This window comes from Sander lucioperca, chromosome 19 (assembly GCF_008315115.2).
Source record: "Sander lucioperca isolate FBNREF2018 chromosome 19, SLUC_FBN_1.2, whole genome shotgun sequence".
NCBI classification, from domain to species: Eukaryota; Metazoa; Chordata; class Actinopteri; order Perciformes; family Percidae; genus Sander; species Sander lucioperca.
The window spans coordinates 28,369,548-28,441,636 of NC_050191.1; the positions used below are offsets into that span (position 1 = coordinate 28,369,548).

Genomic DNA, 72,089 nt, shown 5'->3' on the forward strand with positions numbered 1-72,089 from the left:
TGACTGGATGTTTTTTTTTTAACAAAAAGCACCTTGGGAAAGGTAGTTAACTTCTCTCCTTGCATTTTAATATAGCCTTGTCCCTTGGACCTTTTATCAACAAATCCGACACAGTTGATGATTGAATGATTCTTACTCTCCTATTTTATGATTTCAATAATGAACACTGATGGCACCAACATGAACCCCAAAGTGTTGTTAAATGATTACCCATCACCCATGGTTTTAAAACATCTTCCCAAAAGACCACAGTTGAAGATTAGCCAGCTGGCTGTTGATTCTGTTGATATGTTTTTTCTTAAATACATAAATTAAATGTCTCCTAACAATGTCTGTGCAGAAAGTGAACTTTCTCCTGGACACTCCCTGGTGTTGCACAGTGTGAAAGTCTGTGGTGAGGCAGAGCGACGGTGCTGAGCGGTGACCATAATCCCCCTAAATCCCTGAAAGGTTGTATGCCTGACCCAGTGGCACTGAAAAGAAATGAGTTCCTTGCACTGTAACAATTTCTTATGGGGCTTCTGAGTTGAGAAGGAGTGTCTCTTAAACGCTGTCCACTTTCCCTTGCTGTTTCTTATCACCTTCAAAAGCAGTCCTGCAGATACCAGGAGGAAGAATCACAACAAGAACGCCCTTGATCTCTGTCTGCCCCCCCTCTGGAGACCGCCACACTCTGCTCCTCTGTGTTCTCGCCTCCGTACTGACCGCCGGCTCAAGGGTACGGACATTACCTTATCCCACTCCTCCAGGCGTTCTGATGCAGACACTGATGTGCTGCTGCACTGGCAAAGGGCTCTGTCTTTATCACAGCTGCAGACTCTTGACTGGGTTAGCTGTCAGAGTACCAAAGGAGAAGAAGCCAGGAATAACTGATTGTATTAACTTGTCTCTGATGTGGAAAGCAGCTGTATGTGTAAAGTCTGCAAACCACAAAAAAAGCTTAAAAACATCTTATCTTTCAACGAGCCCTTTTGGGTGCAGTGTCGAGGACACAGGAGTATTTATCAGAGACTCTGTGGGAGCAGTCGTTGCTTCACTTTAAGACTTGGCTACCAGACACTCTTTGAGATGATGCCATGGGCTATATGAGCCCTGTGATAACCTCTTATGTTTCCAATAAAAACACCAAGCTTCGAAATGAGGCGCTTCAGCTTTGAACCACTGTACCAGTGATTTGTTTCCTCAATCATATACTCCAAAGCCAAAACAAATCCGCAGACAGCCCTGTCAAGCTGGTGGCTCCGGATGAAATGTACTGTTTACTGAGACGGATCCCATGGGAGCTCTTTGGAGAACTAATCTACAACTCTTGATACTATCCAACAGTTTGGCAATTTGTTTAAATATGATTGATTCCTCTTGGAAATATGTATACTGGTGCACTGAGCTAAATGCAAAAAAAACAAAGGCTTTCAAGGATGAATTGGCTGATATGGTCAATGTTGTTACATTTTTTCAGCCTCCGACACATATAAAGCTGAATGCTAGACATTCAAAAAACCCTTTGTTAGTTATAGGATGTTTGTTAGATAGTAGTCTGGATGGAGAGAGCATTGTTGGGATAGAAAGGCTAATATAATTATTGAGGGAAGTTAACTGTTTTTGAATGTTTAGCTACTAAATTGCAGATAGTTTGAAAATCTGGGTAGAATATTTAAAGATAAATGACAGATCTCCCAGAGTTAGGTTAAACCAATCCTATTGCCAGATAAAAACACAGTTATGGGATGATTCCACAAATCCCCAGAATACGTTAATTGACTACCAGCATTTGTTTTAAATTCTTGCTTTCTAGAATATAACTCTAGTCTCCTGCAAAGTTGCACACTAAACCATACAAAGATACACAGGCAGATTTAGTTTTTTTATTAAACAGTAGGACACACACACACACACACACACACACACACACACCTGCAAAGGCACATCCACTCATACAGGGTCGCAGAGACAGCAGCATAGTCCAGTTTAGTGGGTTCTGTTTCAGTCTGCGTGTCACCACTGATGCCAGGTTTGATCTGATTCACAGTTTGTAGTCACATTAGAAAACAGAAATTGGCATTATTGGCATACATTCCTTAGGATTTGGCCCCATGCGTGTTTGCAGCACTGTGATTGGATGGGCCTGAGCTCTAAGTGCTTACGTGTATGGTGGTTACCTCTGCTCACAGCAATATTTCATATTTACAACAGCAGAGCCCCAGAGATCCAACATGGATACTTATTCTTATTCTTTAAGGTTCTGTGGTGCCAGGAATTTAAATAAGCTATATTAGCATATAAAAAACAATCAGTAAGCGACACAACACTTTTTAAAAGTTGAGCCCTTTAATGTGTTTGCTATTTGACCTAAAGTGATTTTATTGAAAATAAATCTGAATTAATTGAAATGGTTTGTTGATGTAGTATGATGTGCCTAGTCATCTGCAGTCATGCATATTCCTCTCTGGAAGTCAATGTAAATAGGTCTTGGACATTATCATTGATCATTTGTAGGTGTGTGACATAAAGTCTTCCCTCTTAAAATGTCAAAAAAAACTACAAAAGAACGTCTCCATAATCTCTTAGGAGGATATTTTCAGTCCAAACCTGCATAAGTACAATCTCTGTTTTAGACTAAATGCGAGCAATAATTTTACCTCATTGAATATTAGGGGAAAACATTCTAATATTATTACACAAGTTTCATGCTAATCCACCTGGCAGGTGTCTTGTCCAACACATTAACTCCTGCTCTAAAAATTACCCAAAAGGTAGCATTAGTGTTGAAAATGAAAAGGTCAGCCACTCCCCTCAGATACACCTGAGTGGATAAATCATCCCACATGAGAAACAAGGGAGGGTTCATGGTCCTAATGTTTGTGTGTGTGTGTGTGTGTGTGTGTGTGTGTGTGTGTGTGTGTGTGTGGGGGGGGGATTTTAGGATGGGAGGCCCCCCCACCCTCCCCTCTCAAGGCCACTTATCAAGTGTGCATTCCCCCCCAGTCAGCCTGTACACCGTGCACACTGTGCACCAGCTGTGATGGACTGGAGCTGCTTTGTCACCTGGTGAACGGGAGTGAAAGTAGGTTGGGGTGGCAATCTGATTCAAATCAGCTCTTCAAGGAGAACAGAGGCAAATAATGCATCAATTGCTACCTGGGCTTTGAGCATGCCTTGGCTGTAATAGTCCCATTGCTACAGTCTTTGCAGAGCCTTCTATAGGATTTCTCTTTCAGGTGTAGCTCTTTGATTCACACTGTGACTCTATTTAGGCATTCAACCGTGTGCACTCTGCAGAAACTCAGACTAATACTAATTAGCCTATGGGGTTATTTTTCAGGTGATGTATTTCATCTGTCAAATAAATTCAGTGTAAGTGAACGGAGCATTTAGATGAAGTTAAAATGATTTTGCATAATGACATTGCAGTGGTCCCCAGTGTCTGCAGTGTTTACTTGGCGGTGGGGTGCAGCCGTTGCTCGACATATAGAAAATGATTTGGGTGAATATTTGCAAACAGTGGTCTTTTTTCCCTCCACTCTAATTAAACAATGTAAGTCCTATCAAGGACAGGGATATCTATAACGCCAACCTGGAGCGCGTATGGCACTTAAAAGCCATAAACACAAGACAAATGTTCATCAGCTGCACGAGTGAACCGTAATCAATCATACGACTTAGCTGAGGAAACAGATTATTTCCTGTGTAGGAGAGTGCTGATGCTGACATAAGAATATAAATGAATGCATACTAATTGTGGGAAATTCCAGTATATAGAGGTATGCAAACAGATAAAACATGGTGTTATATAAGTGGAGAAAAAGAGGGGACTGTGATTGATCACTATCAGCCTCATCCGAAGGAGAGGACAGCTGTTGGAAGTACAACAGCAACACCCTGTGGCCATGGAAACACATAACACACTGATTCATCCTGTGCATGAGACCTCATGAAGGTTTCTAGAAAGTAGGAGTTTTATTTATATAGCACCTTTCTGGAGCAGAAATATTGATATACAATAAAAAAATATATAAAGCAAAGGCAAGGCTAAAATGGTAGACTTAGAGCTGCTTTTTAAAAGTGTCCACATTTTTGAAGTCCAAAAGGAAAGAGCTCCAAAGATAGCAGACCTGCTGGTGATTTAGGGCTGCAGCAGTTCAGTAGTAGGGCTGCACGATATGAGGAAAATATGCCATATGCGATAACGTTGTTGAATATCGCAATGACGATATTACTTGCGATAAATAAACAGATATTTAAGTGTACTCAGTTCTGCCTTCTTTCAGTATTCTTCTAAAATACAACAAATTGTTTGTTGAATTTAAAACAAAATGAAATCATTTCCAACATTCTTTTATTGAACAAAATGCACATTGAATTAAACATAAAAGCCAACGCTTAAAAAAGAATGACGGTTACATTTAAATTTGCAGTTTTCTACTGATATTTTCTTTCAACTAACACAAATAAATCTCATAGTGTCTATCGCGATATGTCACAGCCTTTCGCAATATGTATATTGCGCTAGTTGATATTGCAATGACGATAAAAAAACGATATATTGTGCAGCCCTATTCAGTAGTGCAGTTAGCCTAGTTCAACTTTCAGAGGAGGAGGTACAGTTACCAACGGTGACTAAAAAACTAGCTCCTGACAGAGAGGTATATCGATATCAGTATCATCCTCAAATATCCAGTATCGATCAGGCTATGGTACAAACTACTTCAATCCTACTGGGTGCTTTAGTCTCTCAGGTTACACAGTGTCAAACGCCACAGTGAGACCCCACAGTACCAGAACATTCTGTCATAGAGAACAAGGACGGTGACCTGCAGAAACCAGACTGAAATGTATCAAGAATATTGTGAGGCAACTGTAGGCTGCTTGGCAACCACTTTGAAGACTTTCACTTTAAAAAGGCATCTTGGAAATTGGCTTATAAATCTCATCCTTGTGCATTCAATGTCAGGATCTCCAGAATGCATTGTACAGCCCTGATCACAGCTGTATTTGGTCCTCTCGAAGATCACATTAAACTCCATCCCCAGATGGAAAAAAGTCACTTTGGTATTGTAGGATATTACTCAGTAACCTCGTGTTGCTGCCTGATGATGCCGCACGGCTGCAAGGACGCCTCCTTTGCAAGCAGTGAAAGTCACCTGTCCAAGGTGACCAGTCCATCAGGTCTGGTTCTTCAAAGATTTTAGGCAGCCAAGAGTAAACAAACATGCAACTTCCTGTTGATCTTAGGTCCCAAACCATGTGTATAGTCCCAGAAAAACTGCCAGGTAAGAGCATTTTAATCACCTCTGAAATGAGCGATTAGAATAATTATTTCAGGGGAGAGGGATGGCTCTTGCTATTAACAACCCTCTGTTCAATATCACAACAAATTAGTTCATGCTCATTAGTATGAGTTGTGCTTGCCTAGTGGTTTGGAAAGCCTCCACTGGGAACCTGCTTTATTACTCCCTGTGAGTGGAGCATGCAATTAACATTCATCAAGTGTTGTATATGTAACATCCCTCCTCACAAATGTAATTTTGACATTACATAAGTTGCCTGATCAAGGATGGTTTGCAAGGCTAAATTCTTACATCAAATGAACTCACAGTCCGTAGAGAAAGACGGACGGAAATTCTCCAAACCAACAAGTTGTATTTCACACAAAGTGTAAGACCAAAAGTTTATTGGCCTTTATCACATATTTACAGACCCACTGAGACATGCAACAATTCTAGATGAGCCAGCCTGGGAGATTTACAATAAAAAAAATGAGCACATAAGGAATTCAAAAGATCGCTCCCTTGAGGGTTAGGTGGCAATTACGAAAAATGGAAAGATACACTCACTCAAACACTTTAACATTGCACTGCTGTGCACAAGTTTTTTTCTTTTTACTATAACATTGGACATACTGCTTCCTTTTTTTAAGATTGGAACGAGTTCTCCTGTTCGGTGTGCAGGGGACACATTTGCAGAGCGCACACACTTCCTGATGGAGCTGCTCCTGCGAAGAAGAAAAATACACTCCTAGCGAGCCAGCTAGACGAGTTGTGAAAAAGTTATGTCTGGCTGTCAAGTGCATAGAGAAGAAGTGTTTTTAAAAGGACGTTATTCCTCGGTTTTCCGTACAATAATAGCAGAAAGTCTCCCCATGTCCAGAGAGCCGGCGTCTGCACCGGGGACAAGTCAACTGCGAAGGGTTGTTGAAGCTAATAAGTCCCAGTAGCTAGCGTTAGCAGGCAGGCCGGCCAGCTAATACACTGTAGGCCTGGAGAAGCTTGTTTTTACTTAATATTGTAGTGTACTTGTGTTAAATTATGGTCAGCACTGGTCTATGGTTATGCTGTAAGCCTGTATTACGTATGCCAAGAGCTAATGTCGGTGACAGCTACAGTTCGCTCTGCTAGTTAAGCTCCGCGGTTAGCCAGCTGGTTGACTGCATCACACTAACTTAGCTGACAGCACACTATAGTGTATATAGCTAGCTAACGTTACTTATTTGTTGCTTACCATGTCCCTGGTTAATGACATGTTTATCATACAACTGTGCCATTGTGATAGATGTCTTTAAACAAGTTTGCTCATCCTTGTGTTCAATTTAACTGAATAACGTCAGGTGTTAACATTGGTGGTGTTTTCCTCTGCGATGTGCTCTCTTTCAGTAAGTGACTAGCTGACGTTAGCAAGTAATGTCTCTTACGTTACCATCCGCCGATATACTTGAAACACCTCCGGGATATCCGTTTGAAGAAATCAACTATGAGGATATTGAAGTTGAGGAGGTAAGTCCCAGACACTGACAACACGTCCAGGAGACCAGGTGCACACCATAGACTGTACATGGTGCAGACCATGGACTATATGGTGCAGGCTGTATATGGTGCAGACCATAGACTGTACATGGTGCAGACTGTATACGGTGCAGACCATGGACTGTATATGGTGCAAACGTGTGTTTACAGAGGATTAATTTTCTTGTTAACTGTCCATTTTCAGGTGGTGGGGAGAGGAGCTTTTGGGGTTGTTTGCAAAGCCAAATGGAAAGGCAAAGATGTTGCAATCAAGACCATTGAGAGTGAATCAGAGAGGAAAGCCTTTAGTGTTGAGGTATTGTTGTGATTGTCCTTAATGGAGTTTGTCTCACTACTGCAACATGTTTAGTTGACACACACTGTCAAGATCTAGCTAATATTACAGTTTAGTTTGTTTCGCTTCATATCAGTGCCATCATTAGTACTAGGTAATACATATGTGTGTACTTCTAAAGTATTGAATAGCATGTATGTAGATGAAATGGTGTGTAACGTTTTCTCTTTGTCTCTAGCTCCGACAGCTTTCACGTGTGAATCACCCCAACATTGTGAAGTTGTATGGCTCTTGCAATAATCCAGTAAGTTAACTGGAATGCTATAATATGTTATGCTCTCCTAACTACAGTAATGGTATGTTTTAATACAGCCCTAAATGTTTGGATTGTCAGTCTGGTGGAATTTCTAATGATTTTCTTTCCCACTCAGGTCTGCCTTGTGATGGAATACGCTGAAGGCGGGTCATTGTACAATGGTGAGTCTCCATGTGGGCATTCGTTCACCTTGCCAGTAGTGAAATGAACACAGCCTTGCACGGATGTGAGAAGCAGCCCAGTTCAGTTGACCCTTCCACTGTTTGCATGTTCAGTCATTTGTCCACTTCCTTAATAAACTAGTCTTTGCACAGTGACATGCAGTAAATATCCAAATGGACCTGGGAAATGGTGAGGTGTAACAAACACTCTGCAGTAATACTATATATCTAAATAAAGATACATATGTGCCAGTGTTTCAGCAAAATGCTGCATCATAGAACTGCTGTAAATACACATTTTAAGACTGTTACTTTATGTTTAATACGTAGGGCATACACTGGTGAAAGAAACGTCTGACTTAGTGGATATGGATCACTAAAGGTGACAAAAAAAAATCAAATTTATTACTAACAGTTCATGGAATATAGTCGGCACTTTGCTGTTTCCAGTTAAAGGATAATTATTTTTATTGCAATTTGGGTCTTGTTGGTTTTGACCATCGTTACTCCCAGTAATAATCCGATTGCAGTTTTAAAGTCAATTGTTGTGATCTGCCAATGTGGCAACATCGGTTAAAAGAAGTCCAGTGGGGTCAAGAAATATGAGCACTCAGACAGTCAGCAGGTTACAAAACAACAAACAAAACATTTTTTTTTATGAAATGAATACCCAAATTGTTTGTAGGAAACATCTAGCACAGCCAACAGACAGACGCCCTGCATGAACTCTGACCTACTGTACTTACAGTAGTTGCAGGCACAGCCGTTTCCTGTACAGTGAGGGATCAAGGGAATACAGTGATTTTTATACAGCCTGGATAAACTGTTGGTCTGTTTACAACCTGCCTGATCATCCGACTTCTCATGCTTCTTGCCACATTGGACTTTAATGTAGCGATGTTGCCGTGTTTCTAGATCTCAGCAAGTACTTTGGTGAGCACAATGTGATTGAAGTGATGGACAAAACTACAAAAATAGGGACGAAGTGTTAATTAACTGGAATTAATCATTTAAATTGTATTGTTTATACATGCAGTTAGAGGCTTCTCTGCTCTAAAAGAATCATTGCAGGTAATTAACGTAAGCACGAGAGTTTCATACTGTGCATAGGCCTTTTGCCTGCTTTCCCAAGATATCAGTGTTTTCAACAGCTTTCATTCCCAAGAGGTTATGATTGGCCAGTTTCTGTTTTTGTGAATACTGTTTTTGAAATATGTATTCTCAGATTTCCCTTTTGAAATAAACTTGTTGAAGATGCTAAGGAAAAGGTAGTCAGCCCTGTGTGTTAGGCGTGCGTGCTCGCATGCGTGCATAAGAGTGTCTTGAAACACACTTTTTGTTGAGTTCCTCTGTAGGTTTATTGTCTGTGGTGGTGGTTGTGACTGTGCTCTCTTGTCCACAGTGCTGCATGGTGCTGAACCCCTCCCCTATTACACTGCTTCCCATGCCATGAGCTGGTGTTTTCAGTGTTCCCAGGGCGTGGCCTATCTCCATGGCATGAAACCAAAGGCTCTCATTCACAGGGACCTGAAGCCACCCAAGTATGCTCCTCCTCACCTCACTCTCTTCTTGTCTCCTGTTTCACTGTGCCAACAAAATGTCTGGTGGTTTCCTTTGAATTTGTTTTGATTTACTTCATGTTGTTCAACAAATATACTTTGAAATAGGTCAGATTGTCTTTTTCTACGGCATTGCAAGCCACTCAAAAGTGTTTTTTCTCATATGTTATGCAAGATCTTTATATCTTTACTTGCAAGGTTATTGTGTCCTAACAGGTGTGGTCAGGTGTGAAGAGGTGCCAAAGTAGGCGGGGTTTGAACTTCTCTCTCAAGATCTTTTTTTAAAGAGTGTTTCCATGTTTATTTTAAACTGGAGCAACCACTTTTTTTAGTACGAGACCAGTTTAGTAAGACCACTTCCTTTCTCTTTTGTTGTATGTATGCAAATTCATAGCACTGCATTACATGGACTCCCCTCCGTTACCTGTAATGGTTCTTTCTATATTCAAATTGTTATTTGAAAATTATTTCTTTCACAATTTAAAACATACCTACTATTAACTTGTTCCAACAACATGTAAAACCATGAAGTATGGGTAAAGGGAGTCTAGTAGATCAGGCATGGCAAAACTCAATGTATAACACCCTAAATGCCTTAAGACACCAAACTTGATCCTATTCAGATGCAAAAACTCTGTTTGTAGACAAGAAAACATGCCTGAGAAACCACACAGTTTTGGCTTTTGACAACCCAGCAGTCCTTTTAAGCAATGCTTCCGTTACTCCCTTTTCCATTTCCCTATGTTTCATATTGACATTCATTTTTAAGCTGTATCAGACTGACATTGGCACTGTCTCAAGGTACTCAGCCCCCTCATTCATTTCAGTGAGATCACTGCGGTGCACAGTGGGGGGTTCAGACACAGAGAGGTGCAAAAACAAAGTTGAAGCTAAAAATGCACTGCTACGTCGAGTAAGCATAGTTGTTGTTCCAGCTTTTGTAGTGAAATCCTTCCTCATAGTGTTCTAAATGCTGTGCGGTGTTCTGGCATCTGATGGATGGATCTGGTACTCAAACTGGACTCAGAAGATCGTATCCCATTTTGTCAAAAGTACCTGAAGCAACATGCGACCACCAACGCAGCCCTTTCTATTTCTGTAATGCTCTGCTGTGTTATCCGTTTGAACACCCAGTGGCGTGGTGTTTCTACTCTGGGACAAAGAAGTCTCTTTGCAGGACTCTCTGGGAGTTTCCAGCTGGTCTGCTTCCTAGAGAACTGTTGTGGAGCTTCTAGGAATAACAAGGTCATGCATTCTGACAAGTTGTCAACTTTGGCTTGGGTTGTTTGCCAGGAATTTCTTCCTGTGCTCTTTTTAATGTCCAGACCCAGAGTTACTTACTAGCCTTAACTTGACATTGTGTCGAACGCTGATGTATTGCATGTACATAGATGACACTATAGACACTATTAAGCTACCATCTGATGTAGATGTAGAATATATATATATTATCTCAGTGCTTCCTAACTTGGGGGTAAACCCCCCTCAAAGTTAAATCTGTGTGTTCACAAGACACTTAAAGGAATAAGAACAAAAAACATATTTCTGTTAAAAAAAAGTCAAAAACTTTGCAAACCACTGTACGTTGTACCTATAACCAAGGGTGTAGGTTCATTTAAATATGGGGGACACACATGAAACGGGGGTCTGGGGGTCCTTCCCAAGAAAACACTTCATTTCCTGCATTCTAGTGAATTTGTATGCACCAATTCATCTTGGAATGGTTTTATTAATGTAAAGGAAAACACATAATTCAGGCGCCAGGTGACAAAATAGTTCCCCAGTCTTTTACGATGTGTTTATCGCACAAGTTGTGCGATATCTTGTGCAGTTCTAATTCCTTCCTTCCGCAGCAAGCGAAGCCTCCATATCACTTCTTCTTCTTTCTGTTTTATGGCACATTGCAGCCATTGCTTTTGAAGTTGCATACTGCCCCCTTCTTTACCAGAGGCATTGTTGTGTCTAGCAGTTCTTTAAAATAAAGTCCCCTTTTTTTTACTCAAACAAGTCAGACAGTGTTTACTTTTTTATTGATTATCTTAAGGTCAAAGCATTGTCAGCGTGTAATGTTTTTTTTTTTTTATTCTTGCTTTCTGTCTTTCAGTCTGCTTCTAGTGGCAGGCGGCACTGTGCTGAAGATATGTGACTTTGGAACAGCATGCGACATTCAGACCCACATGACCAACAACAAAGGAAGTGCAGCATGGATGGCCCCAGAGGTATTTGAAGGCAAGTACGAGTGGCATTCCAACTAGCTGAGGAGCTTTGGAACCCTACCCTGTCAGTTGTTTTTTAACTAAAAAGTATTTAAATGAATGCAGTTACTGTTTGACTTTACCGAATCACCACAACCCAATGAACCACCTCATCCATCTGCATGTGCTCTTTCTGTGCCCCACCTTTGTTCTGTCACGTTTCACCTTAGTTGCAGCATGGAGGCATTCATTCTTGATTCATCATCAGCAGCCTTACTCTACTGCTTATTGATGGTAGTCTCCCAAGCATAGTGAGAAGATGAATGGAGTGATGCTTGTGGCTTTATTTCCCACGGGAGGCGACGGTGTAGAATTTGTGTTCTCATTCAGCCAGGAGCCTAATGTATTTCTACATGATGAGACGTGTTCTTGGCGAGGGGGTCAGGAGGAAAGATGAATTAAGCCCTAGGCGTTATCTTGTTTTTGGAGGCAAGTTACACGACTCCAGTGCAATTAAACACCTCACTTTGCCCTCTCTGTGAACTCTTTACAACTCATTAGCATCAGTGTGAGCAGCGCAGCAACTTTAGAATAGGTGTGTGATGTGCACTTTCATTTTGTAATAATAGGCCCAGTAATTAAGCAACACAGGAGCTGCAAAAAATTGCTCCCTTATTTTCATCCTCCTCCTCCCTGAAAAAGGAGCTGTGCTCTCCCAGGTATATCCTCGCTCTCATCTCAAATGTGCCACAGAGAATTACCTTATCAGTCGGCGATGTCAAACGGAGCCTATTTTCCCCGTTTGAAAAGGACCTAAGTGTTGCTGTGTGTCCTTCTGTACTTGCAGGCAGCAATTACAGCGAGAAGTGTGATGTGTTTAGCTGGGGGATCATTCTCTGGGAGGTGATCACTCGCAGGAAGCCCTTTGATGAAATTGGAGGACCAGCTTTTCGCATTATGTGGGCTGTGCACAATGGTGAGTCACTCAGTGTGTGTGTGTGTGTGTGTGTGTGTGTGTGTGTGTGTGTGTGTGTGGCATGTTCACCTGTGCAGCGCTGGATGGATGGAGGGGAATACTAATGGGACACTAATAATACCTGAGGACAAGTTTAATATTTTTCACCACTGAATCTGCCTGCCTGAGTCATTATGGTTGGAGCAGCAGGAGACGGGGGATTTAGCATACATTTGCAATATTTCTCTGCTTGTCTGATGTGATACCACATATTATTTGTCCGTTTGACTGTGTGTGAATTACTTTATTACTCTCTTTTTACACATTCAGGCACAAGGCCTCCTTTAATCAAGAATTTGCCAAAGCCCATAGAGAGTCTGATGACTCGCTGCTGGTCTAAAGACCCCTCTCAGCGGCCCTCTATGGAGGAGATAGTGAAGATCATGACTCATCTAATGAAGGTAATCTGTCCTCGCACACGGCTTACCCTCTCTTCAAAGTTTTCATTGAACTGGAGTGAAGGAATCAATAAACCTGACCATATAGTTCAGTCCCAGAGAGCAGATTGTAACACCATTAGGTAATGGTTTAATGCTACATACAGTATACACTATAATGCCTTACACAGAGAGGTGTTTGTCGTTCAGCCTACCCTCATTGATAGAAATGGGGTGGACAAAGTGATGGAAACACCTGCTATTATAAGGCAATACTATTCAACAGCACCACAAACTACATTCTTCAAAATTACCATACGTGTGAATGAACACATCTTTGTTTTAACAAAAACTGAACGTTACACCCTTCATGAAGGAGGAATAGATTGCAGGACTGTTGTGTTAGATTGCATTTGTTTTAGCTAGGTGTACATATTAAACTGACAACTGAGTGTAAAGTCTTATGAGAACAGTTAACTAAAGGTTTGAAGATGATAAACATTTGAACTTTGATTCAGCATATCATTACCTACATTTCTAACTCATACAGTCGCTTGAGCAGCTTGGTAGGAATGTTTGCTGAAGTGAGTTGTATCATTGTGGAAAGGCAGCCCTGCTCCACATAGCTTTTTGTTATAAGATAGTAATAAATAATGAAGAAAAGTGGTGTCTTGTACAGCACTTATGTTTCAACTTGTTTCTAATAACTTCAACATGTCACTTAGAAGATTGCTTTGTTGACAGTTAACAGATCAGATCAGCAAATGGATTTAATAGTAGTTTAGCTTTTAAATGTAAGCTAAAATCACATGTCTACTGTCAAAATCCTTTGGTTGGTTTGCTTTGCTTTCACACCAAACTGAAACCGACCTTTTCAAGCCATCTCTGCCCAATTATTTGGTCTAGGGCCATCCATAACGATTATTTTTGTCATGGATTAATCTAACGATAATTTTTTTGATTAGTCGATTAATCTAACGATTAATGTGCATCTTATTCTAAAGATTTTTGAACTGAATTTTGGAGAATCAGTATTTTTACTTAAACAATACTAATACAATAACAATAACTAATACAATTTTACTACTTGACATAAAACTTAAAATGGCTATGACATGGATTTATTTTATCACGGGAGTAATATGCAGTTAAGATAATCACTGGCAAATGTATTTTTGCATCAGTGTGGGGCAAGGGAAATAATTGAAACGCAGGGCTCCAGACTAACTTTTTTTACTGGGACATCTGTAGTGAAAGTGAGAGACACGAGTGTAGATCACAGCGTTATGCAGTTAACTAACCCTCCCCCTCTCACACATTGGCCAATTTTGGCAGACTCGCTTTCTCCTCCTTTTTCAACATGAAATAAAAAAGAGAATAGCTGTGTGTGTGTGTGTGTGTGTGTGTGTATAAAGTCTGCGTAATTCATTTGCAGTCAGTCATACTGTAATAAACCTCACTTTTTCATACACACTGAGCTTGGGTAGAAAGATGTGGTCACTTTAAGGCAATCAAGGGGTGCATATTTAAAAAATTAAAGTCTTCCTTCTTTTTTTTGGCAGTACTTCCCAGAATCTGATGAACCCCTACAATATCCATACCAGTATTCAGATGAGGGACAGAGCAACTCTGCAACTAGTACAGGTTTGAGTCATCCTCAAACCTTTGGGACGCACCAGTACAGGAAGTTCATGTTAAAGCAGTACATATCATTTAATGCATGGATGTCCAAGATCCAATATCAAAGTGTAGTCAATAGTTATCAACACAGAAGAATGCATAATGTTGCACTCATTTATGTTTAGTTTCCTTTACTGGTGCTAACCCTCTGTCTGGATAGCAAGTAAGTATTACATGGAAAAATCTCCAAATGCATATTTATTGCTCCTCAGCATCCAAGAATGTTATCATGTCTGAAACAACCATTTAGGTCCTCAGTTAGCTTTAATCTCATAATTTACAACTGTTAACAAGGAGTTCACAATGATATGGAAGCACTTGTAGACAGTGTTGCCTTTTTGCTATATTGTGGGTGACATATTTTCACAGATGAGTGTGTCCGTCAATTATGACTCATTCATTGATTTTACGCCCCAAGGGGTGGGAATCACACTGCAGACTTTTTATTTTTTATTTGTCAGTCTAAAGTTTTTGAATTATTTTGAGTTTTTTCAAATGTTTTCAGCGTTACGAGCCATCAAATACAAGCAGAAAATGTAATGTCAAACCTTAGATGAAAGGCACCACAGTTGAGAAAGTATGAAATCTATAAAAACCTGTCTCCTGCCCTGTGTCCCGGGGAATAACAGGTTCATATGTGGACAACACTGGCACAAGCAACAAAAGCGACACAAACATGGAGCACAGTGATTCTCAAGGCAGCAACGACACTATCAAGATAACGCCTCAGTTTGCTCCTTACTTCAAACCAAAGGTAAACCAACTCTTCATTCAACTTCTTCATTTTGAACAGAGCCATTAGCATTTTATCTGTAATACAGAAAACAAATATTGTCAAAACAAGCTTCTGTAGTGAAAGTCTTCTGTTGTTCTCTCAGGCAGACCCATTGAGGACTCTGCCTCTGTCCAGGGGGGGCAGTGTTGAGAGCCTGCCTGCAAGAACACAGTGCCTGGCATCATCTGACAGCAAACGAATGAGTACTGACCTGTCGGAGCTGGAGCCAAAGATGCAATTTACACCTGCAGGTAATGCCAGACTTTACACAGCACACAACACATACGAGCAGGAAGAGGAGCGTATCAAGATATTGATAAATTAGCATGCTCTTATTTAGAATTTTCTATTAAATAAGAAAATTTGCACAAGAAAGGCATGCAGTGTTATTGTCAAGGCATGATGCCTCTCCAAGTCCACAAGAAACTCCTCCCCTGACACTCCTGTCAGGTTGTGCCTTCATCACTTTGAGGTGAAGATTGAGTCCTTATATTAACACATCCACATAATGACCCGTCAGACCCAGCTGTCAAACATCTGCCTCCATTAAAGGCTCTGACAGAAAGCAGCAGACTCACCTCAAGAACTGCGTGCAGAGAGATTTAATTTGAGCACAAAGAGTCAGGGTTTTTGTTGCTCTTTTTGTTTTCAGACTTCAATTTACATTTAATGAATATAGTTCCTGTGATTCCAGCATCAACAGCCTCTGTCCTTAGATTGCCTTATTGAAGTTTTAATCCAAACAGCAATAGATCTGAATGCCTGCTGTTATTTGTGGCTGCCGGCAGTCTACGCAGTACTGCTTCACAGCGTCTGGAATGGAGGGAGTGCATGCTGCCCTTGCACGTACAGTGTATGCTCTGCATGTGTGTGGCCCACATTCAGTCCAGCTGTGGGCCCCCAGTCTGTCTTAGTCTGCATGCTTGTTGTGTTCGCAGCTGTATGTGTGTATGTGTGTGTTTTCGCAGCACGTCCCCCGTATAAACGAGGCCACCGTAAAACGGCATCATACGGCACCATTCTGGATGTCCCCAAGATCGTCGTCACAGGTATCACTGGACCACTGGGCTTCCTGGTGACCGGGTGGAGCTGGTTTGGCTCGGCTTAGCTGGTGTGGGTTGCTGTGCTCTGACATGGCCCTCTCCTGTGTGTACCTCCACATGATACCAACCACACAATGTTTATTCATATCAAATTTGTTGCATGTCTTAAACCAGTCTCTATTTAAATATGGATATAATTGAGCTGGTCCTGGAGTAACACACATCAGAGCTGCTTTATGTCTCTGTCTTCTGTTATTTTTAGATGGCGGAATCAGAACATGAGTTAATATTCTCATTTGGTGTCACCTTTTAAGCCGCCTACACATGATAAGCGGCAAAACCACGAGGTAGGGCCCAAAGCACAGTGCAGGAACGTTCTGGAATTCATTGCACCTTGAAAGGTCAGCGGCAACGAGGTCAAAGTTGAAATAATTTGAATTTTGAGAGCAGCTCACGGCAGCAATTCCGCTCTCCCCGTAGGAAAACAATGGAATGGCCTGCGTAGAGCGGTTTTACCGCCTATCATGTGTAGGCGGCTTTACAGCCAAAATCGAGATCCAATTAAAAGTTTCCTGATGAATCTTTCTGTCACCTATGTCAAAATCAACACATTTCTAGCTGACTTCAGGGAATCCAATCAGTGCATTGCATCAGATGAGGTGACAACGGATGAGATGAGCCTTGTAACTCATGGTCCTCTCTGCTAGCGTGCTGGTTTGGCTGCAGCAGTTCAGGCAGAGGACGGGTAAAGCTGTGCTCTGCATTTGAGCTTGCCCTTGCCTTTCATGCATAGAGGACTTAGAGAAAGCCTGGCTAATATTTTTCTCCCCCTCTTGCTCTCTTTACATCCATTAACTTTGAAAAAGTCATTTAGATTAATTTCTTTCACATTGAGGGTCAGAGCTATTATTACAAGCAGAGATACGGATCAAAGGAATGGGGACAGCTCTGGATGTCAGAAAAGACTTCTATTTTTGAGCTGTGTGAGACACATTGCATGTGGCTGATTTAATCCAGTGACTAAGGGAGTCGCCTGATGCATGTTGTTAAAGGTAGGGCACTTATCAGTGCATGTGTACACCTGGACATCAGGTCTTTTCCCCTTCACATAAATCCTTGGTGGCCTTTGAGTAGGGGTGTAACACTGTACAAACCTCCCACTTCGGTATGTACCTCAGGTATGGGGGACATGGTACAAAATACTTTCAATAGCAGGAAAAAAACAAAAGAAACACAAGATAAAAAAAGTATCATTTAGTTTAAATAATGAAAACACTAAATGGCAGCTCATTGGCTATACTTTCTGTAAAAATGACAGCACTCAAACGTTGGCATATATGGAAAAAAATACAAACGTTAATATGTCAGTAATGCACCGTCATTATTTACATATAAAATAAAATACAAATTGTCTGTTTAAACAAGTGCAACATGTCTACACAGTAATTAACATTAATTGGCCATCAGAGCCAGCAGTAAGGTATACAGTTACAGTGAATCGGAAGTTAGCGCATCATAAGCTTCAGTAACTTGAAATATTTCATATTGAAACAGAACATGTAGACTGGGTTTAGTTACAAGAGTGATAGAAATCAAATAGCTCAAAAGTAGGTATGGCTGAGCAAATCCAGAATATGGAGCTGTGCACCGAACTGAAGAAAGTCGCATATCAAACAAAACATGAACGGTGATGGATGAATACATGTAGCTTTACACCAATTAAATGTTTATACATATATGCATTACAAAATACACCATCAAACTCAAAAGTGCATAGTCATGAAGTTGAAAACTCCTGACAAGCTGACATTTTGGACATAAAGATTGAATTACTAATGCTGTATGTTTTAGTTGAGTTGTAGTGTAGTCAACAGTCCTACTAATGAGCTCCATGTTCATTGTTGGACTGAATCCCTTAAATTAAACTCACCCGTGTGTTTTGATGTAGGTGTGTGAGACAGATAATTCACAACAGACATCCTGACATGAAGTGGCTGTAAAGTTGTATTAAAGCAGATGGAGCAGGTCATATCTTCTGACTGCTAGTGATGCTAGTGATGGTCAAATGAAGCTTGGTGAACCACTGTCTTTATTTTCTGAGCTCACTAGATGGCGCTCTCTGTTCAAAGAAAAAGGTTAAAGGAATGGTATTCAGTGTGTTTTCAACCCTTTGTTGAACAGAGAGCGCCATCTAGTGAGCTCAGAAAATAAAGACAGTGGTTCACCAAGCTTCATTTGACCATCACTACTGCATGTACTCCACAGGTGAGACCTCAGGGATGTCAGTTTTAATCTGGTGTTAATCTGGCCATCAGATGAATGAGTGATGACTAAAGAGTGCCGTGCCTAGCAGTTCCGCTGGGCCTCCAACCAGCCAGTCAGTGCAAACCTGTCACATAAGTAGCCTCAGCTGTTCTTGTGGATAGGTTTGTTATATGGTGATGTGTGTGTGTGTGTGTGTGTGTGTGTGTGTGTTTGCTGTGCACTGTCAGTGGGGCTGGGTGCTTTTAGCGCTGGTCACATTCTAGCCATGCCACAGCCCATAGTGACAGGCCAGAACATGGAGGATTGAATCAGTGCAGCTGTCCCTGTGTCACTCTGTGGCCCTGGATATCCCTCAAGCAAGCACAGGCACCAATCTTCCACTGCCACTGTCTGCAACTCTACTGGCTCTCATTCTTTCTCCTCTGTCCATCCCGTCCACAGCCACATGCGAGTCTCAGAGACGTCGATCTGTGCAGGATCTGCCAGGCATCGGCACAGAGTCCAGCCAGGTAAGACACAGACTGACACTGGAATGGCAGGGGTCTGTGGAGTTCCATTCATTGATGATTAGAGTCACGGCTACAGCTAGCTGCAACAACTGAAGTCTATGGTTGTTTCTGTACACACCTTAGCCTTTTTGTCGTTTTCCAAATGTTCTTTTGCTCACGTTTTATGGTTACGATTCATCCTCTAGCTGGTTGGCTTGGTTCCAGACTTATAAACTAATCTGCTGCAGCATATTGAGCAGCTCAAAAACAGTCAACATATTAACATCGGTCAGTTTACATCAGTGATTCTCAACAAACCCGTTTGGGTTGGTCGTGGACAGCTGGTCAAAAATAAATGAATAACATTTAATGCGCATCTGATTTTGGACTTGTCTCTAGTCACTTTTGTCTATGCAGTTGTCATGTTCCTCCTCAGTTTCTTATTAATGTGCTCTGAAATGCACTTTGCACATATAAATATGTGTATTTACGTAAAAAAAAAAAAAAAAACATGGCGCAAGTGTGTTTTCGAAGGCTATTTCTGAAAAATAAATTAGCTTGGTTTGAATTATATAAAGGTGGTTAAGACTTAATGACCTTGGAAAATATGGGTCACAGGGTGAGACCAGAACCCCCAGTTTAGATGCTAAATGTTGTGGTCGTTATTGTTCGTCACCACTGCTAAGCGGATGTTCTCTGTCCTTAGCTTGTAAACTACAGTTAACAGCAGTTTGTTCACGATGTCTCTCAGTGATCCTGCCAGTTCAGCTGTCAATCAAACCCATATGCAGCCTTCACACTCAGCGGCTTACGGGGCATTCAGACCAAAACAAAACAATCCGGCGATTTTCCGCAGGGTGGTGCGGCAGGAGGAGTGTCAATGAAACGGCTCATTTTTGTGACGTCCTGTTGTGTTCCTTAACCCCCCAACAAAGCACAAGTAGACTTTATATTTCACAATTACTGTTTTCCGTCAGATTGTTTATAGATCTCAACGTTTACAGCCGCACTTGAAGGCAGCTTTATTTAACAGGAGAGAGAGAAAGAGACTAGCGAGTGCTTTGTTATTGCAGGAAACATTCAGTTATTACACAAACTCCCGGGCAGTTCAGTTCAAGTCTGATCTCCGTTAGATGATTGGCCACCGCAGCGTGACCTGGGGTTGCATTTCTCGAAAAGTTGAGTTGGTCTCAACTTTTTTTGCACTTTTTTCAGTGTCCCCCCTGCTGCAACCCCCGCCGCAGCCTAAACGCACTACCCCCATTCAACAAGAATGGAAAGACCTGCGTTTTTGCCGGACCGTCGGACAGCCGACGCAGGCTGTCAGAACCCGGCCTTAGAGAGTAAAGGAGCATTTCTGATTTTTTTTTTTTGACTGAAAAAGGAAGACATGGGATTTCAGTTGGACCTGAATATTCTTAACATGGAAGCTAATGAACACCCATGATTTAAAGCTGGCTATGTTTTCTGTTTAGATGTAAGATTAATGATGCACAGATGGTCAGTTACAGACAGTGCTTTATCTTTACGTAATAAAATGAAAAGTTGAACTCTACCTGAACCCAACCGTGGGTTTATTTCTAGTTTGCCGCGCTCCTCATTCCTCTCCTCCTGTGAAGCATTGTGGATGTTTGACTGATGGCGTCGTTAAAAAGCATTTGATACATTCTTTGTCAAGAGAGAGAAATTCTTTGGGAGAAAAGTGCTTGGAATATGACGTGTGTGTGATATATCAACATTAGTGCTCCCTCCTCAAATACACACTGCTGCAAATAAGCTCCTTGGTTTGGAGCAGCTCTCCTGCTTTCCCAAACATTTGTCTCCATTTGTTTGGTAGTAAACCCACAGCTCTGTGCAGTCAAAAGTTCATTAGGAGTTCACTATTAAGACTTTGTACAGAAATACTGTTGCTAAAGAAGATACATTGTGCTGTGCTGCCTGTGGGATTCCCAGTGCTGTGACAGTGCCATTGATCATGGAGTTGTTTGTGTGAATTTGCTTTTTTGATCCCATGTTGGGATCTAAAGCTCTGAAACCGCAACATGCTGGAAACATTGGATTAACCTCAGATTGGATGGGACGTGTTATAGCACTGCATACAAAATAATCCTGCTGCATTTTGATTAATGTTCACAGTTTGGACTCAATTATTTTAACACAATATTTTTCCTGAGTCATCATTTTTATTTGAATGGCATTAATTTGGCAAAATGTAATTCATTGTAAAGAATGTAAAGGACAATAACCGACCAGGTGTACATTCCATGGTTGTTCAAACCTGCAGGCTACATTTTAACATGTAATGTCCAAAGTCATCCCTCTCCTCCTGCCACTGATTTGGATGTCCAGATTCACCCAAATATCAAACACATTTGAAATATAATTTGTGTGGTTCTCTGCAAACCAACACCAGTGTCAGAGGTGTTATGGTTATTCCTCTGGTTACTACAAATTAACCCACACAGGCCAGCCAATCAGAACCAAAAATTCTTAGAGACCATGGTTAGATGTATCCAATAAATGGCATACTGAAGGCAGTAACTGAGGAAATAAATGTTACAGAAACAAGAAATGTAGATCAATGCAATCACTTGCAGTGCAGGGCAGTTTCAGCAGACTGCTATGTAATGACAAGTGGCACTTTAACCTCAGAAGGCTATTAGAAATGAGATATTGTATATCTCAGTCAAATGGCTCAGCCCAACAACATCATTTTGCTGGCTGCATGTATGTCAGGTATTTTGCACCAACTCTTCAGTGATAATTGCAAGCGGACAAAATCAAACCCGTAAATTTAGAATGTCTTCAATAAGCTTCATTTGGCATATCCCTCCAAATGTGCATGATAAACAGATTGTTTTTTGTTTATTTGGTGATCCAGATCACATTTTGCCACTCAAACGTTAGTGATGTGTGACTGGCTTCCCAGATGATTGACGGTGTGTGTGTCCTGTTGCAGGGGAGCAGGAACAGCAGCCGCTCCTCCAGTCCCAGTGTGAGGATGATGCCGCCTGATAAGACCAGCAGAGCTTACTTCTCTCCCGATGAAGCCACAGGTACTCACGCCAACTCTTTCACTAAGGCTACTTTACACAACACCATGCATGGTGAAATATCATAATTGCACCTAAACGCCACATGAATGCAGCACAAACGCCCTATCTGGCAATGTTAACGAAAGAGAAAAATAATTTGTGTATCCGCCCCGTGACTCCCCCCCCCCCTCCAAAATGTAACAGGTTCTCCCTCGGTCCTACAGCCTTCCACCAAGTTTCATGAAAATCGGGCCAGAAGTATTTCTGTAACCCTGCTAACTGACAGACAGACACACACACACACACACACACACACACAAACAAACCAGGGTTCCCCCCACCAGGCCTAAGCCACATTATTTTGTAATGTATTTTTTAGAAGTTTTTTACAATTACACTTAGACATAGTCATGTTTTAAAATCTCCAGTTAGCTTTTAGCACTGCCTTAATGTAGAGCTCTATGGAGTCTGTCTTATAGCTTTTTTAAATGATGAATTTTGCGATTCCGTCCATGATTCTGTTATCACAGAAATCATTGGGCTCTACATTAATGCTCCCATCAGTCTGGGACTGGGCCCAGCCAGGACACTTGCCACAGGGCTAAACAACTTTTCTGGGGAAAACCCTTCAAACGGAACTGAAAACATGACCTCCTGGCCGGAGGTGAAGATTTCCATAGATATGTGTTTCCCCTTTGTCTTCTCAGACACCAACGGCTCAGACAACTCCATCCCCATGGCTTATCTGACCCTGGATCACCAGCTGCAGGTACACCAGCAAACTGCACTACCTACGTGTTGTTGTTTCGTTTAGTCAGATAGAAGCTGCATTAAATCAGCTTTGACTATGTTTTGGCGCAGCCTTTCAAAGATGATTTGAAGGACAGTGTAAATGACCTCATCATCAAGAGATTATTCCTGAAAACATGATGCTATCTAAAAAGTGGAATGTGAATAGAAATACACATACTCATCAGTGAGATGTCTGTACAGTTGATATAAATACATTCTGCAGTAATGCATTTTTAAGACAGCAACATGCCTGTTTATTTCTAGCCTCTCGCTCCCTGTCCCAACTCCAAAGAGTCCATGGCCGTGTTTGAGCAGCACTGCAAGATGGCCCAAGAATACCTGAAGGTGCAAACAGAGATCGCCCTGCTGATCCAGAGAAAGTATGTCTAGCTGCACAAAGCATCCACTTTTCATCTGCTCATATCATTTAGTGCTTAGAAAGGAATTGGTTTGTTGTTGAGGTTATTCAGTGTGTTTATTCTTAATAGGCTGTGTTTGACTAAAAACATCCTGACATCTCATTGTTATAGAGCATGGAGAATGTAAATGTGTTTTTGAAGCACTGTTTCTTTACCCTAATGCAGGTAGAAAATGTAAATGTAAAGTTGACCCTTGTTGTCTCTGATCCTTCACTTGTTTCCAAAGAGAGAGAGAGAGAAAAACTTTCTTGATTATGAAGCCGATTGTTACTGTACAGTTCTCTGGTTTATCAGTGAAGTGTCTGAACTCCACTGCAGACTGGATTCTCTCCTCACAGAGTGACGGCTGACTCATTATGAACAGCTCCAGCGTGGGTTGAATGCGATTCGGCGGGTCAGCAGCGTTACAGACGTCTCGTGAATGAAACGGGAGTTCTCTTTCCCGGACTTTCACCCCGGAAATGCGTGTTCCTTGGGATTGTTGCTTTTTCATAAACTTAACTAGTCATTTTGGTGCTTAAACTTAACTGTTGTCGCTGCATAACGCTCACTGTCTCCTAAAATCTACCAACTGCTGCTGATAGCACGGAGTTCTGTAGCCGGCGTCACAGCTTTACAACTTCTCAGGCTCCTCCAGTAGCCATGAGCATCTCTATCAGCTGATTTTAACATGCTCCGTTCTAGGGATCGACCAGGCCAATACCGATTATTAGTAGTTAATAAAACCGATGACCAAACAGATATGCAGAGAAAATGAAAATCTTTAAGTCAAAATTGAGATTTTGGAATGTTACAAACTCCAACACAAAACTTAGTTTAAATGCTTTAAGAAATGATTTAATAAATGAGAAACTTTCAACATAATCCCCAGTAAGAAATAGTCCGATCCAGTTTTGTGGGGGGGGGCATTAAGTCAGACTCAGTGGGGAGTAAACCGAGACAGAGGGACAGACACAGAGCTGGAGCCGAGCCAGAGTACAACACTTGTGAATTCCCTACTCTGTCCACGTGAACATACAACTGATTTTAACATGCCCCGTTCACGTCAACAGAAAATTGCGTTGCCTGTATCTTTTCACGGCAGTCCTCCCTAGAGATTTATCAGCCTACTTTAAGTACAGTAAAATGTATTTCACACTAGTATTATCGTTAAACTTTGCAATGAATCCGCAGTTCACATGCATTACGAATCGTGAGTGTTGATCCGTACGGACCACGGATCAACTATGGTCTGTTACACAACTATTCTACACCGCCTATGGCAATATTACCAATAAAGAAAGGTAAAGATAGGGAGGCAGTGGAGGGACTTCGTCTGATGCCTACTATTCACTACAACCATCCTCAGCAGCCTCTCCAGAAGCTCAGGAAGAGGCTGGATTAGATTTATATGCAACAATATCCAGCATATTGGCATTGTTTCAAATGATTTCCATGTTGATTTTTTGAAAAAAGTGACAGCCCTAATGTAGCGACATGCCCCCAAGCACAAACAGCCTTCGCTCCGAGAGTTGTGTAAGATTATAGTCTCGCTTCGTCAGACCTTCCTCCACAGCGCTGCGGAGGAAGGTCTGGTTAGTCCACACAGCAGTCCTGGATGGGAGAAAAACCTGCTCTGGTTTATTGGCATTTATTTACACCAATCAGAATCTTCATGGACAGAGCCACGGTGCCTCCGCTAAATAGTCTCAGGAAGGAACTTGTTTTGGTGAAACGTGTATGTTCAAAAGTAGTTTTAGTCGTGCAACAGAAAACTCAGATTGGACAGATAGTCTAGCTAGCTGTCTGGATTTACCCTGCAGAGATCTGAGGAGCAGTTAACCATAGTCCTCACAAATCCACCGGAGGTTAGAACGCCAACACAGAGAAAGAGGAAGGGGACGGATAACCGGCCGAAAAGAGGGACATCCAGTGGAATTTCCGGTGGCACCGGAAGTGGAACGTCGTGGATATAGACTAATAAGATTATAATATTGCTTAATATGTGTTTGCAGGAAGGAGCTGATCGCTGAACTGGACCAAGATGAGAAGGACCAGCAGAACACGTCCCGTCTGGTGCAGGAGCACAAGAAGCTGCTGGAGGAGAACAAGAGTCTGTCCACATACTACCAGAAGTGCAAAAAACAGCTGGAGCTGATCCGGGTCCAGCAACAGAAGAGACAGGGCACGTCGTGATGAGACAGAGACATGTGAACTGCGCCACCCCCCCATCCTCAGCCCAGCACTAGAACACTACCCCCTCTGATGCTTTAGACACACACACACACGCACACACGCTGTTCCCAGTCCGGCTTTGTAAAGAGACCTGCATTCTACTGTGTCCTGCATGTTGCATTGTAGACCCATACTTGTGTCCAGCAGGAAGACGACGTCCTCTGTACGTACATTTGCACATTGTCACGGTGGATTCTGTGACAGCAGACCAAACAGTCACTGCACCCGGTCCGGATCACACCTGAGCCTGCTGCAGTGCTCCGGGGTGGAGGCCCAGGACTGTGGCTCGGGAGTGTCTATACGTTTGCTGCCTGCTCGGTGTGTCCACTCCTCAGCAACTGTGCAAACCAAGAGAAAAAGTGTGAATCATACGCAGATTTTGGAGATCAAGGAGGATGTTTGAAACCTGTTATGCAAACCACACACCCTTAAATCAACTTCTTTCTCTCTAACCTCTCCCTTTTCTAATTGTGAGCATGAGCCCTTCCACAGACCACATACTTCTTCGAGGTGTTTGACGTCTTCAGTTCAGAGAGAAAGGAACAGCGTGGCCTGTGTGTGAACCTGGATGCAAACACACACCTAGCTTCCAGAGCAGATACACACAGCTGTGGGTGTCCTTTTTATTTTGACTTCAGTATTGTTTTTGCGTGTAGGTGTTTTTGTCTTTTCTATTAAGTAGTTCACTTTGTATGATAGCTTTTGTGTCATTTTTGCATTAGGACATATTTTATCTGGTCTGGGAATGCCCTTGCGGACAAAATAGAGGAGCCTGTAGCTCCCTTTACAGTATCTAGTTTGTTTTTAGTTCACATGTTGCCTTAGGAGTTGCCTGCATTTTAAGATCTTGTTTTATGTGACATTTAGCGGGGATAAAAGCTAAGAAAAAGAAGATATTTGAATGGAATGGACATTGAATGAAATTCTAGAGAAGGATCTATGTCAGTAAGCTGATAATGTGTTTCCCACCAGCTTTACATACCAAACGTGACATGTACTCTAAAAGAATGTGATCTCTTTCTCCGTCTCGTATCCCTAAAGTACTTTTGCACAATCACTTTTGTTTTCTTTCGTCATGTACAAGTTTTATTTCTCATTTAAGCAATTCTGATTTTAAAAGTGCAAGACTTGATGAGTCTATCTTTTAAATGTGTTACTGTACAGGAGTGAATCTTCACCTTACTAGAATTCTTTTACCACTCACACACCGCTGTTTATCAAGTGTTTCCTAAGTTCTTGGGAACTTCCACGACAGTGAGCAAGGCATTATGAAATAAAGTGAATGGTGAACAGATTCTATGTTATCTGCCTAAATGTTTGTGTTTTCAGTAAGAACTGCATGTGATGATCACACAGATGTTTCAGCTGCTGATGAAGACCAGGAGGTACAGTTAAAAGCCCTGGGCTAATAAGTGGACTTTAAGTTGAGTTAGTTTTTACAGTTTTGGGTTTGACCAAAACAAATCTTTACTCAAGGTCCCCGTACTGGAGCTTTCCACTGCATCTTTAGGTTTTCTTCAGTGGGTGGAGTTTGCTCAGTTGTCATGGAGATCACTCAGCTGGTCGGTTCAGTCTGCTGTGAAACAAATCCACACAAAAAGGCCAACAAATATAGTTTTGAGACTAAATGGAACATTATGGATTAATTTAGACTTTTGTGTTCCCTACAGAGACGACTGTATTTCCTCATGTGTCTCAATGCTTTGTGGAAACATGAAGGCCAAACTCACTTTATTGACTATAAGGTGAGCAGTGTTGTAGAATGTGTATTGCCCCCTTACTGTAGTACCAGGGTTTCTGCAGGGTCTTACAAAGTCGTAAATTTGCTGAAGTATTGTGTTCTAGGTCTTAAATAATTTTAAACTGGTATTACATTTTCCTATGTCCATGTAAGGCTACCTCTAATGCTCACTGAAAGGTTTTTTATTCCGTGGTGTTGTAGTTCTTCATTTTGCTCGTCCAACTATAATTTTCTGTATATGTACAGATTAGTATTACTCCATGTTGCAGAAAGCCTGAGTATGTACAGCATCTCCAAACACTTTGGTGCTTCAAACTGATGGATCAGTCGTGTAGTGATTTACTGCCTCTCTCACGTGACCTTTAGCTGCATGGATCTGGCTGATAGTTTTAGGACAAAAAAAACGAGACATTTTGTAGACTAAATGTTCTGATGTCCACATACTTTTGACTATTTAGCGCATTTCCCCAAAACAGTATGTACCCAACTAGTTATGTGTACCATTTGCTTTTGCATTTGTTTTATGTTACTCATATTCTGTGCGTGTGGAGGACAGTACACGTAAAGTGCCAGCAGGTGGTGCTAAACATCCGGTCTCTGTCACCATCAGGAGCTGTGGAGCTGTTTTTTCACAGACAAAGAAGTGCACATGTTCAGTGTATCAATGGCCAGGATCAAAGTGAATCCTTCTCATGTCAGCCCGACCTACTTTATTGATTATGTGAACAGCCACTGTTGAATTGAGCTGATTTATCTCATATATAGAAATAGATTGAGTTACATAAGCCGTGTCTGGCCTTTGATAGTGAGGAGCCTGAATACGAGCTGTTTGTCTATTAGCAGGCTCTGGTTTACATTTCAGGTTGAAATTATCTGAACATTCTGCTGACAAAGGCTTCTGTTTGGTTGCTGTCTGTGTTTGAAGACGATAGCTAAATAGGGAACAATGAGTCATTTCATTGTGGAGGAATGATCTCATCTTCCTTCTCCAGCCAGGTATTGTGTATGTGCTCCTGCTCGCCCTCACTGAACTGCTGGAAATAAGGAAGACAGCGTATTGTTGCCAGCTTTGTTCTGGGCTCTTTTGTTCTCAGAAGGACGCAGTGTTTGGCCCACTGTGGGCTGCTAGGAAATCCAGGGCGATGTTCTGTTTGTGTGTGTGTGACCGAGGAAGGAAGGCTACTGTCCATTTGTGGCGGTTTGACTGTGCATGTCAGATTTTATTTTCACAGGACAGATGAAACCCCAGTGTCACATTTCTAAGACTGCTTAGGACGTGCATCTTTAAATCCCTGTGTGTAGAGTAGTTTGAATTTCCCTCTAATACTTAAAGAAGAAATTAATAAAGAATTGATCCAGGTCAGGTTTGGGTACTCTGGACTAGAGAGACATTTTGGTCAGTACTGAAAAAGTATTGAGATTCAAAACCCTACGTGAGTGCAGCAGCACCAAAACCTGGTCTAGCGTTTTAACTCAAAGGTACTTCAGCAGCACTGGAGCCTTAAACCTGCAACCAATAACAAGCCATCCCAGCAAAAGATGCTTTCCTCCCCTTTTAAATCTTTGAATTAGCCTTCGTTCAAGTGCAATAATGACTGTAAGGTGGTGATGTCATCCCTCTTCCCTCTTTGCAGGGTAAAGTTGATGTTGCACTTGAAAACCTGTGTGTGCTTTAGATTGTATCTATGGCATGGTAGCCATGGAAACTGGGTGACTTAAATAGGCTAGCCGTGGCAGAGAGAGATGTTGCCGTTTTTAATAATGGGCAGAATTTGGGTCATAATATTTTGCATGTTGGTCTATAAATTGCTGCGTGTGCCAGTTAGGATTCCATTAATCTGCATGATTCCCTGGTTGGTCTTCAAAGTGGCTGCAGGCAATTATTTAAGAACTGGAAACAGAGTCAAATATGTCAGAGGAGCACGCTCTAGCATCGGATTCTTTGTTTACTCCACTTCATGCATTATGTAATTACACACTGCATTTTAGTTACAGTAACAGTGTAAGTGTGCTAATTGGGATCTTGAATTAATTTGTTATTTGGAACAGCACTGAACTCTGTTTCTCCATTCATAATTTCACTGGGGGTTATTTAGAGGGGCACTAATGAGGGTGAGGGGAGGAGGAGTGTGAGCCGCTGCTACTTTTCTGATGCAAAATTGGGAGGAAACGCATTAGGGAAAAAATGTCCGATTATTTTTCTTTCATTTTTATTGACTTGGCATATCAGTGGTCTGAAGAGAGCCTGTGTGTACAGCTCAGGCTCTTCCTACTGCTAGGCCTACCTACCAAACATAATGCATTATTCATTTGTAGTTGTGAGCCAGGACGTGCAGGGCTGCCTATAGGAGGAAGTCAGGCGATGTAGTATAAAGAGCACCAAAGTCTGCGTAGGGAGGAGGTCGGGGTGGATGGATCAGTCAAACAATATGTCAAATGTAACACCATGTATGTAAGTTACATAACAGTCAAACCAGGTTCTCTTCGTGAAACTAACCAAGTTGTTTTGTTGAACAGGTACACACGTTGCTGGACATTTGTAGGATAACTCACAAAAAATATTGCATAACTTTTTAGAAAATATATGAATCGTATGAGGATATGTTGCACTTTTCACACCCCACACTGTGTGGAGGGTGACAAGGCACAGACTCAGAACCGGTACCACACAACTTGAAATGGCTGGAGAAAAACTCCCATAACCTTAAAAACTGCAGTGGAAACATTTGAAATTGCTTCAATATCTGACAACGTGGGATCTGTGTTCTTGGATTGAAGCACCCAGAGAAGATGAAGTGGCAGTTGAAACAGAAACACTGACATAACTGGAGGGGCAGGAAAGCAGTGCTTCACTCCCCTCTCTTATTGGAGGATCAAGGCTGTAACCACGGTGATGTCATGGAGTATACAACCACATCACTGCAGCCAATGACTGGAAGGCAGCAAGAACAAGACCATTAGCTCGCACTGAAGGAAGTTGAAGAGTTAGTTCAAGTTAGCTGAAGTGAACGTTCTGAAATGTATTTATCTTTGTTCTGTCCTCTGCCTGCAATCATGTGAAGTCATGCCACGTATTGGACTTTCCTATGTAGGTGTGTTGCACACAGGAAGCAGGAAACAGGAAGTAGGAAATAGGTCGTTTTTAAAAGCCTCCCATCCTCGTGCTTTTGTGTTTGCCAGAAATGCACCAGAAGCAGTCACTTTCCATCCTTGGCTGTAATGCTTAAGAAAGCAAAGGCTTTTCACTCCTTTTCAATGAGATCAATGTGATGCCAACATGGAAGACATTAGAGAGCTCTGATGCTAACTTCCCGACTCCCATCATTATTGGATGTTTGGAGTTTGACTGGCTGTCAATCTACGTACCATTATCCATTAACACAGAGTCTGGTTAGCTGTCACCAGGACAACTCTAGAGAAATATGAATGACTACAACAACATACACATACATACATAAATACAGTGCATACAACAGGTAACTGAAGAATAACACAAGGCACAGTACTAGTTTACAATACACTCAATGAAAAGGTCGAAGTACATGTACACTGACCAGCACAAGACATACTCTTTATAAACACGAAAAATGAACATCTCAATGGAAATGTGTAACTTCAAAGTGTGTGCCTCATGTATTTGTACTAAAGGATGACAGACATGTATGGCTTAAAGCATGCTCAAGTATACTGTAGGTGAAGTGCAAAGTTCAACAGGTGTGATGCTTGTTTCAACATTCTGCTCATTGACTTCCATTAAACAATCGTTCCACAAAACTTTCTCTAAGTCTAAGTTGTTCAGTTGCAAAATAACATCCATAAAAACAAGAAGAATAAAGAAATGATTACGAGTTTTTGGGACAACAGATGAGTTGCATTGCTGTAAGTGCTGCCTGTGATGTGTTGAATGCTGCAGACAGCGTGCTGCTGAGGCATCGGTGTATCACGGTGAGATGAACATCTTGTTCCCAGATGCCCTCGGGTTCACGATAGAATGAGTGGGGAGGGATGAGAGCAGCTAGAAAAGGAAGTAAATGCCTATTGTACACTGCGTCAGCACCTTGTGTAGCCACATTTTTCTGTTGGACGTTTTTTTATATATATATGTGCAAGAGTGTGTGTCGACTCGATGTTTCTTCAGGGTGGGGAAGCCTCTGAGCTTGTATTGATGCTCTGATATCACTAACCCTCTCCACATGACATGACTGTAGGCTTGAGAGCAGCAGGTGGAACTGACTGTGGGAGGCATCAACCCGCACACTTTTCCACCAGCAAAGGTCAAATGTCAGAGGGCTTTATTTACTGGCTGGTTGGCTGAGCTTTGCTGGTCTGGAGGCGTAATTTGTGCATTTTGTTATATAATAATATTAATAACTGATACATATATTTGTTTGTTGTTTTTATATGTACTGTATCAATTTAAAGTAAAAATCACTGCCTGAAAGCTGCACTCATTTATGTATGTATTCTTGTTGGCCTATTCTTCAGTACAACAAGCTATAAACCACGGGCTGTATCTAAAGATGGCCACCGCATCTCCACTTCCTCCCGCTGTACAAAGTGAAGCCAAAGTCTCAGGAAGGAACTTGTTTTGGTGGAACATGTGTACGTTCAAAAGTAGTTTTAGTCGTGCAACAGAAAACTCAGATTGGACAGATAGTCTAGCTAGCTGTCTGGATTTACCCTGCAGAGATCTGAGGAGCAGTTAACCATAGTCCTCACAAATCCACCAGAGATTAGAACGCCAACACAGAGAAAGAGGAAGGGGACGGACATCCGGCCAAAAAGAGGGACATCCAGTTGAATTTCCGGCGGCACCGGAGCAATCCCGGAAGTGGAACGTCAAGGATATAGACCCACGAGTTTACAGACACGTCTCTGCTGATTGGCTATCACCTGTGACACAGCCAATAAACGAGAGACACACCCACCAAAAGAGAGAAAACATAACTCAAAGCTGTTGCTTAAACGTGCCTCAGCATCCATGTCCTGCCCATACACCCGCCTGACCAATCACAAGCAAATCCCAGCTGTCAATCATGAGGTTTTCACCCCATTTTAATAGCATCAAATAAGTCATAAAAACCAGAGTGATCAGGAGAATGAACACTTGAACAAACATCAGCGTGATCAGAACTACCTAAAGTTTATTTGACGTGTGACGCAGCCACTAGGGGGCAATCTACATGGTTTTGCTTCACTTTTGTGGAGCTATCAAGCCGTCTATCTTTAAATACAGTCTGCTATAAACACACATGACATATCACCTTATGAATGTGTTAGCTATTTCCACATGCAGCAGATACGGACACGGTAATCATTCATTTGGAGACATATTTGTGTCCACATGATGAATGTCCAGTAGTGTCTCTACTTTTAGCTGCATGGCTCCAGTCTCTGTGTCGGTCTCTGTTTGGTGCTGGGCTCGTAGTGTACAGTGGTTTATCAGAGCTTTGGCACCCAAAACTGCTGCTTGGACAAAACAATAATGACCTGTTCTTATTATCTGTTTTAATTTTTTTAATCTGTTTTCATGTAAAGCACTTTGAATTGCCCTGTTGCTGAAATGTGCTATACAAAGAAAGCTGCCTTGCCTTGCCTTGCCTACCTGTGTGGTAGAAAAAGTACACTCTTATTGTAAATATTTTATTAGATATTGTTTTGTTAAGTTTAAGTCTTGTAATGTCTGTCATATAATCAATTATAATCAAGAAATCAGACAAATGTAACCTCACTATGTAATTATACTTTGGGATCTAGATATTTTACAGGTCCCACACATATACTCACTTTTCTTTCTAAGTAACATGAGTTTAGCAAGATTCACTATCAATCGTGTATCAATATGGGTGAAAAAATAAAAAATAAGAGGCCATAAGGCTGCAGAGCAAGAGATAATTCTCTGTGAACATTACACATAGTCATTTGATCTTTGTTCATCCAATTATAATTATTGCAGCTTTAAATTGACAAACGTTTTAACTGAAGAAATAATAATTGGTTATGATTTCATTTTTACAAAAAGAAGAAAGAAAGAAAGAAAAAAAATAGCTCTTGATTGTCAGCCTGAAATCTGTCGACCTAATATCACTGTGTGTGTGTGTGTGTGTGTGTGTGTGTGTGTGTGTGTGTGGACAGTAGCCTGTTATTACGGCCCATGTGACTGACAGCGTGTGGGCGAGGAGGTAATTGCTGGAGTATGCCTGCGGTGACGATGCCTTCAGGGGAGCGGATGTTCAGCAGACTGAGGCGCACACAGCGCACAACTTGATGACTCATCTCTCACACCCAACTCACTCCTGTTTGTTTACTTCAGCCTGAGCCACAGGGCCGGCAGACAGGGAACTGTCACCCAATGATTGGGCCATATGAAAGGATTGCACCTGTTTAGACTTCAGAAAAAGCGGCTTAGTTAGATCTAGGTCCATCTACTTCCCATGTAAACAGCCTCCCGAGCTGGCAGACTGTAAGCTTCTGTTTACTGGACCAAGTCGAGCCAGACAGCTCTAAATTTACTAACTGCACTCCAGACCATGGATGGGATTAGACTGCTAGACATTGTACCTTTATTTATTACATTTATTCATTTGTTTTATATAGATTCAAAGTTGAGGAAAAAATGATGCAGCTAAAGTATTTCTATTTGCTGGAATGGTTCAGCTGTAAAAAAATAAAAATAAATAAAAAATAATGCTGAATATTCCTCTGTAAACAATGTACAGCTTAGATGAAAAGCTGGGACTTGCTAATAATATGTAATGGCACGTGTCATACAATGTTGAAAAAAATATAGGAAAAAAGGAATGTTTAAAGGCTTAAAGGGTCAGTTCACCCAAATGAAACCTGTGGTGGCATGGAACCAGGGTTGGATTGGTGCAGGTTTGGAAATATCTGTCTCTGAGATTTCAGCCTACACCCCCGATACAATGAAGGCAAATGGAATTTGGTTTGTGCTGCTCACAGCTTTGGAAACTGTGTGAAATGTCTAATGTGAAACTATCAACAGCAGCATGTCATCCAGAAACAGTGCCCCTGTGTGAGGATAAGCCACAGATAGCACTATAGAACACAGTTCAGTGATGGAGGTGAATGGAGTTCATTTTGCGCTGTCACTATTTGTTGGTTATGATACAAAACTTGCAGGATGTGCATGCATGAGCCGGATTCAACAGGCGTGGTGAGACGACAGTTTCAGTGTGAAAAAAATCAGATCAGCATCTGTTTGAATGTCGTGACCTAATCACCACCTTTCCATTATACATTTGTACATGTGTTTAGTTCCGCTCAGATTCCCTCCCGAGGTTCAAACTGTAGCTCAGATTAGCAGAGCCCAGTTGCACTTCTGGTTTGTAAACCAAACTATGATTGTTGTGTTTATGTGCCAGGAAACTGACTTTCCACCCATGATGTGAACTCTGCAACTCACCGCCCACACCCATGTATGCCACGCACACTCGTACACACATGACAAACACACAAAGACGACCTGTCATCGAAGGAGGTTCAGGCTTTTACCTTTTAGTCTCTGAGGTATGGAGAGTCTGTCAGATGGATGGTGCAGTAAGCCGGAGGCAGGGATTGACTCTACACTTCCTTCCACTCAGCCAGCCAAACAGTAGTTCCTTAGAGAACACACAGTGGGAGCTGGGTTCTTCTGTCTGCTAACCTCTCTGACCCTGTCAAAGCCAGCAATGGCTTCATTATCACAATGTACAGTATGCTGTGCACTCAAGCATTGTTCAGAACTTTATTTCAAAATCCACTTACTTTGCAAAGTTTTCAAAGATACCAAAAGTCTATAATCATGTATAAAACATTTAGACTAGGGCTGTCAAACGATTACATTTTCTTAATCGCGATTAATCGTTGAATTTCTATAGTTAATCGCGATTAATCGCATGTTTTATCACATGATTAAAATTCTATTATTTTGCATTTCAGAACAGTTTTTAAGTCCATATTAACAATGGAAAGCCATTCTTACCAGTGGATCTTGATTGGGAATCAAATAAATGCAAAGAAAGTGACTTTATGAACTTGATTTTAAGATTTGTATTTGTTTATTATATATTTAATCTAGTCACACATTTGAATTTAACAACAACTGAATGCACCGCAAGACTGTAAATTACCAGTTTCATTGAACACACCGTCTGTGTTGTTTCTCCGATGGCAGCTGCAGATTGTTACATCCCGGTGCTGAATCCTCTACAGTAAAACACAGTCAAACTTTACACCGTTTAGCGTTAGCTGTCAGCATTTTAACTGTGTTTAATCCAGCTACTAGCTAGCGGTAGGCTAACGTTAGCTGCTGTCGAGTATAGTGCTAACTAGCTAGCGGTAGGCTAACGTTAGCTGCTGTCGAGTATAGTGTTAACTAGCTAGCGGTAGGCTAACGTTAGCTGCTGTCGAATATAGTGTTAACTAGCGTCATGTGCAGCGGTGTTTGTGTTTCCTGTATCGTCTGTTTCAGAGCATCAGAGAGAAGAGCAGACATATCAGTGGCACCAGAATGAGGCACCGAAATCCGCGTTGCTATTCCTGCAGCAGCAGGATGTGTTACGAGGAAGTACGGCAAAATAGTAGCCTGTTAGGCACGAGGCAAAGCCGAGTGAAGTGAAAATAAATTAATAAATGGCGGCATGCGATTAATACGATTAAAAAATGCTCGACCCTTAATCGCATCGCGATTAACACGTTAATGCTGACAGCCCTAATTTAGACTAATTCTATTTGAGCATTTCAGCTTTAAGGCTATATTGGCATATATACACAGAGAAGAAGCTCTTTGTTGGCTGTCCTCTCTGATTGCCACTCAAAGAACAAATACTGAGGGTTAATAAATCCTCTTCAACCTCACTGGCCCACCGAAGACCAACGGCATTACACACTCAGGCTGTCCAACTTTGCTTCTAAAAAAAAAAAAACATGAATCAGAGTTCAGTGTGTGCGTGCGTGTGTGCGTGCGTGCGTGCGTGTGTGCATGCATTTGTTGACACAGTAATAACACGTGCATGTGCATTGCTTTTGTGTTTTCTTGCATATGTGACATTGTGTGTGTGTGTGTGTGTGTGTTTGTATGTTTTTCTGTCCTGAAGCATACCTGAGCCTGATAGGTCGGTCTGTGCCAGCCGCTGTTCTGAATGGCGGTTGGATGGCTCCCTGAGGCCCCGTCAGGCTCGCAGTAATTGATGTAATCAAAGGCATTTGTCTTTGGGTCACATGGCGGCTTGCTGGCTGACAACAGCGCTGCATTTACGTCTTTGTGCATCTGCCTGGACTTGCCTCTCTCCTTAGCCAGCGAATTCGTGGAAGTTCTTTTTGGCTGGCGGGTCTATCTGTGTGACCGCAAACCCTGATGAATCATTTGGAAATGAGTCATCCTTGCTCTCCAAGTGATGACTCTTTGACCGATGTGTCTCTTGTTTTTCATGCTTTTGGATTCGCTTTGAACGCTTTTCCTATGAGTCACTGCTTTGAGAAGATGCAGGACTATACTTGTGCCTGTTTTGCTCACAGTGCAAATTTACTGAACTGCTGTGGATATAACGTGTGCTGCTGTTATTGAATGAAAAGCCTTGTGTAATCCCCAAACTGTTGAATAAATAAAAAAAGAGTTATTAAAACCGGTCACACACTGTAGTTCCACAATATGTTGCCAATGGCTCTCATGGGTGCTGTGACAATGAATGTCTGTGTGCAAATCTGTGTTTGTGTGCAAATAGTACAACAACTGATATTGTAACTAATAGCTTCATAATGAAGCCATTGGAAATGGAATATTTTGAGACCAACTACCTCAATCTGCTGTCCAGCTGTTGGACACCATGTTGGACATAGTCTATATCCACAATGTTCTACCATTCCCCCGGATGTCCCTCTTTTTCGGCTGGATGTCCGTCCACTTCCTCTTCCTTTGTGTTGGCGTTCATGGTTATCTGACTATGGTTAACTGCTCCTCAGATCTCTGCAGGGTAAATCCAGACAGCTAGCTAGACTATCTGTCCAATCTGAGTTTTCTGTTGCATGACTAAAACTACCGCCCAAGACGATTGTGATTGGTTTAAAGAAATGCCAATAAACCAGCATGCTTTTCTCCCATCCAGGAATGCTGTGTGGACTAGCCAGACCTTCCTCCGCAGTGCTGTGAAGGAAGGTCTGGTGATGCAAGACTATGTTGGACATAATGTGTCTGAGAGCGGGACTAACCCATGTTGACATGGACATGCTACATATATCATCGGTTGCTTCTCAGTTATGCATGCATGACAGGGCTCATATTCTTCTGACAACTATCACCCAAACAATAACATTCCACACATGTTGCCCAATCACCAGCTTTGCCTTGTCCTCAAGCTGCTGAGGGTTCCAGAGTTTCCACAGAGCCCGGGCCTCCCTCTGCATGGAGCTTCCTCTCTCTGTCATGGAGCGATGGCAGACGTTTCACATGCTGCTTTTATTAAGTCTAATTAGACTTCCTGACTTAAGAACATAGTGTTTGTCACCGTATGGGCGCTGGGCGGGAAGGCTAGGCCAATACCATTGCTCTGTCGACTCTTTCACCCCCCCACCACCTCCATTACCCCATTCATACCCGACACCTTCCCCCCTTTTCCGCCACCCAACTTAAGTCAGTGGCTCTCTGGAAAGGCCTGGAGGAGAGAGAGGTCAGCGAGTGCAGGAATGCCACTGTGCATGTGTGTGTGGTCAGGGAGTCTATACTCTGTAATTAAATTCCCCTCATGCATTTAGTGCATTGGGAGCCTGAGCAAGATGTTGACTGTGAATGCACCGCACTGAGACAAAGAGCTGGAGGCTGGTCTCGCAGCCCCTTTAGACACGGGGCCGCTGCTGCCTGCTGAAGGCCCCCGTCCCAGCTTTGCAGCTCCACTTTAGCTTGTAGAATTAAAAACCCTCAGATGTCTCCGAGGTTTCTATATGGATGGATATGAATATGAATACCTTCACTAATCTAGGGGATTAACTGCTGGATTGTCAAACTGTTTCTCTGGACCCCAGAAAACAGCCCCTGACAGATTGTAATTCTCCTTTGGTGCCATACTTTTTATTTAACATTTAGCTTCTTATTCCAGGGCACCTCTGAGTTTTTTTCTCTCGCATTTCACTTTTAAATTATTAGTAATGCATACTAATGTCAAATGACAGTATGTGCAGCCTGAAATGAAATATGTGCCTGTCATCTGAGTTCTTGGAGGAAAACTGACTTTGCACGTGAAGAAGGATTTCGCAAATGGCCCCTCTGGTTGTTGTAAAAACATGTCTCCAGAGGCGGTCGAGAAGCAGCACGTCTAAAGTCTAACTGAAATGTGAATTCTCTTCACTTTTTGGAAATACAACCTATAATGATAGTGCAGCTATTTTGCAGATTTTTCAAAAAACTTTCTGAACACATTGTTGGAAAGCTGATTTTTCCCCCATTTGTCGGTCCACATACAGTTAGCTATCAACAGTTAGCAAAGCTGTGGTACAGTGACAAGAGAATGGCCATTGTACAGATGTATGTACTGTCTGTTATTACAGTGAGACATCAAATGAGGCCACAAAGAGTTCATGTTTAGTGTTATACAGAACCTAAGGAGGTGACTGAGACAGCAGTGTTACTGTAGTACTAAACTACTGCTGAAACTAGAGACCATCAGACAGACAGACAGATAGACAGACAGATAGACAGACAGACAGACGGGGAGACAGACAGACAGACAGACAGACGGAGAGATAGATAGACAGACAGACAGACGTATGGAACACACAGAAGCATGGAGTATGGAGTTGAGGATAATTGTATTATTTAAGCATTGTAGTCATTGGTGCATATTAAATAAAGTATTTCTGGGTGTTAAAGATAGGAATTCAATTATGATGACATTTTTCAGACTTATTTTTCATCTTTGACGTTGCATTTCATAAGTTGCCCTACTCATCATCATCATCGCCTCCCTTTGCATACAGTGTGCACAGGTCTAATTGCTGAACCTCCCTCACTTTGATGCTTTGTGCATGCCAGTAACCAGCGCCGGGGGGTGGAGTATGCTGTGGAAAGTGATGGCTGCTGTGAAGAGGGGGCTGTCTGCTGTACTCTGATAATTCATAATTACATGCAAACTCCCCGGGGGTAGTTTTTACATTAGAAATTAAAAGATCTCCAGTGAGTGTTCGCTTGTCCAAATAGGATGTGAGCTCCTTCCAGAACAAACAGCCTGCCCCCTCACACGGCTGCTGTTTGAACCGAGCAGCGCTGAGCATCATGCAACTACATTTCTGTTTGTTTGCTTTGGTCTGTCTTCACTTCTGGAAACTTAAGCCCCTACATAACTGGTTTTCTTATTAAATACAATAGTCATCAGACAATATTCTAACATATTACCAACAAAACATTTCCATAGAACCCTGCACTGTATCTGTGGAACTTAATACTTAGTTCATAGTGACTTTAGCATTCACTTCATCAAGGGCGTAACTTTGGGTTCAACATTGGGGGGGTTGATATTTCCACTTTTAAGCAAAATTGAAATCTTGAACGTCAAACACTTCATTTTCTGCATTCTGATGATTTGTTCTGCAACAATCTGTGCCTTTTCTGCATCAAAAGTCTTCATTTATGTAAAGACAATTATTATAGGTTTTTGGGGAAGGGTTGCACTGGCCAGTTTTGATTATTGGGGGGGTGACCTATGCACATCATTAGAAGTACCACAAAAACATGTCCTTCTGAAATGTATTCTGCCGTACAATTCACCACTGCTATCCAATCTTTTTGGCTTGTAACCTTTTATAGGCAAGACATACGTGAGCCCCCGACCCTATAGGGCCCCAACTGCTTTACCCAGAGTTATTGTATGGCAGATGGGTTTGGTCATATTTGTACCATTAAAGCATAACATCAACTAAAGAGTTCACAAATCTGTAATTGTACTCACATGGTGCATATTCCTCAATAGTTTTATTTAATCAAGTTCCCACCATGTTAACCCATCTACAGACAGAACCACTCAGCACAGCTGCACTTTTCTTTGTGTGTTGGAATACTTTAATGGCACTGGTCATTTTTTGTTTGTTTTATTATTATTATTATTATTATTATTAAGTAGTTTTTTGATAGAAATGAAACATCCCCATCTAAGAGTTTTAAGGTGCTGGCTCAAAAACACCTTCAACAGCTTTATTTGCATATTTTCACAAATATGTGATACAAACAATTGTAGAACAATTCGGCATCGTACTTAAACATATATAAATAAAGCAGTCATTTCCATTCATTGAGCATTACAACCATAGATCATGATGACATAACATGAGTAAACTTCAGAAGAAGTAAACTTCTTTTCTATTGCACTATAATCATCTCAACATAGACAATCATTTTCTCTTTCTATTGCACTATTTGCACACTAACATTAACACTGTACATTTCATATTTTATTTATTATTACTGTATATTTGTTTTTATTATATATGTTAAAAGTCTGGATAATATATGTTGTTTGTATATGTTGTTTGTATACCTGGAGTGGTAACAAAAATAATTTCCCCCTGGGATTATTAAAGTATTTCTGATTCTGATTCTGAAGAAAGGTAGGCTACGAAAAGAAGGGAGTAAAAAATAAAACAAAAAAATAGATTTTAAAGGTATACAATAACATTTCCTTGAAGTATGTCAGCTGTATAAATAATGTTCTAGGACTCAGTTGTCTCTGCTGTGAAAAATGCCTTGCGTCATCTTTGGCCGTCATATTCCCGCTGTGTGCACCGAGAGGAGGGGGGGGTTAGCGACCACGAGGGCAGGGCTTTGAGCTAACAGCCCGTAGTGCGATTCTCCAAGCTCCGCTGCGCACGTTACAGGGAGTACGCGCGCGCTTCCCGCGGGCACCAACGCAAAGCCGCCTCGCGCTACGATGTTGTGAATGAGGGGATGGAGTGACGTCAGCGGCCGAATGTCAACAATGTAGCGCGAGAGAGGAGGCGTTCCAGTCGACTGGAACAAACAGCGGAGACGGAGCGGCACGCCGCGTGGATCGCCACGCACACATTCACACACACACATACGCGCGCGCGCAGTCGTCGGCTACACACAGCGGCAACAACAGACCGGCGAGTAAACACACACACACACACACACACACACACGGTGTTTGTGTGCAGCAGCGGGAGAAGCAGCGAGCTATGTGCAGCCGGAGGCTCGCAGGCACCATGTGAAGAGCTGCTGGGACGGACAAAAGGCTGCGAGACGAGCACCGGAGACGGGAAAAGGTGAGCTGCATGGTCCTTCCTCCTCTCTGGTAGATACAGAACCAGATCTCGCTGTGTTCAGTCTGCGGATTCACCGCGTGTCAGCCTCATCTATTGTTGGTGCGCTCACAACCGAGTTGCAAACTTGCATAAGTGTCGCAGGGAGAGCTGCAGCAGCAGATCTGTCTGTCTGTCTGTCTGTCTGTGGGAAAAGTCACTGTGACTGCTGGGAAAACAAAACACACAAGAAAGAAGAAGAAAGAAGCGCATGCATGACTCTTGAAAGCTTGGCGGGGCTGCGAATATTAAAGGGTGTGAAGTGTTCAGGAGTGAAACACAACTCTGAACCGCATCCTGTTGTGCTCTGAGTCACTCTTGCACCGTGTGCGCTCCCTTCCCTCGGTGTACGGTAGAAGCTGGAGATCCAGAGGAGGCGCATGCACGTGCTGCTTCTGCGAGGAAAAGAGTCCAGAAAAGAAGACGCTGTCACACACAGCGCATCATTCACTGCATTCATCAAATGAATTAGCAGCTGAATAGAATATAACTTATTATCATGATTATTATTATTAGGCTATACAGTGCACCTCTGCATTTTCTGCTCTTTCCCAATCTGAAATGATCGGAAATTACACCTACTCATAATCAACATCAAAAAAATATTTGCTGTGTAAGGACGAGCCAGCCAGTGGAATCATCTGAATGGCTCGGCGGTGTCGTTTAACAGCCCACATTGGCATCCCCATTAACCCCTTATAGGCTATGTTAGAAAGATCCAATTAACCTGCCCCAAACCAAAGCAGGGGGGGGTTAAATCCAGCGGTGACTGTATCAAACAGCTGCATTGTCATGTGGGCGGCTGCTGCATCAGTCAGTCCTGTCAGTGGTTGTAGGAGTAAGCGCTGAGTGGTGATGATGCGGGGATGATACGCTCCATACTGTGTGTATATATATATATACTTTATATGGGAATTGTGGTTAATTAACAAAGCAGTTGGATGACACATGCTGTAACCTATGCATACCAGCCATTAAAGATTCATGTTAGCCTATTTAGGGTTAGGGCTAAGCCTGTTCAATGTGTGTTTGACAAAATGAAAAGAAATCCCGTTAGTGCGAGCTGGACTGAGAGGTGTCCGCAGTGTCAGGCAGTCTGCCGCGTCCTGGCTGGCTCAATAAAAAGTCAGAGTCAGTGTGTTCATTTCGGGATAGGCTACTATTGTTTGATCGCCACGTGTTTGCCTGAAATCATAAATCACATGAATGCGGTGAAACAGCACTTTGAGCGGCAGCGGCAGCGGCAGCGGCAGCTCTTTGTCTGTTTGTGCTGATGCAACGCGCAGATGCCGCTGAGCAGCAGCAAACTCCAGCACCCATTTCTCCCCGCATGTGTCGCGGTCCTGCTGGTCTGACTCTGGCATGGTGACAGTGTGTGAGTCCGTGCTGCAGGTGAAGCTGAGTGCACGCGGAGAGTGCACGGTGACGGTGTCTTAGTGAGATCTGATCGTGGAGCTGAACTGAAAACGTTGTCGTTCACTGACATCGCTCTGCTTGCACAGCACGTGCAAAGCGGCAGCAGCACTCATGCGCACTTTTACGTAGGGAGCCTTTGTTCAGTACAGTAGCAATCCGCTGCTTATTGTAGGGGGGGGGCACAGTGACTCAGTCAGGCTTAAATGCCACTTCATCACAGCAGCAGCGCTATTTATCCTGCTGTTGCTCTCATCTGATCTGATATTTATTCCTCTGTTTTTTCTTTGTCCATCAATCAAGAGAGGGATAAAATGATAGTTTCACATTGGTAGCACATTCTGTATATTATAATGATGAATATAATAATAGGCTACACATCCTGTTATCTTTTATTAGTCTATAATAATAGCTCAGTGATTGAGACATATTTCTCAACAAACATCAGTCATATTTCCCGTTGACTTCTGTTCACTGAGCTGTGCTGCGTGCACAATGGGTTTAGTCTGCTCTTACTGTTTGGAATAAGATAGTTCAGAGAGAGAGAGAGTGTCTCCCATTTATTTAACTTTATTTAACTTCTCAGGATCGAAACATTTTCCAACTAGTGCAGTGTTTCATATCTGTTTCATATCATATTTTCTGTATATCTGATGATGTGAAGATCCAATGCTGTTGAAGCCTTCTTCTCACTACTAGGAGCATAATTGTTGTAGGGAAATAATTGTATTATATTTTTTATTACATTGGCTTAAAATCAGCCAAATGTAAGTAGCGTGTACAGAACCACTGGACTCCGCCTGTGACACACTCCGTGACCTCAGTGTCCCAAAATAGGAGCTACAACTCTATTAGGGGTGTTCACCTCTCTTTGGTTAAATAACAATTTCTAACAATGAAAACTCTGCACAAAACATTTTGAATCTTCCTCTTCCTCTACTTTGTGACCCTAGCAGGGGCGATGTTAGCCCTGTTCTAAACTTCATCTCAGCACCCCTAAAAAAGAATTGCTAAAAGAAAAAGAAAAAAGTCTGAGCTAAAGAATTCTGCTCTAGGACTATCACAGCACCGTGAAACTAAACCCAGAATCTAGATACCTAGATCATTCAGGAACAAATTCTGAACCATTTTCAGAATAGTGCCATTAGTCAAAATCGCATACATCTCTAATTTTCAAAAGTTATGGATACTGCATTTTGGAAATGTCTGCTTTTCCATAGATACATATCTGATTTCATTTGTAATACCACCTGACCTTTGTAGTAATAGCCCTGTGGCTCAGCATTTAAGGAAGTTTTCTCAGAGTTGTTGGTGTCTTTCTACTTACATATAATTCAGTGTTTCCCCTACCATGATGGTCCAGCAATGATGTTAAAATGCACAGTTAGCCCAGTAGAATAACGTTTAAAAACGCACCCCTAAAGCTCTGATCCTAGAATTGCCCCTGGACCCCACCATTATGTCACAACTGCAAAACAAATGAAGCAAGCAAGACCCCACTGAAGTCCTTAAAAAAAGCAAAGTCATAGTGAAGTTATTAAACATAGCCAGCATCTCTGAGGGTGAGCGTGGCTTGGGAACATGTCTCAGTCTGAGCCAGGCTGTTTCTGGGGATCTGGACATAATGAGTCCCTCAGGGAACCATAGCGTCCAGGGCTAGCTCCTGCAGCCTTCTGCTGAGCCTGGAGTAATCATGTTCTCTTACTGAAGTTCCTATCCAGCTAATTAAAATGCTGATGACAAAAGAAGCTGCCTGTGTTCAAAAGTAACCGAGCACTTATAGGTTAATGATTCATGAAATTGCAGTTGGAGTATAGTGATAGAGGAATCTCTTTGTGTGATCGTTGAAAGCAATCCCAGCAGCCCCTTAAGGTGCTAAAATGGCATCATTTCTGATTCTTATGAATCATAGCAGAAGAGCGGTTTCAAAAATAAAAGCAGATCCTCCTCCGTCTCTCACATACATGTTTTTCTCTCTGCATCATTAAAGGATCGTTTGCATCACTCAGGATATTTGAGTAACCCCCACCAGCTCAGCTTAACATCCCAAGTCAGCGCCTCGGCCAGAAAAGAAAAAAGAAAAAAAACATGTTCCCATAGCTCTCCCACGTCAGCACAAAGGCATGTTTGACTGGGCTGCTGCCAGTGTGAGGCGTCGATGGAACAGCAGAAATCTAAGATCCTGCACTTTACACCCAGGGCTATTGTTTCCCCTCTCTCCCCCTCTCTCCCCCTCTCTCCCTCTCCCTCTCTCTCTCTCTCTCTCTCTCTCTCTGTCCCTCTCTCTCTGTCTCTCTCTCTCTCTCTCTCTCTCTCTCTCTCTGTCCCTCTCTCTCTCTCTCTCTCTCTCTCTCTCTCTCTCTCTCTCTCTCTCTCTCTCTCTCTCTCTCTCTCTCTCTCTCTCTCTCTCTCTCTCTCTCTCTGTCCCTCTCTCTCTGTCTCTCTCTCTGTCTCTCTCTCTCTGTCTCTCTCTCTCTCTCTCTCTGTCTCTCTCTCTCGTCTCTCTCTATCTCTCTCTTCTCTCTCTCTCTCTCTCTCTATCTCTCTCTCTCTCTCTCTCTCTCTGTCCCTCTCTCTCTGTCTCTCTCTCTCTCTCTCTCTCTCTCTCTCTCTCTGTCGCTCTCCCTCTCTCTCTCTCTCACTCTCTCTGTCTCTCTCTCTCTCTCTCTCTCTCTCTCTCTCTCTCTCTCTCTCTCTCTCCCTCTCTGTCGCTCTCCCTCTCTCTCTCTCTCACTCTCTCTGTCTCTCTCTCTCTCTCTCTCTCTCTCTCTCGTGATCCCTTCTTCTCTCCGTCATATCATGGCTGCTCATTCTTCTCCTCCCAGCGTTGGTTCACAGCAGCGATGTGCACTGCCACTGTGGCTCACCATGTGAAATCAGATTGCATTATGGTGCCAGTGCTGCTCAGCGGAGACTTGCCAAGAAGCTATCAAATCTAAAACACCCCTGGCACATTTCTGATTGTTCTGGTTTGTTTTGGGTCCTTTTTTGTCTTGTGTTCCCTGTAAGAAAATATCAAGACCCGTAAATCAACCTGATGCTTGCGTCCAAACTCACAGACGGCCTCCAGCCGAGAGCTTCACCTTCTGAACTCTGAGTTAATCCTCTTTAGGAACCTATTCTGTGGTCATCCGTACGTTTATAACTATGCAAAACATATTGAGCTGATAAAATGATGCACATCTGGTCCTAATAGCTTTGGAAAATAAAACATTGGAAGGGTGGAAGAGAGGGGGCAGGGGGTTTAGTAGTTATTGAAGCAGTTTAGAAGAATGAGCTGTGTGTAAAGTGGAGTTCAGTGAATGTAATGACCTGTTAGTACTACTACTGCTGCTGCCAAGGGACTAGAGAGCATTGCCTCTGTTTACACATGCATTCATATTCATGCTCAATTAATCTAATTTATATGACATATCTAATTTTTTAGTTTAAAAAAAGCAGAAATCATGAATTAATTTGACTAATAGTTAAGATCAGAGGATGTTGATGGATAATCCCAGACTGGTTTATGTCTAAGTCTAGTCAGGATACTGTTTTAAAACCATCTCAACTTTTTTTTTATGCTAATAAATTGAATAAAACACCCAGAATTCAATGGAAGTAATCATTAATTTGACCTGCGACGATGTACATGCATGCATCCAAGTTATTTTGGTTGGTTTGGGAGGACAACACAAGGGTTAATACTACGGTGGCCCTGGGGGCTCAAAGACTGCAAATACCAGAAAGAAAAGCCATGTAAACAGACCCAACACCCCACAACTCTCAACACACTGGGGACTCTTAACAGTGATGCACAAGTCAGTCAGTGGTGTTGGGAAATGTTGAAAAGAAAAAAAAAATGTTCCCCTTATTTTAACATTATGAAGGCATGATTCAGATATTATTGCTCTTGATACTTATCTGCTGTTAGCTTAACATTAGCCTTTTGATTATTATTATAATATCTAAATCATGTGATCACAATGACAGATAGCAGACAATAAGAAGCGTGTCCCAGCGTCTGCGTGCAGCTGACGAGCTTGTGTCGGGTCTTTTTCATCTTTCTTCATTTGCAGAGCGCTGAGCTCTCAGAGCCATCGTTAATATTTAGAATCAAATAGTTCAAATTCTGAAGATTAAATCTTTTTCCCTCTAATAATAATAATAATAATAATAATAGTAATATGTTTGTTCTTGGAATTGTTTTAAAATCATGATTGGATTTAAGTTTTTTTTAAATAAATCTTTATTTATTAAAAATGTATTATTAATTATTATTAATTTATTTTTATTTAGGGGAATAAACATAGACAGTACAGCCATTGAGCACAACGTAATCTATTATTTACAATAAAATATAACATAACGGCTCATATCTACCACCCCCCAAAATAAATGAGAATTCAATTCAATTTTATTTATCGTATCAAATCATAACAGGAGTTATCTTGAGACACTTTACAGATAGAGTAGGTCTAGACCACACTCTATAATTTATAAAGTAAAATAAAAATAATAAATACAAATCAAATACGAGAGGGAGGGGGGCCAGATCTACATGTCAGGAACTAACAGGCTAGTTCAAAACTATGTCAGCATGAGAGTTTAGGAATCGCATACTGATTATTATTATTATTATTATTATGATCTGATGTGCATAGACTACTGGTGCGCTAACAATTTGAGTTTTAAAACAACATGTTATGTGTCTGTATAGGGCGGCATGATATGAGGAAAATATACGATAACGTTGTTGAATATGGCGATAACAATATAACTTGTGATAAATAATCAGATATTAAAGTCTTTATTTCATTTTAAAGTTTTTGTACTAATGAGAAATCGGAGTGTCCTTGGCGATATGTTTCATATGTGTACTGCACCAGTTCATATTGTGATGACGATAAATAAAACAATACATTGTGCAGCCCTAGTCTGTATATACATGTGTATACATGTGTAAAGTGATTCATTGTACCTTTTTTAAAAAGACAAATATACAGCTTTAATTTGCTGCTGAGGTTATTCATAGTGAACACTGTTGTCTGTCTGTCTGTGTGGTCCCCTGCTGCCACCATAGAAATGATATGCATACCATAATAAGTAAGAGCAGTTTGCTGTGTGTGTCTCCTGGGGAACACTGAAGCACACCGTAGTACCGTCCCATTTCAGGTCCTCCTGTCAGCAGTTTGCTCTTTTTGTTGTTGGTGGAGTTATGCACTCGCATATATATTATGAGATAAATATACTTCCATACCTCCACCAACCTATCAAAATGTTCCAAGTATTAGAATAATATAAAAATATATAAATATGTTCCAGATAGTTTTAATTCAGAATAAAGCTAATATTGTAAGAAAGGTATAATGAAACACTCCACCAACTTTTATTGATATTTTGAGATATTAATAAATACAGAGACACAAATGTAACTTCATTCAGAATGAGCTTATTGCTCAGTAGCCTTTCACATACACACACATAGCTTTGACGTTTTGGTGCATAAGATAAACAGCAGATGAGATTACAAATAGAAGCATGTATTGCACAAATCCAGAAACATAAATATTGAAAAAAAGACACCATACATATATGGAGAAAATACTATAAAAATATGTACAATATAATACATCAATGTTAATATTAAAATGAAAGGGCAGTGGTAGTTTTGTGGAGAATATTCATTAATGTTTATGTAACGCATATAGACAGATGTGAAGATGTTATTGTAATGAGGGGAAATATTAATGAAATGAATTTACCAACAAAGTAATATAGCATTAATGGCATGCTTTTATTAAGACTTAAAATGAATGAATCTGCACAAATAGTTTGAGTGAAGTAAAGTCAAAGGAAGTATAAGCTCAGATAAAATAAGCCTGTTTGGTTCCCCAGAGGGCAGATTCAAGGACAGAAATAAGTAAAGATAGAGAAGAGTTACTAATAAATAATTAGAAGTATATTAAATAAAATAAGAATAGAAACAAAAATAGAAAAATAGAAACTATACACACTTAAAAAAAGACTCCTATACCACCAGATACACCAGGTTGAAGTGATAGATGACATCATTTTACTCCTAGCTAAGACTGCAAAGAGTAGCATGTTTTAGAAAACTTACTGATTTGTGCTTCTACTTTTCGGCTTGACACATCTGTGAATAGAAGAGCATGTGACAGAATCAAGGTATTCTACAGGTTGTTGGTCACCAACATTTGTGTTTCTAAATATAAAGATGTCTAAAGTGTAAATTACGTTTGAATTAAAAGGTGTAAGTTTTGACACACAGGATGCTTGCTTTGAGCTCATATCCTTATGTGACACCCTGTTGTTCTGTTCACTGACATCGTAGCGCACGCTGCAGTTCTGAAAATCTTGCCAGTGTTCTGCAATCATCACTGTTCTCTGTGTTATCACAGTGTGTGCACACGACTGTTACATACTGTGCTGCGGAGGAAACACATTGTGGGCTATAAAACACTCCGAAGCCAGACAGACTCCTGCATGCTGCAGTAAGGGCTGGCTGTCAAATCAATATGATATCGAAGTATATTTGTGAGCTGAGCTCTTTGGAATCCTGTCATCTGCAGCCATGCTGGAGGGATACACTGTCCAGTCTAGGGCTCAACCATTTGGGGGGAAAATCTAATTGCGATTTTTCTGCCAGATATTGCAGTTACGATTGGATTTGCGATTTTGTTTTTCTTCTTAAAAGGTATATATAATATATATATATATATATAATATTCCCTGTGTATCAGATAAAACATGCCATGGAGCATTATAACATGAGACACCGTCAAAACTGCTCTGTATTCTTATACAGGGATGAGAACATAGACATGAACTGCCAGCAATACATGTTTTTCTTTTAATAAACATGGAACACTGTCAAACATAGAACATTTATCACAAAAGATAAAGTTATTATAACAATAAACAATTCCAATAAAAAATATCAGTTCTTTCCTGTAAACTGAAATGTGTGATCTGCCTCAGTTCAACAGCAGCAGCTACATATTACACCTTCTACAGTCATGTTAAAAAAAGTTATACAACATAAATGAAAAAGCCACAGAAAATAGGACATTTCTGTAAACCATCTGTTATAACATTATACTAGCATTGATCTTTTGAAAAAACAGTAAAACAAATAATAATAAAAACAGTAATATATTTTTTTAAACCAAATATTACACCAGAACATTCAACTAAATGTTGCACATTCGATTAATTACTTCTTCACAATTAGCTAATCACATTCTTTCAAATCTGGATTTGGATTTGAAAACCATTGATGGTTCAGCCCTTCTGTCCAGTCTTTTCTTCTGAGAGCGTCTGTAATGTAGAATGATCTTTGATTACAACAGATATATCGCTAATGGTGTGTGTGTCAGCAGAAATTCAAACAGGAATTCCAAATCAGTAAACTGCACTTTATAATAGCAGCATTTTAGTATATTTAAAGGTTTTCTCAATTCAAGTTTAAAAGGTTGACAACTGTAGGTTTACTTGTTCTGGCTTAAAGGTTCAATATGTTCAACCAACATGGGTTAGAAGTCTGTTGTTGAAGACCATGCTATGGTTGAAAGGTCCTGAATAAGTGGACCTTGAGTGGAATGAATGGTCAAGCTCAGGTTTGATACAGTTTTCTTATGTCTTGATAATGGCTGGGTGTCATTCAAAATCTTTAGGAACTGGTGTTCATGCTATTTATTTTATTAATGTATCGCCATTTGCGATTGAGTTTTTAATTTCAGAAATATGAATATGCTTTTCTTTAAAAGCTTTTTGTTTAATTTAACAAAAGAACGTTCTAAACAGTCTAAAAACAAACCCTTGTACAAGAACTTAACAAAATAAAATAGTCCTAAAGACATACAGTACATGACTTCATCTAGCATCTTCATAACAGTACTTGACTGTTATCCATAATCAGTGCCGCAGACACATTTCAGTCCAGCACTGCTCCTTTTTACAGTTTATGTATTCGTTCAGATGATTTGAGTTCCAGTGGTTTTTCCCATTTCAAATGGTGACTCTGCTGTTGCTGTCCAAAGAGCTTGTCTGTGTTTTCCGATGAGTGTCACTGAGAGTCACTGACTGTAATTGAAACCGTTAGATGTAAGAGGCCAAATGCAGCAAGTTCCCGTCCTGCTGGAGGGGTGGACGTTTCCTGCCAAGCTCGTTTAGTCCCCCCCCCCCCACACACACACACACACACACATCTCTATCCCTCTTCTGGGTCGATGGGAAAAAGAAGTGGCGCTCAGTCAAGCATAGTGGAAGGTATTTCAAACAATCAGCGGATTCCTGGTACAGGAGTGAGATCATTGTTTTAGTGAGGGGGGGGTCTGGTCTGACCTGTGGCGGGACGCTCAGTGTGAAGGGGGGGGGGTTCGAGTCGTCCAATCATGACTCACTGTTTCCGCTACATAGCGTACTTGATAGTTAGATAGAAACATTCAGTTATATTGTTTTATATTTAACAGCAACATTCAAACTTATTGGAATACACACAAGTCATCCGAGTCAGCATGCCTCAAGTCAAGTCTCGCTCGTATCTTACAAGTCCAAATCGAGTCTCAAGTAATTTATTTATTGTCTCGTCATGTCGAAAGTCATAAAAAAGGAGACTGGAGTTGACTCCAGGGGTTTTCCTGCATAGAGAAAGAGGTTTTCAGCCGGCGCCAAAGGAAAATCACAAGCGCCAAAACGTTACGTAAGACATTACACTTCATAATGTTTTGTATTCATAACAGGATTGTATTATTGTACAAATTAGCTACAACAGTGATAGCAGTTACCTTATGTAAGTCACTCTACATTTTTGAACTTAGGAGCAAAACATGCTTATTAAGGAAAAAAGTTACCGTAAAGCCCTGTTCATATTAATTAAAAAAACTGAACTTTGGGGTAAACCTGGGCCCATTATATTCCATTATATTTTGAATTTTTTCCTACCACCAGAATTTTTTCAGTTTTCTTTGACATAAATAAAGATGTTTTCACCATAAATTGTTGCCTAAAAATGTATCAGAATGCAGGAAATTAAGTCTTTGACCCCCCCATACCCGCCACTCAATATTTCCCACCAAAGGCCCATTCTGAGCCAGGAAAACCCTGGACTCGAGTCCAAGTCACCAAGTCTCAAGTCCACATCTCTGCTCAATTAACACAACAATTTGATCTCTGACATATGAGATGACGATGAGGAATGCTCGATGGCCAGCTGAGGAGAAAATAAGATCATGAACTGCACAACAGACATTTTTTAAGTGACAGATCACTCAAAGTACAACAAACCCTGCTCCTTCATGGTACCTCTGCATGCTGATAGGTTTTGATCTGTCCTGGTTTCGAGTTATCTGTCTCTAAAGCTACGTTCACACTGCAAGTCATAATGCCTAATTCAGATTTTTTTGCTCAGATCCGATTTTGTTTTTGGCTGTTCACATTACCTTTTAAAATGTGGCCTATATCAGATTCCAGTGTGGAAAGATGGGCCGGTGGTGCGCCCGACTCCGAGGGACCGGGATCCCACCTCACCCTCACTTTCATTGCACCACGGGGCGACCCTCTGACTCACGCGCGCGTTAAACACCTTGGTCCGTGTTTCAAGACGGGTCGGGTGGGTTGCCAACATCGCCTTTTTACGTGAGCTGATCCCCGCACTTGCGACTCGACGCGGTTGGGGCACACTGAGGACAGTCCGCCCCGGTTGACAGCTGCACCGGGAGCAGGGGGCCCCGTCCCTCCCCGCGGGGAGGGAGGGCGCAGCAAGGGTTATTGAGGTAAAAGTCACATCAAATCCACCTTGGTTGTTTACACTGCGGCCGCATTGAAAAAAATCAGATCTGGGTCTGATTCAGGACCACATATGGAAGTGGTCTAAATCTGATTTGAAAATATCAGATTTGGGCTAGATTTAGAGTGTTCACACAACTTCTGAAGAAGTCTGACCTGGTCACTTGACCCCAAAAAAATCGGATTTGGGCAACTTTTGCCTGCAGTCTGAACGTAGCCTAAGATTTCTGTCTAAACCCAGATACAATGCAGCTATAGTTCAATGATTGATTGTTTTTAATATCAGAATTGCAATTTGAATAAGTGCAGTTTTAAATCCAAAAGACACTGTTTTAATGAACTGACAACAGCCCGTTACTCAGCTGTCACTAGTTAAGGTGAAGCCACCCTGGCAGTAATAGTGAGGAGTGGTTGAGATGGCCCAGAGAAACTGTTAACCCTTGGTTTGTCTTCCCGTCGACCTCGCAACTTTTTATTTTTTGGGACAAAATTAAAAATTAAAACTTATTTTCCAACATTTTTGTCACTTTTCCCGATGTAATTTTTTTTTTCAAATGCTATTAAACTGAATAAAACACTTTGATGAAAGTAGTGAACTGATCATGTATTTTACATGAATAATGAAGAGCGTTGTAGGGAACCATCCACCTTACTTTTTTTGGACAATTTGGTTGCAAGAAACCCAAATTTCTGATTTACAAACTTTTTGTAGGGTTAGCAGGAGGGTTAAACCCATCATACAAGTGTTTTAGCTCTTCACATTAATAGAACATCTTTCCACAAACAGTGTTCCTATTATTATTATTATTATTATTATTATTATTATAGAAAACTTCTACCCTTCTTCTGTATAAAGTAATTCCAACCAACACTATCTGCATGGCTTGATACCATAAATGGATCTCTTTTCTTGTTTTTCAGTTTTTTTTAAGGCAGTTTACAGTAAACCGAATCCTCTTGATTGACGTTGAAGCAGTGGAGTGTAAAACAACAAAGTGTGTGTGTGTGCGGTTTGGTAAAGAAGTGCAGCTGTAAAGGAGTTAGTGTGAGGGAGGAGAGGGGGGGTGGGGGGGGGCATCCTGTGAGACCAGCACAGGTGGTTGGGAGGGGGTTGGTGTAGTGGTGGTAGAGGGAGGGGAGGGGGAGGTTGTGGGCGTGGAAGTGCAGTAATGTGCCCACTTCCTGCACCGATCCCCCCGTGCTCTACTGTAAAACAGTGAGCTTACAGCGAGATCAGCAGGATTTGCCGGCGGTGGCTTCCTGCCATCTCACAGCAGGCAGCCATAGGTGGAGATCCTGTATGTGCACTCTAGTGCCCCACTGTGCCTCGTACTTTTCCTTATGATGTTTTTTTTCTAATCATGCACAGGAAAAGGAGCAAGAAAAGGAACATTAATTCTACAGCAAGAAAAATCTGTGAAATGAAAGCATTAAAAACTGAGAGCATGACGTTTACCACGATGGCTTTTCCATTTGTTGCACACAGATGTGGAATGGAAAACATGAAAGTCTATGTGTTGGGTTACATCCATGTATACAGCCCTTCCTGTGGGGGAGTAATCTGTGTGGATAGCCAGCTTTATGCTGATTTCATCCTGTAATTTCAATCAAATGAGCCTGTACTAAGGTGATAAGGATCCCAAGTCCTCCCAGGGTGTTGACACCATCTTGTTTGGAGCCGTTGACTCTTTCCCTGGAGAGTTCACTCCTGTTGGGTTGGCTCTGTTGCTCAGATGGGAACTATTCCATTCAACTGGGGGGGCACCAAAGAAACTACCGTCCTGCACATCAACCTCATTCTGGGTCATTAGGAGCAGCGATAGACTCATTATTGGTTCATGGATTTCTCAGTTGTTGCCATCTGATTCTTCTAAAACCTCACCTAATAAAAGGTCTTTGATGGTGTGTATGGATATTATATCCACATCGATATATGAGGATAGATATCGTCTTAAATTTTGGATATCGTAATTTCCTGGTTTTAGAAGCTGCATTACAGTAAAGAAGTGATGTATATTCTGAACTTACCAGACTGTTCTAGCTATTTTATTGTTTGCCTTTACTCACATAGTCATTATATCAACAGTATTGGTGATTATTTATCAAAACTCTCATTGTGTTAATATTTTGTGAAAGCACCAATAGTCAACCCTACAATATCGCCACAATATCGACATCGATGTATTTGGTCAAAAATATTGTGATGTTTGATTTTTCCATATGGCCCAGCTCTACATCCAGAAGAGAAAAAGAAATGCAGTGAGTTTGAGCACTGCTGAGTCTGCAGTCAGGGAGTGTGAACCTAAGAGAGAAGACACACCAGCCCGATAATCGGGCGTCGGGCCGTCTGGCGAGGTCCGTGACTCGAGTCTGTTCGGTGTGCTCCGTCGGCATTCATTTGGGCCGACCTGACATGTTCAGTCGGAGACAGGGCAGTCGGGACTCACCCGGAGATGGGGAGCGGATGAGCCTCTCAAAATCTGACGAAAATCTTTTAAACTGACCTTTGTCAATCTGAAATGAAGACAGATTCAGCAACTGCACGGCCTATTTCTCGCTTAAAATGTTTTCAGAAACATGTTTCGTTGAACTATTTTAGTCCAATATGAGATCGTATTCTGAACGAGCCGCCATGACAGTCTGGCTGTGAATTTCCGGAGAAAAAAGAACCACGTGACGCGTTTGTCCAATCAGCTGCCGGTTCTCATTTTCTGGGAAATAATCAGTTCGCTCAAGTCGACGTCGCCTCAGTGTGTTCTGAGGCATTTTTTGGACCTCGGGACCCGACTGATCAGTTCGACTGGCTTTTCTGCCGATGGTTGGCCCGTCTGGTTGGTGTGTCAGGGCCCTAAAGCAGCCAAGGGAACTCACAGTGGGAGGGATCAGAGTGGATGAGCCGTTGATTGGGTGTCCACCTGTGTCTCCCTGTGTCCTGCAGTGAGTCAGCACTGGCCGGGCCGGGTCATAGGGACAGGTCAACAACGGTCCACTGTTACTGAGTCACAAGATCTGTGAAGAACCAACCTGCCTCTGACTTTTAAACCATTTACTCAAAGTTTTTATGTTTGAGTAAACATAAAAAGTGAATTTTTGTTTCTGGAAATTAGATTTGGGTCTATGTGGTTAGACTTTAGAAGCATTTGAAGCCACTTATCACCACCTGTTTCTGTGGTGTGTGTGTGTGTGTGTGTGTGTGTGTGTGTGTGTGTGTGTGTGTGTGTTTTTAAACAATGAACCAAGGCCTTGTTGTTAGGAACAATTTTTTCATAGGCGTAATTTACAAGGGGGGTGGGGGGTTACAACCCCCCCAATAATCATAACTGGCCGGTGCAACCATCCAAAAACCTATTATAATTTCCTTTACATAAATAAAGACATTTGCACCATAACTTGATGCAGAAAAGGCACAAATTGTTGCAGGAAGAATCACCAGAATGCAGGAAAAGAAGTGTTTGATATGCTCAAAATTTCAATTTTGCTCAAAAGTGGAGATCTCAACCCCCCCAATGTTGAACCCAAAGTTACGCCCTTGAATTTAAGAGATTTCTCAGTGCTTTTGAACCACTTCTTCATCTCCATCTGTTAATGAAGACCATGAGATGGGGTAGAAAGCTGTGGGAAAAGCTGGTCAGTGGAGCTTGGGTTAAGGGTTACAGTATTTGATTGGGTCTCCCTTGCCCAGTCTTGACCATCTACAAAATATTTATTTTTCATTTAACAAAAGAACGTTAACTGTTGCCGAAACACATGAAGCCATGCACGTTTGTTGACTGAATAAAAGACTGACATTGTCAACATGATTATTCAGGTCATGAAGTGACTTATTAAAGAATAATTTTCTGAGATGAATCTCAGCAGACATTCAATAATGTTCTGATACTTTACAGACAAATTCTTCCAAAAAAGACACAAAATAATTATGGAACTTTGCTTAATAACTTCTGACGTAGTGACCATTTAACTCACATAACTGATCAGCTGTTTCCGCTGTCAGCGTCTTCCCGGATATTGTATAAATTTGTCTCCGGACCACTCTGGACAGTAACTGACATGAAAGAAAAATTAAAATTTGCCTTATTGAATCAAATTCCTGAAGAGCTTTCTTTATTTGTCTATTGTAGATGGGTTTCCAGTAAGCAACCACAACTCTTCTGCTCTGTTTACAGCCAGGTGTAGCCTTTAGTGCCAGTTGATGGAAAAGCACCCAATTCTTTCTTTTACTATTATTTCTTTTTTGCAACATTATAAAAGTTTGCGTGACAATTGAATGGAAACACTGCTATTGTTACACTGCTATTGTATGTTATAGTACATTTTAGCTCTCTAAAGTGTTGCACATGTTTAAAGTCCAGTAACAGAGGCTTTCCTATAAAGCGAAAAGAAGAGGAAAGATGTGGAAACCAAGGCAGACACAGGGGGAGTTAGTGAGAGGAGAGATCAGTAGTCGTGGCTGCATGAAGGATGGAGGAGCTGGCCGGTTAGATGGATGACCGGAGAACAGCTTCCCTTCCATCCCACTCAGGGATTGTGTGTGGAGGGCAGGCTCAGTCTCATTCTGCTAGCTGCATCTGTATGAACACTGCCATGTATATTCCGTCAGGATGACGTACAAGAGGAACATTTCTGCTGCGCGGGAAGCCAACTATCGCAGTCATCTTCTCCTCCAGAGCACAGTGACAGACCACAGACAGTCTCATCTATCTCACTCTGCTCGGCAGCTTCTCCAAAATGTGCTTCATCAGCGGGCCACTGTAGCCATCATCAGATCTGTGTCACAAATGTGCAGTTGCAACTGGTTCAGGTCGAGCTGCGTGATTGTTATCAGTCCACACCAGTGGCAGAATAAGAAGAGAAGGGAAAAAAGGAGATTTCACAGCTGATTAAAATGTGAAAGTGAATAGACACTGTGCTGTCTCGGACAGTCTATGTATCTATATAACTGTGAAGCATCCAGCAGATTGAAGAACAGTATCAGTGATTCTTTCATTCAGCTGCACTGACACCAAAGGAATCTCATTTCTTCTTTAGATGAGTTGTGTGTGAGGTTTGTGAATTAGAAGAAAATAAGATTTTAAAATTCTAAATAAATGGCCAAACATCCGTGGCTGCAGCTACACGTTTTTAAATCATTGTTTCATCTGGCTTTTTTTTTATATGAATGCATCAATTGAGTGTTCATTCTTGACCCTGGAAATAGTAGTTTGACAAGAAAAATCTCAACTTTAGGGCCACCTACTAGCTTCTTCCAGGGCTTTCAACCACATACAGTCTCATGGTCTTCATCGGTGGATGAAGTTTTCATGACAACTGAGCTAACTCCATTCATTGAAGACTGTGAGATGCAATGAAACCTCTTGTTGTCAACTCCATATTTAGCCTTGAAGATGTTTGAAAAGGTTGACAAATGGCCACTGTAATTTCCAAAAACCTTCATTGCAAAAAGTTGATTTTGTCCAACCAACTGTACCAAAACTCTATTGGTATACTGACATTGAGAAAAACAGCAACGCTTCATTTTTAAGAAATGAAATGTTTGATATTTTTGGCAAAATAATAACTGATTATCAAAATAGTTTATTGAGGCATTTTGTGAAATCACTTAAAATCTGTACTGTAATCTCAGCACTATCAGGATGGAGGTTTATTTTTAATTTATCAAAGAGGAAAATGTAACTTTAAGGTACAGTGATGGGATTTACATTCAGGTGGCTGGAAATAAAGTGGGTAGATTGTGTCAGCATGGAGATTTGGAAATATATAAAAACAAAAATAAAACTCTAAATAGAATTAGTCAAAAATTTGAATTGACAAAACAAATCCTAAGTCCACTTTGGAGCTTTTTTAGAGTGAACTGAGGAGGAGCGTGATCGACAGGTGAAAGCTCAGCACAGAGCTAAGCTAGCTGTGGTTTCCTGTTCTGTTTGTCTTCCAACGTTCAGCCATCTGACAACAGCCCCATGGCAAATCAAACAGAATTTATTTTCTATATCTAGATTAAACTCACCTTGTTCCGTTTCGGATTCTTGAGTCTAGAACATTCCTGAAACAAGTAAACTATTATTACAAGTATTCCACTTATCACAGGATTTTTAAACCTGAATTCAAAGACAATAAATTACTTTTTGAGCTTGTTGTTAAATGCTTCACAGTATAGATGGATGGATAGATATATAGATGTATATATGGATGGATGGATATATAGATGGATGGATGGATGGATATATAGATGGATATATAGATGGATGGATGGATGGATATATAGATGGATAGATGGATATATGGATGGATGGATGGATGGATGGATGGATGATATCAACAGAAGAGAAGAGAGCTCAATACAGAATACAAGAACAAACCTTAGTATGCTCTATAAATATAAGGTGTATATATATATATATATATATATATATATATATATATCTATAGAATACCGATAGAATACACAGTACAGACAATATACTAGAATATACTACAAATATACTAAAATACTGAAAACTATAATATAAATACAGGACAATGTCAGTCTTGTATTAAGTATTTGAAAGCAATACTTGAGTAAAAGTATGTAGCAGAAAATGACTTTGGTAGAAGTTAAAGTCACCTTTCAGAATATTACTTGAGTAAAAGTCTTACAGTATCTGATATTTACTGTACTTGGGTATCTAAAGTAACTTTCTGATACTAAATGTATTTAATTATTAAAATTTTAAAAATTAATTATTTAAAGATAAAGAGAAACTTTGATTATGAACTTTATTGTAACTTTCTTTTAGTGAAGCATAATATTCAGGGTTTCCACACCTTAAAGTCTGACATCAACAAAGAGAAAAACAGAAACAGAATTTTCATTTTTTTGTGAGGAAGAATCTTTCACTCCAATGTACAAAAACATTTCTTGCGAGTAACGAGTAACGAAGACGCTCAGGGGAAAAGTAGTGGAGTAAAAGTGAAAGTTTCCAGAAATATAAATAACAAAGTAAAGTACAGATACGCGAAAATTCTACTTAAGTTAAATTATACGTACATATATCAGCAAGCCTTCTGTCTAGGTGTGAGGCAGGGAATGAGGTAGAGGTTATTAAAAGTGTGGATGAATGAACAGTGGTGTGTGTTTGCATGACTGATTGTGGATGATGGGAGGCTCTGTGTTCGCGCTGCAGGCCCCCCCCCCCCAGACCTGCCAATCATGTCCCTGTCCTTGCATCTGTCTGACTGATATGATGTGGATGTGTCAGTGTGAGTGTACGCTGCTCGTGGATAAATGATCACTAATCAGCGTCAGTAGATGAAGGACACGTCTGTAAGTAGCTCTTATACTGCACACACTCCAGCTTTTGTTTTTCTGTGTCGAGCATGACTTTCTGTTGGCCGGGTGTTATTTTTTTCCTGTTGTGGTTAGACTGTGAAGCCGAGGCAAACATTTGTCACACTGACACCCACAAACAGAAATCCAAACGCTGCTGTAGTCTGAGTCATTTATTATCTTTATTTATTCAATATATCATTTATCATCCCAGCAGCATTTATTTAGCTGTAGAATAATTCATGGATCCTTAATGTTTTGAAGTAAAAATTTAAATAAAAATTCTCCAATAAAACAGATAATTCGAAGGCTCTTAAAGACTGAGAATATAACTGTGTGTTCTCGAACAACAAGAGAAAACCGCACTGTTCAAAACTAATACATCATGTGCATTTTAATTTCTAACTAACTGTTGCAAAGGAAATAAAGCTTCCTTCTCCGACTTCCTCTGCAGGTGCTAGAATAGCGGCTGTAGTAGACTAATATTCAGTGATAATTGATTCAGCTGTCTCTCCTATGCTAGTGTAACAAGTCTCGTGACCATAAAACACAAAGAACAAAAAGAATAAAAGGAAACCCACATTTCAACCCTTTCCCTCTAATAATAGATCTTGGTGAAATATCCCGTTGGATCTGTGCTTGGTAAAAGGAAATGTAAAACTCTAAAGTGACATGATCTCTTGATGGCAGCTCTGGCGTGTACATGGAGTCAGAACTCTTACCGCTGCTTTTCTTAAGGGACTACGAGCCAACACAAAGGCCTTCTTTGTCCCGGAGCCTTTTAGTCTCATAGCCAGTTTGTGGCTTAGCGTACAGTATATAGTGGTGTTTAAGCTGCTGTAGTAAGAGTACAAGCTGTCAGTGAGTGAGTACTGAGCCCAGAGCACGTGTGTGTACCGCACCCTGAGACCAGCTCAACGTGGCATCTGGCAGTTCTGAGACCAACTCAAATCACAGTTCACTTTGGCTGACAGATCAATATGGATCTCCTTGGTGTTTGTTTTTATCATTTAGTTAACCCTTGTGTTGTCCTCCTGTCTATCTTATCTTATGCACTTGTTGTCCTCCCAGAAAATTAACACTTTTTTTAAACATTTCTGTCGCTTTTTTAACCCTCTGAGGACAAAAGACGCACCGGCGCATCCAAACGATGTTTGACAAAACTCCTACTCAACAAGCAATATTACATTTCATTTCAGACATTTATTTACTATTTTAATCATATATAACCTAAGACTTTGGTAAACTCATTTCAAGCACCGAAACAGTTTGTACAACACATCATAAATTAAGGTTGGTTGTCAAAAGAGATTTGAGGGATTTCAAAAAGCCAACATCAACGTTTCAGCTTTAATGCCAAATGATCTCTTTACACATTGCTCTAGAAAGAATCCATATCCAGACAGCTGAGTTTGTTCTGAACATTTTGATATGAAACATGGCGAGCAGTTATATGCAAATACCTTAAAAAGGAGAATTTAGAAGATATGTGAAAATGCCCTCAGACCTCAGCGGGTTAAAACATTATTCGACATTGTCGGCCCACATTGAGTCTTAAGGCCTACCAGGACATTTTTGACGCTCTTTCTTAACTTTTCTACCTAGGGTGTAAGAAATGTCTGAAACAGGGTTCTAAAATCTGGCATGACTTCCTGTTCCTGCTCAGGCCCCCTGAATCTAGGTGGAGATAAATATGCCTAAAGTGAATGTAATTCAAAGTTTCCTATCCAGTCAGGTAACAAATATGTCAAAAACAAATGCTAAGTATCCAAAGACATTTCATAGTCTCAACATGTACTTAAGAATAAATCCTTATCCTAATCCTTATATATATATATATGTATATATATATATATATATATATATATATATATATATATATATATATATATATATATATTATATTAGGATATTTCCTGAGGCGTTGGCTTGAGTAGCAAAACAACATTTTTCTTTTATGAACTGCATGGACACTGTCACAGTTGTGAGTTAGTTGAACATCTTGAAATAAGGCAGAACATGTAAAAATATGAAATATAGAAAGTAGGGCTGAACGATTTGGGGGAAAAATCTAATTACGATTTCCCTGCCAGATATTGCAATTACGATTCCATTTGCGATTGATCATGTTAAATAAATGAAGAAAAAATAAATGAAAATGTTGTTACAACAATCTGTGAATAGTCCAGCATTTATCTTATGAAAAAAACGGTAAATATAGTAATGAAAAGAGGAATACAAAATGTTAAATCAAATGTTACACCAAACATTCAACTAAATATTACACATTTGATTAATCGTGCTCTTCACGATTAACTTTTTGCACTCTTTTTAAATCACGATTTTGATTTGATACGATTAATGGTTCAGCCCTAATAGAAACGGTCCGATGTCATACTTCATAGTTTCTTGTGTAAGATCAGGCGTTGTGCTGGCTCTGTGAACTGCCTGAGTGCTGCAGCGCTGTGTGTTTTACAAAGCAGGATTAATCCAAACTCACAATTCACACATGGCCCATATCTGGAAGTTTAAGTGCCGTTGCTTGTTGCCGGGGTTTGTGCGAGGCCTCTCTGAAGTATCTGCGCTCAACTGTACGAGCCTGTCTGCCTGTCTGCTTCCCATGATGCACCTCCCCATCTCCAGCCTGGCGAAGGCAGTGAAAGAGCCCATTGTTCCTATCACTCTGAGGCATGTTGCATGCACTTCTGACACAGAGTGGGCGAAATGATTCCCTTTATACCCCTGGAATGTCTTTGAATCAATCAATTCTGTATGAATAAATGCTGCTGTTTGGCCGACTTTGATTTACAAAGTCCTTTAGTCACAAATGTTCTTAAGTTTTGAAAGGAAGGGAAACTAAGTATTGTATAGTATAAAATGGAATTTGAAGAAGAAAGACAGTACTAAAACCTTTCAAATCAAAAGCAACACCTTGTTTTATGCTAATGTCATTCCTCATTGAGGCATTTTTCATTTTTATCCTGACCTGGAGCAGAGACCACCTCCAGAGCCTGATTCACATGTCTGAAGCTCTGAGTCGAGCAGCCTGTTAACACTTTGCAAGAGAACAAGTGGCTTTCAGGACTTCTCTCCCTCTAATTCTTTTCTTTTCTCACTGAGCTTTGATTGATGTGCAGCAAACCACAGTTGGAAACGCTTGCAGCTTCTCTCATGGATTTTTCCTGCATGATGTAATGTTTTGATGATCCTCTGTGTAGGATGCCATGTGCAGTGACATCCAAACAAAGGAAATATCCACCCGCTGAAAAGGTGGACTTCTCTGTCTTCTCAGGCAGATCATGTATGCTTCACATACCATGAGACCCTTTGATTCCCCTAAACAACGCCTTCTTTGATTGCGTGAGAATGTTTGATTCTCTCAGTTCTCAAGTCCAGGCCACATAAAATCCTAAAAGATCTTCCTGATCCTATTTCTGAATCTATAAGTGGTCCAAAAATGCATATAATTTTATTTTCTTAATGGTGAGCTGAGTCGTAGGAGTCTAGTCACAGCTACTCGGGGTGTAAACCAAGAGCGCTATGTAGAGTCTATTTTTAACCCTGCTGTATCACGTATCACCTCTTGCCATTTTGTTCTTTTGTTCTGCGAGGAGGGATATTTCAGGACACTCTCGGTAGCGTGGGAGGCGAGGTGAGGCTATTCCTCTCCCCGACAACTGATCTTCCCTCTGCCTGATGTGTGTGTGAGGGGAGGTGAAGCCCACGCCTGCCACTGACCTGTTGCAAGGGTTGAAAATGTGCTCTTCCCATTCATTAGGCCGGGCGGCCTGCACTGCTACCAAGTGCTTTCACTCCATCTGTATTTGTGGTCTCTGATAGGATCCAGATGGCAGTCTGGAACACCCGTGCAGACCTTGTACGAGCTTCACATATGGCCGACAGTAAAGGAATATTTAAAGGAGCCTTGCACCCGGGTCACTCTGTAAACAAGTGATGGTCCATGCATTTGTAGTATTAGCAGTTCATTTACAATGGACAGTGTCCTGTGGGAGGGATACAGATTCTGGATGGGATGTTCGTATAAAGTCTCAAACGTGTTACCTTTCTCTGAAAGGTGGGGCGAAAAGCCAGCCGGAAGTATGTCAGAGTGTCCTGAACAAGTGAACTGGGTTATAATAATCAGGAGGTTAAGCAGGTCCAACCCCTCTTACTTTGTCATCTGCTCCCAACTTGCCAATCGCTGCATAAACATAAAAAAGTGGGATTGTTGGTTTTGGAAAGTCACAAAACTGTCAGACTGTCAAAGCAGCTGAAGGTTCAAAGGGTTGAAGGCTGAAAGACACATAAAAAGTTGCCAAATGATAGCGTATACCATTCAAACAGACATTTATTGAGTTTAGAGGTCCGTCAGTGATCGGGAGACTCAAAAAGCGCAGGCTCGTCTGCTGCTGTATTTGTTTGGGTCTCCAGTCTGCTGCTGCTCTGTTTTGCTCAGATTTTTTGCTGCTATGAATGTGACGGGGGAATGTGCAGAGGGTGGGGTAACAGAGGGGGGAGCCCCCCTCCCCCCTCTGTTACCCCACCCTCTGGACGCAGGAATTCCCACTCACTTGGCTCATCTTGCATTTGCTCTACTCCTCCGCTGAATCTCCCCCGCTGCACATGGAAAAGGGGATGTTTTGTTTGTGAAAGACAGCGCTCTCTGGGCCGCGCACGCCATCCTTGTTTTTCAGGCATCGGGACCCGGAGAATCTGCACAATGTGGCAGCTCGGTTAGCAGGAGGAGCACCGCTGAGTTCATTAATCCGCCTGTCAAGGGCCCCTTTCTGCTTTTATTTTTAGCCAAAATCCATCAGGCCTGACAAGTGGGGCAATCTGAGCCAAGCTGAGGGCAGCGCTCCAGGTCCCTTCCACAAAGTCAATCTTTTCCTCCCCTCTTGGGAAAAAGCTCCGGACAGCCCTGCTCCAGGCCCAGCGTTTTGTTGAGTCATGTGAGATCATACACAGAAACACAGGAGGGGAGGGGGGATTAATGATGCGGGTGGGGTTTAGGCCAGGGGCAGCAGGGGAGCTAAAATCTGCTCACAGGCCAGCAGAACGCGCGGGTGCTGGCCTTGTATAAGGTAATGTCTAGCGAGCATGGTGGGGTGGGACGTGTGCACAGATTTATTTTAATACACTGCTGGTCGTGCCAGTGGGGGGAGGGATGTGGAGCCTGTACGCTCGTCCCAGGACCACTGACACACTTCGGACAAGACGGGACCTTTCAGTAGACAAACCCACCACCGGAGAAAAAAAACACTGAAAGGAGGCAAGTTGAGTCCAACTTTGACCTTTGAATCTGCATGATCACACTGGTTGTTTTCTGTTTGAACTGGTTCTCCTCATGCTGTCTCCATGCGGTGGACCAGCTCTTCTCACAGATGCATGTTTGGAGTGAGTTGCCCTGCAGGGAGTTCTGGATTTGCCATGTCAGTCTTGTATTTAGCATGGCAGTGATACAGTATGCAGCGAGGTGAGAGTCTGCTGGCTCATGGTCTGTGGCAGCGTCAGACAATCAAAGATTTCTTACCTGACTAATGAGATACTGTAACTCATCATTTATGTCACAATTAATGAGCCTATTGATTCTTTTTTCAGTTAATTAATTAATCATGTAATCTATAAATATAATAATAATTAAATTAAAAATAATTATATGATAATAACTGGATTATCCCAAAAGTTATTGATTATGTGTAAAAGCTCATTCTTGCAGTTGAAAGCCCAGGAAAAAGCTAATAAGTGGAAGGTTTTTTTTTTTACAAACTAAACTACTGTAGTCATTGATTATTTTTCAGTCTATTGACTAAGGACCTTACTGTAGTTAGATGTCTTACCTTCCAAATCTAATGAACTGAAAAGCTGTAAGGATAAAAAGCAGAAACTGCTAATTTGTATGTGTAGTATCCCATATTATTACTTGCACAATTGTGACATAGAAGCATGAATTGGAATCATAATTAACTGCAGCCTATTTAGCAGATTCAATCACCAGTCAGCATGTTGCTACTCACTATGCTGACATGTAATTGCCCTCAGTTGAGCTGTGCAGAAACATAGCATGATCCACAGGCCTTGGTTTAAGCTGGGTTCTCCGTTCTTGAATCACAAATCCAGTTTCTTTCACTGGCTGCGCTCGATGCCGCAGGCCATCACAAGAAATATAAATCCTGGCAGCTGATTAGGCTTGATAATAGTAGCTGATTACGATGGTAGGTGAAAATTCATCATATTCATTTCTGATTTATATCTGATTTATCCAGAAAAAAACTGCCCGTCTGCATTTAGTTAATTTTTACCCATACCTGTAGCCTTCCTGTTCCCGTGAATGTATATAAATATATTTATTACACACCTTTTTTGGTGCAGGACTCAGGCTCACAGCACAACTGTGTCTAATTACAAAGGAGGGAGCGTGGCTGTAGACCCACTGCCTTGTTGTGCAACTAAAGACAGAGAGAGAAAGCATGCCTATCTAGCATCAATAATTGAATCTGAGCTAACTTTAGAGTTGGACTGGCATAGAATGCTACTATCAGGTTCAGTGTTAACTCGATGGCTGGTAGCCAGTGGCACTGATGCCCAATGTGTTCTGGGTGTTAAATCCACTCCAAGAAGAGAAATTTCATTTCTAATTTGCATTATCTTTCTTCTTTGACAGCAGTATTATCTTTGCAGGAACAGGCACCAGCTTTTTTACATGGCAGGTATTCCGTTGTGGAATTAAACTAGAGGACATTTAGTGGGTTAATAATTTTTATAGGCTATAAAAAGCGGCAACACTCTCACAGAACATAAATCAGCACAGTCTGTCTTTGCAGGGTGTAAGCATGTTGGAAACAAGGCTGTACACTGCAGTGGCAACCCCTTCCACCCCACCTTGAGCGATGAAGGTGACAGAAGAGGAGAGTTAATGACCAACACACAGGGCAACTTTAATGAGCACTGCATAAGTGTTATTTAGATTCCATTATAGGCTGTCTTTCCACTCCCGTTAGAGCTGTCAAGAGGCTGTATATCCTCCGTCTGTGCATGTGTGACTTTTGTATCTGCTATATGCTTCCATGCTGCTATGCATGATCACGAGGGGATGAGAGGAGGTGCTCCATGTATACAAAGAAAAAAAGATCTTAACCGCAACTCTGATGTTTTATGTGTCATCGCTGCACAATAGAGTTCTAGTGTGTACTGTAAAAGTGGCCTTTGTGTCAGCTGAGTTACCCAGTGATGTTTCAAGCTGCACATATTGAGGAGCCAGAGAGTCCAAAACGGAGGAAGCTATCATAGCCTATTAGCTGTGTTGCACCAGCCACTTTAAGTGAGTAGATAGAGTAAACACAGCTCCACAAGAAGACATTGCAGACAGTTAAAAGGGCCAGGAGTGGATGTCACAAATACTAATACCAATTATTCTACTCTTGCTGAAATCGAAGTGACCCTTCCAAAGGGATGTGGTTCTCCAGACTTGTGGATTCTGCTAAGGATGTTGTTTTGTTCCACACTATTGATGCATGCAAATTCCTACTGTGTTGTCAAGACTGTAGGCTGAAAGGATGCCTCTGGCAAAAAAAGCTTTAGGAAGTGTGGGGCTGTATCCATGGACCATGGGAATAGCAGAGATGGAAACGGAACACGGACAAAAGCAGATTTTCTTTTCTGTAAATCAGAGTTTACTTACCTTCTGACACAGAACGGAAAAAGTAGCCGGCTGAAAAATGTTCAGTAACGTGGTGGAAGTTGGGGTCATTGTTCTGCAGGTTCGTTTCTGTAACGCAGCCCTGGATCCGAGGACCCATCTCCATGGAAACCATTATGTGGGGCAATTGGTGGCAGAACACTTTAGAAATCTCCTTGGAATATATTAGTAACTGCAAAGGCCTCACTCTCCTCACCTTCAACCTCTCACCATTGTCTCTGAGCTAGTTTACTTCAGGCGCTGTTCTCAGGATTTCAGGCCTCGGCTCAGGAATGTTGGACTTATAGCCCGTCTCCACGCAGGGACTTAAAAACAACCCATCTGCTGTCAGCTGAGGTTTGAAATCTCAAAAAAACAGGCTGTAACCTGCAAACCTGCCACCAGTCAAGCTCCAATGCCTCTGAATTCTCACCTTGTCTATTTTTTATATAAATCCAATTAAAAAGATTCATTTCATTGACTCATACAGACTGTAGCAGTGCAGAACCTCAATTTCAACTTTGATCAGAGAAATGAAATGATTTGTACTGCAGAGCTAAAGAACCACACATCGGTGTTTCCTGACGTGGCAAAAACACAAGTAAGATGAAGACTTCATATAGAGCAGATCTGCTGAGACTCCGATTTCACTAAAAGTGCTGCTGGTTCAGAATGCTCTTTGTATTGTGGAGTTGTGCATGTGTGTGTGTGTATGTGTCATTAACTCAGCCCTGCCTACTGAACAGACCACTCTAAATAAGATTGGTTCCCCCCTCTTTCACAGTGATATTACCTTTCTGCCATTCACAGATATTTCCCTCTGGTATTTTGTCGGCAGTATAGTTTCTCAAACCTGAAACGCTCAGCAATCTTGTAGCCTATTACCTGGGATCGTTCAAAGCCATTGACTGTTACCACTTTTCCTTTTTAGATAAAAAAGCAGTGCCAATTTCTGTGCCATGGCCTGATATGACACATTTTTATTGAGCAGGAAAACAAGCTTCCTAAAGACCTGCTAACCCATCTGGCAGGTGATTAACAAAAGCCGAGGCAGATGGTGCCATGTCCAGATTCTGCATTGCTTCAGGGGTGCATTAATCTGCAGATACAACAGACAGCCATGTTTGCCTGTGAGAATTTTTTGTGTGTGTTGTTATATGAATGGGGGTGTGATAGTCAGTCTCTTCTAGCAGTGTGTGAGGTTTCTGGTGGAGCTGGCTCATTTACCGCGGCAAGCCGATTGACTGGGACCCTCAGGATGTTTTTGTTAGGGGACGAGGGGGGAGGGCGGGCCTCTTCATCTGCAGCAAACACGCTAAAAGTGAATGGGCCACGCAGCAGCCGCCCTCCTTTCACTGCTGGCAGCGGGGTCTGGAAATGTTGACAGCCCCAGAAACCCCAGGAATCCCCCCGAGAAGAGGCTGGGTGGGAGGGTGAGGTGGAGCCTTGGAATGCACTCGGAGCAGTCAGTCACTTATTTACTAGCTGAACTGAGTGAACCCTGCCTTAGTCAGCCACTTCCACCGTGGCCAGCCTGTCCCACCCCTCCCTCCCACTCCTCTCTGTTTTGTTCTTTAACCTACCCTAATGCTCCTCGTTTGCTCGCCCCGCCCCTCCCATCCTCTGACAGACACTCTGCTTCTTGGCTTCTCATTGGCTGGAGTCTTCATCTTCGTCCATGCACCCGAGCGACCTAATCCAACCCCCACCTGACCCCCGCCGCAAACGTTGAGGTCATAAGCTCATGATGAGTAATAAAACAAATGTCAGTGGGACTGTGCAACCCTGTCTCTGGCCAGTGTGTGAAGTACTAGGAGCCATCACTATCACGCCCTGCATTTATACAAACTCAGAAATGAAATGGAACCTAGTGTCTTGTTATTTTTAACTAGGGATGCCATCAGACTGTGTACAATAGGAAAAACAAGTCCTCCACAAGAGACCGTATCCCTCACATTCGCTTTGGTCATTAATTCATTATCAAATCACTTAGGATCCGTCCACTCATTGCTGTTCTCCAAGCAGTTCCACCACTGCCTCGCGCCTATAGGTGCCAAATAATGTCATGTTTGAATAAAGCCATTAATGAACATTTATGGCAATATACAGATTCCATGTCTGAGCATGTTGATAGAGACAGGATTGATGAGAGAAGCATCATGGGAGGAGATGATTGATGGTAATGATAATGATGATAATCATTAATAACTGTCTCAGTGTTTATCTCTGACTGCTGATTTGATGAGAGAACAATAATCCCTGACGCTGTGGTCTTGTCAGTGATAGTCTGAATACTAGCACTGGGAAATGTGCAAACAGATTCTATTTTACGAAGACAGAAAAAGGAATAGCATAGTTAGATGGATGTTTTGGCCTTTGTCAGCTGTGTGTGTGTGTGTGTGTGTGTGTGTGTGTGTGTGTGTGTGTGTGTGTGTGTGTGTGTGGATATTGAATAAACACTAAGGAACAAGCTGTTCCAGTGGGGATGTGTTCACGTTATCACCTTCCTCTGGCTGCGGGACTGATCCGTGTCACCGGCTGACACACTAGAGCAGCAGCTTCTGTACCCTTACATGTGCTCCATGTTTCCCTAAATCCAGCAAGGAGATGAAATATATGTGTCCGTTAGTTAGCAGGATATCTCAGATTTCTGACAGAAATAAGTGGTTGATTTTGGGAGTTAAACTGGATCCAAATGTAAATTAAAGAATGTTCTTAACATTAGGAGAAAGTGCCATTTTGAACATAGTATTGTTGTTATTCTGTACAGTTATCAGTTGTTAGGTTTTGAGTTGAAAACTATAGTTTGGTCAGGAGATCCAGTCTGAGCCATTAGGATTTACCGGGAAATGAATATCTTTCACACAGGTCTGCTTTAGTCGTAATATGCAGTGGATCATTCTGAGACAAATACTGAGAAACATTTAGACAGATTATTAGTCAACCCTACAGCACAAACTTCATATTTGAGTATGGTTTTGGTTTGTTGCACCTCAGAGATCACCTGTCACTCAAACAGTGTGATCCCTTCTTCTCTCCCTATTCACTCATGCTCATGCTCAGGCTTACCGTGCTGGCATACCTTGCTCTTCTTCTTCAGTGAAAAGTTACTTTAGTTAACTATTGCCTGTGGTCATGTTAAAAATGCTTATTTTTGTGTTGGCTGAATATCTTTCCAAGTACTTTTCACATATTTCCCTGTAAAGACGTTTAAGCTTGGCCTGTGTTTTTGCCCATGGGTAAGGAGCAGCTAGAAAAGACAGACACTTTCCCAACACTTCCCCCAAGACATTCCACAAAGCCTTCTTTCCAAATCAACTAGGGAGCGAGTGCGCCTTTTGTTTTTTGTACTTTTTGTTTTGACTCTCCACATCCCAGCAGAAAGTAGGTCACAGGCTGACCGAGGTCAAGTATGAGGCAGCAGTTTGCTGGCCGGCCCCAGTCGAGGCAGATTGTGTCTCCAGGAAGCTCGCTGCAGAGGAGACGTTAAACACACAAGTTCCTGTTTGACATCTGTTTCTAGCAAGCCCCACAGGCCGGCCTTTCCCCGCCACTCATACTCGTTCACCTGCTCTATCAGCCAGGTTTGTCGGTTTAACTGTTCTGTGACCCCATCCTCCCCTCCCTTACTAGAAACCAAAGAAATTTTGATGACGTGCCTATTGTTGACTCTGTGCCCAGAATAACGAAATCTTGAGAGATACAATCAGGAAAGACAGGCCCTTACGCAGGCAGCTACCCTGCTAGACTGCAGACCCTGAGGGCTGTGAATAATTAAGCAGGTGTATATTTGAGGAGACAAGGCAACACTGTGTGCTGGGAGTACATCTGCTTGATGTGAATTATCACATTCTGCCATTGCAGCTCGTATGGAGGCATGATCTGAAAGCGAGAACTCTAAGGAATTCTCCAAGTAAGCCGCCAACGTGACAGCTACACTGGCACACTTTGGGCTGCTCAAAGATGGCTCTAATTTGTTTTTCCGTCATCAATAAACCAGTTATGAACCTCGGCCGGCCCTCCCCGGGCTTCCCTCTGCACACGTATGAAGGCGGACACACGAGGGGGTATTTTTAGTTCTGGGAGATACTGTGACCCGCCAGGCATCAGAGGACAAATGATCCTCCTACTACACCTTGCTTCATGTGAAACCTTAGATAGCGGTGGGCAGCGCTGATGTCAGAGGCAGGGCTGAATGAGTGACAGAGTCAGGCGGAGGGCCAGCCGAGCCAGGGCCGTGTTCCACCTGAGAGTATCAGCAACACACAGTACAGCTTCATCTCACACTGCAAACACAACAACAACACTTTCACCCTATTATGAAGTCCAAACATCTCAATTTATAGTATTAAAACAAGCCACAAAGTGCTCGGTTTCCAATACAAATCAGCTCCTTTCAAGAACTTTCTGCAATTGAGTAAAAGTAGCAATAACACATTAAAATACTCCTTTGCAA

At 41.6% G+C, this 72,089-nt stretch overlaps 1 protein-coding gene and 1 long non-coding RNA gene across 5 annotated transcripts; both read left to right on the plus strand.

The window, feature by feature from the left end:
* Positions 1 to 5,929: 5,929 nt before the first annotated feature.
* On the plus strand, positions 5,930 to 26,707 carry map3k7 (mitogen-activated protein kinase kinase kinase 7). Of its 4 annotated transcripts, none has more exons than XM_031285614.2 (18): positions 5,930 to 6,187; positions 6,651 to 6,770; positions 6,985 to 7,095; positions 7,313 to 7,378; positions 7,506 to 7,551; positions 8,954 to 9,092; positions 11,215 to 11,339; positions 12,153 to 12,281; positions 12,591 to 12,721; positions 14,260 to 14,341; positions 15,007 to 15,131; positions 15,256 to 15,403; positions 16,121 to 16,201; positions 18,902 to 18,969; positions 21,908 to 22,004; positions 22,691 to 22,752; positions 23,040 to 23,155; positions 25,189 to 26,707. In XM_031285614.2, exons 2-18 carry the CDS (start codon positions 6,678 to 6,680, stop codon positions 25,367 to 25,369), a joined length of 1,800 nt encoding a protein of 599 aa, XP_031141474.1. In that variant the 5' UTR covers positions 5,930 to 6,187; positions 6,651 to 6,677; the 3' UTR covers positions 25,370 to 26,707. The 4 variants fall into 4 exon arrangements, with proteins under 4 accessions (XP_031141474.1, XP_031141477.1, XP_031141476.1 ...); XM_031285616.2 differs by having other exon boundaries at positions 5,942 to 6,250; XM_031285617.2 differs by lacking the exon at positions 16,121 to 16,201.
* A 15,991-nt stretch (positions 26,708 to 42,698) lies between these two features.
* LOC116040319 lies at positions 42,699 to 59,278 on the plus strand. The gene is made up of 3 exons (XR_004102643.2): positions 42,699 to 42,709; positions 57,087 to 57,095; positions 59,165 to 59,278. It is a non-coding gene; the product is annotated as an uncharacterized LOC116040319 (long non-coding RNA).
* The last annotated feature ends 12,811 nt before the right edge of the window (positions 59,279 to 72,089 follow it).

Excerpts from the sequence above, each read along its gene's own strand:
- map3k7 (XM_031285614.2), top strand. The coding sequence starts at position 6,678 with ATGTCTCTTACGTTACCATCCGCCGATATACTTGAAACACCTCCGGGA. Across the intron at positions 7,096-7,312 it reads GGAAAGCCTTTAGTGTTGAG|CTCCGACAGCTTTCACGTGT; the intron begins GTATTGTTGTGA and ends CTTTGTCTCTAG. Across the intron at positions 12,282-12,590 it reads TATGTGGGCTGTGCACAATG|GCACAAGGCCTCCTTTAATC; the intron begins GTGAGTCACTCA and ends TTACACATTCAG.